Source organism: Pangasianodon hypophthalmus, chromosome 13 (assembly GCF_027358585.1).
Source record: "Pangasianodon hypophthalmus isolate fPanHyp1 chromosome 13, fPanHyp1.pri, whole genome shotgun sequence".
In the NCBI taxonomy this organism is placed as follows: Eukaryota; Metazoa; Chordata; class Actinopteri; order Siluriformes; family Pangasiidae; genus Pangasianodon; species Pangasianodon hypophthalmus.
Genome location: NC_069722.1, coordinates 4,168,088 through 4,224,830, shown reverse-complemented (window position 1 = coordinate 4,224,830; position 56,743 = coordinate 4,168,088). Strand labels below are relative to the sequence as shown.

General features: G+C 37.9%; 1 protein-coding gene across 2 annotated transcripts; it reads left to right on the top strand.

The window, feature by feature from the left end:
- The first annotated feature begins 10,949 nt into the window (after positions 1-10,949).
- Positions 10,950-51,568, top strand: mylk5 (myosin, light chain kinase 5). 2 transcript variants are annotated; one of them, XM_034310221.2, is made up of 18 exons: positions 10,950-10,997; positions 21,200-21,369; positions 26,357-26,488; positions 28,517-28,669; positions 29,074-29,250; positions 30,645-30,680; positions 36,577-36,704; positions 37,666-37,819; positions 38,514-38,828; positions 40,399-40,498; positions 42,963-43,166; positions 44,885-45,102; positions 45,356-45,479; positions 46,589-46,741; positions 46,831-46,960; positions 47,643-47,730; positions 50,038-50,160; positions 50,592-51,568. In XM_034310221.2, exons 2-18 carry the CDS (start codon positions 21,240-21,242, stop codon positions 50,816-50,818), a joined length of 2,592 nt encoding a protein of 863 aa, XP_034166112.2. In that variant the 5' UTR covers positions 10,950-10,997; positions 21,200-21,239; the 3' UTR covers positions 50,819-51,568. The 2 variants fall into 2 exon arrangements, with proteins under 2 accessions (XP_034166112.2, XP_026772761.2); XM_026916960.3 differs by lacking the exon at positions 10,950-10,997 and adding an exon at positions 12,117-12,190.
- Positions 51,569-56,743: the final 5,175 nt, after the last annotated feature.

Here is a 56,743-nt window from a genome sequence, read left to right as displayed (position 1 = left end):
ACAGGTCGTGCCCATCGCTCCACATTTCATTTGTTTAACAAATAAAGTCCATCATCCATGTCTTTTTTTTTTTTTTTTTTTTTTACTGTACTACATGTGTGTATGTGTGTGTGTGTGTGTGCAGTAGATATTTATATACATTCAGAAATAGTGGACAATAATACAGAATTATGGTGTGTGTGTGTGTGTGTGTGTGTGTGTATGTGTGCACAGTAGAGATTTGTGTACATTCAAAAATAGTGGATAATAATACTGAATTGTAGTGTGTGTGTGTGTGTGTGTGTGTGTGTGTGTGTATGTGTGCACAGTAGAGATTTGTGTACATTCAAAAATAGTGGATAATAATACTGAATTGTAGTGTGTGTGTGTGTGTGTGTGTGTGTGTGTGCACAGTAGAGATTTGTGTACATTCAAAAATAGTGGATAATAATACTGAATTGTGATGTGGTGTGTGTGTGTGTGTGTGTGTGTGTGTGTGTGCAGTAGACATTTGTGTACACTCAGAAATAGTGGACAATAATACAGAATTGTGGTGTGTGTGTGTGTGTGTGTGTGTGTGTGTGTGTGCAGTAGACATTTATGTATGCTCCAAAAATAGTGGACAATAATACAGAATTATGGTGTGGTGTGTATGTGTGTGTGTGTGTGTGTGTGTGCGTGTGTGTGTGCAGTAGACATTTATATACATTCAGAAATAGTGGACAATAATACAGAATTATGGTGTGTGTGTGTGTGTGTGTGTATGTGTGCACAGTAGAGATTTGTGTACATTCAAAAATAGTGGATAATAATACTGAATTGTGATGTGGTGTGTGTGCAGTAGACATTTATGCATGCTCAAAAATAGTGGACAATAATACAGAATTGTAGTGTGTGTGTGTGTGTGTGTGTGTGTGTGTGTGTGTGTGTGTGCAGTAGACATTTGTGTACACTCAGAAATAGTGGACAATAATACTGAATCGTGGTGTGTGTGTGTGTATGTGTGTGCAGTAGACATTTATGTATGCTCAAAAATAGTGGACAATAATACAGAATTATGGTGTGGTGTGGTGTGTATGTGTGTGTGTGTGTGTGTGTGTGTGTGTGTGTGCAGTAGACATTTATATACATTCAGAAATAGTGGACAATAATACAGAATTATGGTGTGTGTGTGTGTGTGTGTGTGTGTATGTGTGCACAGTAGAGATTTGTGTACATTCAAAAATAGTGGATAATAATACCGAATTGTGATGTGGTGTGTGTGCAGTAGACATTTATGCATGCCCAAAAATAGTGGACAATAATACAGAATTGTAGTGAGTGTGTGTGTGTGCAGTAGACATTTATGTCCATTCAAAAATAGTGGACAATAATACTGAATTATGGTGTGTGTGTGTGTGTGTGTGTATGTGTGCACAGTAGAGATTTGTGTACATTCAAAAATAGTGGATAATAATACTGAATTGTGATGTGGTATGTGTGTGTGTGTGTGTGTGTGTGTGCAGTAGACATTTATGTATGCTCAAAAATAGTGGACAATAATACAGAATTGTAGTGTATGTGTGTGTGTGTGTGTGTGTGCAGTAGACATTTGTGTACATTCAGAAATAGTGGACAATAATACAGAATTGTGATGTGGTGTGTGTGTGTGTGTGTGTGTGCAGTAGACATTTGTGTACATTCAGAAATAGTGGACAATAATACTGAATTGTGATGTGGTGTGTGTGTGTGTGTGTGTGTGTGTGTCTTTATATTGACAGCATCCTGTTCTGCCATAAAGGAAAGTACAAGTTAATTGTTATCTTGCCTTTAGTTTTGGGTCACTGTGTGCTTGAGCTGCTTATCAAACGTGTGTGTGTGTGTGTGTGTGTGTGTGTGTGTGTGTGTGTGTAGTTATGTGTTTTTGTGCTTTGTGTGTATCTGTATTACTCCATTTGTGAAGATAACAAAATGATGATAAAGAAACAGGAAGAAAAGACAGTGATTTCACAACACAGTGCAATAATACAAGACTCCCCATGATAGTTTTGTAGAGCTGGTCCCCATGGAGAATTTTGTTTGTTTGCTTGTTTTACAAAAAAAAGCAACTAAACTATTGTTCAGCTGGAGTAACATAGAAGTCAATGGAAATACATCACATAGTTAGAAATAAAAGACTAAGTGTGTGTGCTGGAAAAGACCACAAATGGGAGGATTGGAGCTCAGTAATTTGATGATGGGTGTGTGTATGTGTGTGTGTGTGTGTGTGTGTGTGTGTGAGGAGAGATTTGGAAAGCATTATGGAAAGTTCAACTTTACTGTAACGTGCTTGCTTTTTACTTTCTCCAAGAAAAACAAGCTCAGGAACTGAAGAGAGAGAGAAAAAAGGGGGTAAAGAGGGAACGGAGAGAGGGATGAGAAACGATACTGCTCTTTTGTGCATGTGTTAAACAGAAACCTTGGCTTTTCAACCTGTGGGCCCTAAACGAAAAACAGACATTCAGATGCAGCATTCATGCGAGCGTTTCGGGTTTCTCTCAGCCGTCTCGTCTCTTCTCGTTCTAGCCTGGGAGCAGAGGGGAACGTGGTAAAACTGGACTGACCGTGTCAGGGCTGAAGAGAGAAACAATCGCAATCCCTTTTTTTCCGAGACCTGACCTTGGTTTCAACTCTACCCACAATTTGCTTATGCAAATCCTATTTACCTGCCATAGCCTAACGCGAGTTTTTAACAATCAACGGATTAGTTTATGCAGATTAATGCAGGCTGGAGCTTTATTTACCTGCACGCACCATCCTAGACTTTGACAGTGTACAAAACAGAAAAGAGTGAAACCAAACTTTAGGTCTGAAAACAAGTCGAGCCATATTGAACCGATTGGCACGGCTCACTCGGCCAACCAGAAGGAACTTGGACGGTTTCCAGTTCAAGAATTTTTTTTTTTTCCATGAAAACTACTCGTCTCTGATGCGGATTCATGACCATCATTCAGCAGTCCAAGTTTCTGGAGAAATGCACAAGCCGACATTTTTCTTCTCTCCATCTCTCGAGGCCTCATTTTCGTCTGAGCTTTTAGGACGATTTAGATTCCAGACTTCTGAATGCTGACTTTGTGAAATGATCATCTTTCATCTGACAGAAAAGATAATAATATGATGGAGACAAAATGACTCATTAGTGTGGATTACACTGATACTGCTGGATTTTGTGTGTGTGTGTGTGTGTGTGTTTACGCTTGACTTATCATGACTAGTAGACATGGCCTGTTGTCTCTCGCTCAGGGCATGAAGGGACAGGCTGAACACTGGGCAGAGGAATGCATACTTTTACAGCACACACACACACACAAACACGTGTATATAACAGAAACCTTTGCACTAGTAATTCAACTGCCATATGATACTGATTTATATGACATATAGACCCTTAAACAAAGCATAAGTGCCTTTTTCAATAGTGCAGTTATCCATATTGTTTCCATTTCTTTTATTAAATATTTCTGATGTCTATTTCTGTAATTGCTTCATGCACTGCAGCTGTTACACATCTCTAATTAACTAGTGGAAACTAATAACCTGTATCCACATTGGTATTTTTTCAAAATGCCCAAGATATTTTGATTAAATAGGGTTATTTATAACATCAAGTGTGCCAAAGATGACACAAGAGCACAATAAGCCAAGTCTCCAGGCACTTCATAATTACACACAGGACAAGATACTTTAGGAAAAATAAAAGCAGTATGGTCCAAAGTTCTTACAACACTACAATGATTATTTAAAACTACACTGGCTTAGGATTTCGTTTTGGTAAAATTACATAAAAACATAATGTTCCTGTGCTGCTGTGAGTCACCATGAAAATCTGGTAATAGTAATTCACAGTGTCTAGTATGTCGGAATTTGACGGTGGATTTTTTACACATATGTCATATGCTCAGATACGTCGAAAGTCATCACGCTCGAACTTTAGGCTTGAAAGAAGTCCAGCTACGTGGTGACAGGCAAGAGCGGGCACTTGTGGTGCGAGACCAATGTAAATAATGGGGCAGTATAGTATCATGTGATACTGTGTCTACAACTGACTAAACAAACTAGCGTTGTGTCTCAAATCGTATATACTATTCTAGACAGATATTGAGTGCTAACACTAACTAGCATTTCAAAAACCTCTCACAAAGTCTTCGAACCTACTGAGAGATCTGTTTTGCTTATCAATCTTCTGGATTTTCTCGATTAGTAAATACTTTTGAATGTAAGGTCAGAGTTTTGTTTTGAGACTCAGCTCATGACAACAATCACAATGATGGCGGAAGGTTTTTAAAGAGAGACAGAGCTCGTAGGTGTGCAATGTCACTGTGCATGAAATCACTGAACATTTTATTGTTCAACTTGGAAACCTGTTGGACCGGGAGGTTTTGGATTTGATGTGCCATCCAGTGGCCATCGCTTTCAATCCTTTAAATCTACACAGATGCACAGAGTCGTTATATACAGTCAAATTACAGTGGAGCAACAGAGTGGTTTTGCTTTTTGACCTGGCACTCAGCAACTCATCACAGTCACACTGATGTGCACAGTAAAGTTTTTATTCTCACAATGCCTCCGTAATATTGAGGAAACCACAGCTGATAATTATATCCTCAGAGTCGTGAACACTTGGACCGCATCCCAAACCGCATACTATCATACAAAATAGTTTCATAGTACACTATTATACTTAGTGCACATCCATGAATTCTCTCAGGATGTGAGACGTGAGATTAACCGGTGTGGTGAAGAAGATCCACGTTACGAAATGTTTCTCCGTAAGTAGTTTACAATAGCATTTTTCTACCTGAGAGGGTGAAATTTCCAGATCTTACATCCACATCTTACACTATTCTACCATTGTTATTTATTGTAATAAAAATCTGTGAGACCTAACACACACTGGAGGTCTTGTTGGAATAAATTACATTTTGTTGGGTTTTTTTTTTGTGTGTGTGTCTGTCCTAAGGGTGTGCAAACCTTCACACAGGACTATTCGGTTTAGTTTAATCTGCGATAGCTGTCTTGGCAAAACATATTTAACAGCAGTGGTAAGAGCACCAATAACAACATCAAAAGTAACAAACAGGAAACGGGGCCGTGTTCGTGATACCACCTCTCTTATCAGAAATTGCTTCCTGTTTAAAGATTGCTTAGTGTGTGTGTGTGTGTGTGTGTGTTAAACTATTCTAGTTCGGAATTTGTTGTGACAGACTTGTAGTGAATTGTAACAACACAGACTTGTATTGTGTAAGTGTCTGTATATTTGTGTATATTTAAACCCTTCTAAGCGTATAACTGTGGCAGACTTGTGTGTGTGTGTGTTTGTGTGTGTACGTGTGCAAGGGTGTGTGTGTGTGTGATCATCTATTCTAACTGGGTCATAGTTTGTAAGTGGCAGACTTGGAGTGTGTGTGTGTGTGTGTGTGTGTGTGGTGAAGCCAACTTTTGCTACCAGCTGCTGCTCAGAGAGGTGCCGACAGATGTATTATGGCTCTCTCAGTGTGTGTTTGCGCGCGTGTGTGTGGTAGTAGTGGCTATTTTCAGTGTATCACACTCAGCAGGGTGTGTGTTTGTGGGAGTGTGTGTGTCTGTGTGGGGGTGGGGGGAGAGAGAGTAGATACGAAGGGGTAGATGTGGACCAACAGAGGGCCAAAGTGATGACAGTTATATAGTTAAGTAGGGAAGGACAGTAGCTACATAATGTGCACACACACACACACACACGTACACACACACAGAGCACAGTACAATTACCAAATTAAAAAATAAATGTAACTTGGATTAAATTATAGAAATATGTTCCATATTCACGCACCTACAACCTAATTTACCAGCTACAGTAGAGAGTGCAAAAGTTTGTATACCCTTAGGACAAAATGGAGGTTTCTCAGACATTTCTTCATTATCGCAAGTAAACAAAATGGTCAAATAGATTAAAAATTTAAATATGATCTAAATATGATCTAAAACATAATATGCTCTATCACGTCCTCTGAACAGCTTTAAGGTTGTTACATTAGATCCCTGAATATTGATTTGAGCTTGTTTCGGATTCTTTTCTTGTTGTAGGATATTTCATTTTTAACACAGTGTATTTTTGTAGCTAATTTTAAAATGAGTTTATAGGTTATAATAAGTCAATAATAAATGTCAAAAATAATACGCATTAAGTGCCTTTATGTTAGCTGTCATATCCCTTTTATTTTATTCTTTTCTTGCTAGTTAGCTAGTTAATATGGCTTAGCTAACATAAGAAATCTTCTCATCTCTAAGTGAACACTAAACGCAGCAGCAAGTAGCAACTAGCAAATGAAACAAAGTCCTTTCAAATATTATTGGAAAACCTTGGGACAGTTATCGTTTATATGAGGGATAAGACATAATTCTGCTTTTGTTGCTTTTGCTTTATCTCATTCTGGAGTCACTTTCTGTTTTGTTTCTGTGGAACCTGACAGATAGTGACGCTCGAAGGCAATTCCGTCTGTCACGCTAGCTGTGTGTTGGTGAAAAAATTTCAATAATGCTGTTATACTATGTCCTGACCCATCACAGTCTTTATCCATGAGCACTAGAAAACCTGTCATATACTTTATTCAAAAACTTAGCTACCTAATTAGGAGAAATGGAGGAACGATTAGCTAAAAGCAAAGCTGATGGCTGGTTAAAAAAAATAAATAAATACACTATATGAAATTTAGATTAAAGATTCAATGACAATCTGAAACTGTTCAACAAGAGTAGAGCTTAAATTTGATCAACCAGTCACAAACTTCATGATATCTAGTACATGATAGTTTACCAACGTTAGCTAGGCTGTAAGCAAACATCTCTACCAGGTTTAATTACACAAAACAGGAGTTTATGTGGCTCAATACAAAATACAAAATTTTATCGCACTTGCTAGCAAACATGTTTACTAGTTTTGACAAATTAATCAACCTAACATTAGCTAATTAGTCAGTCAAGGGCTAGTCAGTGGCTAATCAACATTAGCTAGCTTGCGATTTAATGTTGACTAGCCACTTAAGTAAGATAACTACTGCTGGATGTGAGTTTAACTTTAAAGTTAAGTTACCTGGTGGCTATAAGTTAGCTCTGCACTGGGTTTAGCTAGCTGGCTAGCCTAGCTAATGTTGCTACACCCTTCTATTTTGTAATTTAATCCAGTATTTTATGTATTTCACTTTTTAAAAAGGCTAGTGGTGGTCGAAACTCCACTCTATTGACCCAGGGACACCATCATCTAACAAAATCATGAGTTCATCTACATTATGTTTACAAAGTTTTTACAACATGCATCATCCTCACACACACATACACACACACACTCACACACACAAACACACACACACACATAGATGCAGGCTTGTGGGTTTGTTCGCTGTCCCCTGTGCTCCAACTGTGTGAGTGACTCAGTTAAATAAACTCAGTTAAATAAACTGTGGTTAGTAGATGAGTCTTTGGGTGAAGGCAGGATGGACATTATGGTTTTTAGCTCTCGTATACTTTTTCTCCACATCCCTCCATCTGTGACATGGCTGCGGTCGGACCAGGGCGTTCTCAAACTGTTACACACAAAGGAGCCAAAAGCGATATGGTTTATTTCCTGTGAAATTTCATTTTTTCCTTTTTTTTTCCCCCATGAAAATTCCTGGTCATAATCCACAGCAGATCCATAATGCAGGCAGATCAGAATCAGAAAAGACTAGAACAAAGGCATGTTGATTACCTATGTACATTATACCACATCACTGTTGAATTCTCAAATCTGATTGGTCAGTAGGTGTTGATTAACTTTCCATAACAGCAGCTCTGAAAGTAGTGCCGGCTTCACATGTTTATATTAATGCACTTGTTCTAATATGTTACTGTTTCTATACTAACAGCTTATTCACAGGGACTTGTTTGTGTTGTTATATAACCAAAATGGCTGATATGGTAAAGTTGTCTATAAAGAGATATTCATTTAACATTTATGGAAGGAGTCTCCAGTGTCAGTGCTTTGTAAGAGTCTGTAAGTCTTTCACCAATGGAAAGTCTTCAGGAGGAAGTGTTTGAGGTTTCTTATACTTTCTAATACTTTGAGGTTTCTTTGTACCATGACAAATGCTCTCTTTTTTTTTTTTTTTTTGTCCTATTAACTTCAAAAGAGAGAAACAAAGAGAAGCTGTTGAGGGAATTACTGTTTAGAGCTGCTGTAAAGTAAGAAAAGGAAACTCATGGATGTTCCAAGATCTTAAATGTATCTAAAAATGGATAGAAACTAAAGACGTTTTGTTTGTTAAGAAATAAAAATGTGCAATTGTTTCTCTCTCTCTTTCACTCTCTCTCATACACACACACACACACACACACACAAACAAACACACACTGCAAGGGTGGAAGAAGTTTATACTTGAGTGAAAGTATAGATAATAAAAAATAATTTTTGAAAAGAAAGCTTTTAAATGTAAAAAGTAAATGTTTTTTAACTGATGAAAGTAGGTTAATGTAAAGTTTTCATGTGAAAACAATCTTTTGTTACTTTTGTTATCTAAAACTGAAGATGATTTTTGTTTTAAATTATGTTTTGCCTAGTAAGTTTGCAGTATTTACCATTAGCTAGAATTTGACTTGGTACCTAACAAATTCCATTAACTACTGGAATCGATCCTAGCCTAACCTGGCATTAGCAAATAAAACAGGCTAAGTGTTAAATACAGGCTTTTCTTACTTCAGCATATTGAAATATTTTACTGCGGTAAGACCAGGGACGCTTATCCTCAAGCTCATCAGTCTGTTGGCTTATCCATCTTCAAACATACACAGATAGCTATATCACTAACTACATTGTGTAACATGAGATGACAAATTGACAAGATTCTTGATCTTTTTTATGCATTGATGAACTTGATTGGAAACTGAAATGTAAATAAAATGTGCAGGAGCTGATTTGATAGCGTACAGTCATTGGTTGGAGAAGAAGAGAACGTCAAGCACTTCAAACAAAAATGTAAGGAGTAAAAAGTATGTTTTTTTCTTGGAAATGTAATTTTCTTGGGTGCTTTGAAGAAACGTGCCACACCAACATACAACCTGCTTTATGTAACCATGTGTACGGTTACAGAACACTGAAAACAGGGTAACTATTTGAGATTTTCTTATCACAATGCAAGGTTTTGAGACATCCACAGGCAGCCCATGGGCTGGAGCATGGTGCCCGGATACGGAGGGTGGAGGCTGGGGTGGATGTGTAACTCGAACCCCTGGTCTCGAGGCCTGTTGTGCTCAGTTTCAGGTGATGAATTACAGCCCCTGGCTCCGGCCAGACGAGCCAACCAGCGCCGCAGCTTTAATGGAGGCCTTCAAAACAGCTCCTCCTGAGGAATTTACAATCCTGCATTTACATCCATTACACACACACACACACAAATACACACTGAGAAACATAAGAGAGGCGAGTTAATATATGACCACATATTCCAGACTGAGGTTTAAGTGGATATGTAGAGCTCCAGGCAGTGTGTGTGTGTGTGTGTCTGTGTGTGTGTGTGTGTGTGTGTGTACTTGTCAGACTGTAGATGAGACCGGAATAAAAAGTGTCCTGTAGTTTTTGTGCATGTCTCGTGCATGTCTTTTGTGTGTGTGTGTGTGTGTGTGTGTGTGTGTGTTTGTAAAACTGATGGGCTGTACATTCGCTCTGTAATTTCCTCCTCCTGGTGTAATCACTTCCATGTGGGACCTGCCTAGAGAGAGGCCCCCAAAATGGAGGTGAGCATTAGTTTTACGCGCACACACACACAGAGAGAGAGAGAGAGAGAGAGAGAGAGAGAGAGCCATGCAGTCACTCTTAATCCTCTCTGACAAGACGTGAAGCTGCAGGCGCGTGTGCTGTTGCATTATTTGTGTTTGCCAAACACAAACTATTCCTTTTGGGCTTCACTATTTTTGCCTAATCAAATTTGTTTAAGATATTCAAATGGGGTACAGATTAACATATTAGTCATGTTTTTCTCTTAATAGTCAAATAAGGAATAGTAGGAAGAACAAGAGATATAAGGATACAGGTTATTGGTGTTCTTGCAAGACCTGACTAATGAACAGGCAAAAAATGAGGGTTTAAAAAAGTTTACAGTAAGTCAGAGGATATATACTTGTGAAAACCAGTAGAAATAAACTTCTCTTCTCTTGACCTTGTTTCTGTTCCTGTCTGTGGAGGTTCCAGTATGTCATCCAACCAGTGTGCAGTCCTGAGCGTGCAGGAGAAACACCACCGCCCCCTCCTGGACACACACTGAGTAATTGTCCTCTCATTTTTGAGGGTGAAATACACTACCTGTTACTGACCACAGTGCTATTGAATTCTCACATCTGATTGGTCAGAAGCTGCTGACCAGTTTTCTAACAGCAGCCCTGACAGTAGTGTTGCTGCAAATCACAGGTTTACATAATCTATGACTAATAATAAATATATTTTTTAAATATTTAATATAGAAAAACATATATGTTGATATGATGAAGTTTTCTGTAAGGAGAAAATGTTTATTTAACATTTATGGAAGGAGTCTCCAGTGTCAGCGCTTTGTAATAGTCAGTAAATTTTCAAATTCAGTTAGTGAAAATATGTAGCTTCTGCTTGAAAATAAATGTGGGGGTACGGATATACAAATATAGCCTAATTTCACAACTCTTAAAAATGTAACATTTCAGCATTAAAAGTTTCTTTGTTGCAATTTGCTCTTAAATAAGTAACAGAATTGAAAGTAAAAGGTTGCAGTATTTAAGCATAGAATTAGCAAATAAACAGAATGTGGTTAACTAGCATCCATGCTAACAGCATGAGGACGTTAATGATATTATAATTTTTTTTTTTTAATGTGATCTTGTCAATTAATATTATATTCAATATCAATATTAATCATTATTATTTCAAAATAAAGAAAAAAGAAATTAAATTTCTTCTTCTCATGATCCTCAGGAAATTTGAATGATGCAACTTCCTGTTCCATAAGAGTGAATGTGTTCAGGTAACAGGCTTGAGTGAATGTTGTAGGAATTCTTTTCCAAAAGAAAAAAAACTAAATTAATTAATTAATTAATTTAAAAAAAATTAATAACCTGACTCATGCTAAATGGATTCACACATTAATGCAAACTATAATATGATCTTTTTTTTAAAAAGTATTTTAATGATTCGGTTTGATTTTAAGGTAAAGTATAGTTATATTGTGCTGGAAGAGGTGTTTTATTGTTGTGGGTTTATTGTTGTAGGGCTGTTGTGGACACTTTACCTGTGTGTAAATATCTTTTACCTTTATTTTACATACAGATTTGTTAATGTATGTTGTTAATATCAGTGGGACACCAAATGGCACCCCAATCATGGAACCACCCATTAAACTAAATATATACACTCGTATTCGGGTTTCTACTTCGAAAAAAGCTTACAGAATAAAAGTAAAAATAAAAACAGGATAGAAAAGTGAGGATGAGGGGGAAAAAAACATGGCGGCCATTAAACGCGTTCAATCAGCACCGCGCATGCGCACTGTTTTCCTTCAGCTACCAACCGGAAGCCTCCAGAAAATAACTGAGACGAAGAAAAGTTTCTGTTTGTGCTAAATGTTGTGAGAAGTTTTACAAGTTGTGTGGGATTTACAGTGATCTTAAATAAGCTTACGTCATTTAAACATTGTTAAATACAAATTTACAAATGGGAAAAGTTTGGTTTGCTGACAGAAAGTAGTGTTTATCTGGCAACTAATTAGCCTTTTGGCGGTTAGCCTAAACAAGTTTACATTCACTTGTGTGTGTAAGTCGGGAATAAGAAGCTATTTAATTACTAATTACTGTAATTTTAAGTAATTACACGAGTAAAGTTTTATGTAGTGTAATTTTTAAACAATTACTTAACTGAACCTTCCTCAGATTATTATTCAAATTAATCATAATAATTCACAATCACAATAATTAATCATAGCTTTATTATTGTGCATCATTATCATCAAACTGTTTTTTTTTAGAAACATTAATATCAGCCCAAGGCTGTTCGTTTAAGGAATAATAATAATGATAATAATAATAATAATAATAAAAAGTATGATCTCATACTTCCACCTTTCTGTACTTCCGTTTCTGACCGGAAGATGGCGCAGGTGACTCAGTCACTAAATGAAGCAGCACCTGGTTAAAAATCGAGGAGAAGTGGACTTGGGAAAAGGTAGATCACGTGCTATGTTATAAGTTTGTTTAAAAACTTAAAAGCGAACAGTATTGCTCAGTGGGCTATTTTAAATCAAAATCAAATCAAAAATTAAATTTTATATTAATGGTTCTTGAAGATTCTTTAATTCCCTGAAAATGCACCAGCTTCAAAAAGCATTATTTTATAAATATCATTGATGAGTTTGTTTTGGTGGCGGGGCATGGTGGCTTAGTGGTCATCACCATTGCCTCGCACCTCTGGGGTTGGGGGTTCGATTCCTGCCTCCACGCTGCTTGGAGTTTGCATGTTCACCAGGCGCCTGGCGGTTTCCTCTGGGTTCTCTGGTTTCCTCCCCCAGTCCAAAGACATGTGTTGGTATAGGCATAGGCTGATTGGTATTTCCATGTTGTGTGTATGTGATTGTGCCCTGTGATGGGTTGGCACCCTGTCCAGGGTGTCCCCTGCCTTGTGCTCCAAGTCCCCTGGAATAGGCTCCAGGTGACCCTGTGTGTAATAATTGGTACAGAGAATGGATGGAAGGATATACAAGGATATACATTGCACTGTGTTTCTTTTCACACAGAAGGCTCAGACAAGGGCTTTATTGTTTCTGGAATGATTAATTAAAACACCAAGCTCTTAGTTGCTTGGCAGGAGTTCCACTAAGCAAGAAGATGGTCATAACCAGCTAAAGAGGGACAAAGAAGACTTGCAGGGGTCTGTGCAGAAAAACAAATGGCCACCAAAAAGTCTTGTCCAGATAGGTTAGGACTACTGAAATGTCAGATGAAGACCAGTCTCTGTGAGTGTTCCTTCAACATCAGGCTTGGGCCACTGTAAAGAAATGACATTATACCACAGCACTGTTGAATTCTTGATTCTGATTGGTCAAAAAATGTTGATTCATTTTCTGTGGCTGCAAGACAAATCATAGGTTTTAAATTAATTTATTGTTTCTATAGCAACCGCTCATTCAAAGCGAATTATTGCGGATGATCTACATAATCTATGTCTAATAATAAAAATAAATTTAAATAAAGAATAAAAGCAACAAAAGAAAGACATGGAGTTATTGATCGGTGATGGGAGATGTTTATTTAATGTTTATGGAAGGAGTCTCCAGTGTCAGTGCTTTGTAACAGTGAGTTATCTGCCATGGGAAAGTCTTCAGGATAGAGGCCTTTCTGGTGTCTCAGTAACACAACGAGCTTCAATTTTTTAACTTTCAAATTACCTACCTACATCCTGTACCTACATCCTGTACCTACAGGATGAGTTCAGTTATTCTTTGGCTATCTGAGGAGCAGAGAGCTTTTTTAATAGAAAAACAGGGATGTTCTTTAGGGGAAAAGCCCTCCAGATTTGGCCAGGAGTGTTAGAACATGGTTTTGATGGAGGGATGGGTTACTGTCTGCCTTTCTGTACTTGTCCCTGTGAATAAACTAAGTGCTGAAAATAATTGCTTTTTAATATTTTTTTTTTTTTAAAAATCATCCTTAAACCACATTTCAGTTCAGTTCTCCTAATGACCACCATAGAGAACAGTCTTCCCAATGACTTTGGGTTACACTTGTAAGAGTTTCTTTTTAATGGTTAATGAACACTATATGGCCAGAAGTATGTGGACACCTGACCATCACACCCATATGTGGTTCTTCCCCAAGCTGTTGCCACAAATATGGAAGTACACAATTGTCTAGAATGTCTTTGTATGCTGTAGCATTAAGATTTCCCCTTTACTGAAACTTTCTGTTTTTGATGAGTCAAAACTAATGAGTCACCAGAGCTGGCAGCACGAAGTACAGGTAGGAGGCCTGGTGTTTTTATATCACAACCAGTTATGTTATTATTTTTGGACACCCACACATTATTCTGTGGAAGAATACGGGACTCTTTGTGAAAGTGAAATGTAGAGCAGGGCACATAATGAATGGGCCACAAGACAGTTGGAAATTTATTCCTATTTTTAAGGAATCCTGCCAAGGAAATGCAAAAAAAAAACAGGAACATTTTTTTCTCTTGTGTGTTATGCAGTATATATACTCTACATGGCCAAAAATATCTGGACACCTGACCATCACGCGTTGTGGTTCTTCCTCAAACTGTTGCCACAAAGTTTGAAGCACAAAATTGTCTAGAATGTCTTTGTAATCTGTAGCATGAAGATTTCCCATCACTGGAACTAAGAGGCCCAAACCTGTTCCAGCAAGACAATGCACCCGTGCACAAAGGGTGGAGTTTTCATTTAGTTTTCCTTTAGCAGTTATAGTGCTATATAGCCATATAGTATATATGGACTGCCTGAAGAACTGTTTGGATTGCTGGGGATGGTGCCACCTGGGGGCTGTGGAGATGGCTTGGGGATCACATATGGGGAGCTGTACTGTAATGGCTTGGGACTGCGATTGCTGTAGTGGCTTTGGGGCTGCAGTTGCCACGAGCAGCTTCGTACTCAGGACTCCATCAGTGGACAGTGGATAGATTTTAACCAGCCGGACCTCTTGCAAATACTGTGATGAATTTATTGGTTGCACAATTGCACTATTTGTCCATATAGTACACAATAGAAGGGATTTATTTATAATTGCACTATCCGTTGCACCCAGATGAGGATGGGTTCCCTTTTGAGCCTGGTTCCTCTCAAGGTTTCTTCCTCATATCATCTCGGGGAGTTTTTCCTTGCCACCGTCGCCACTGGCTTGCTCATTAGGGATAAATTCACAGTGATAAATTTAAATATTTACAATATATTTTTGTGAATCCATTTATTTCTGTAAAGCTGCTTTGTGACAATGTCCATTGTTAAAAGCACTATACAAATAAAATTGAATTGAATTGAATTGAATAGTAGTCTCATCATCGTGCATTTCCTTCACTCAATTTGACTTTTCAACTCAAAGATTGATATTATTAATTCTTTATTAATTATTAATTAATTTATTAATTAATTCTCACCTCAGAATTGAAAAGAGTGCTTTTTTCCATGACTCACTGTGTTGTGGTCATTTGTCATTGTAAACCATTGTCTGTTTATGAATTTAGCACACTTGTGGTTTAATGGGTTTGAAAATTACACACATTCAGACACAGTGTCCTTGCATTAATGAACTCGTTTATGTTTGTTTCAGCAAATTAATATTAGGTAAATAAACTGATTCATTTGTATTTACTATGTTTAGTCAAAGTGGCTGGTGAACTACAGAGGTATTTTCAATCTCTGCTTAAACATAATAAAAAATAAACTGGAATCAGATTGTCCGGCTTTGACAAACTTTGACTCTTAATGTGAAATCAAAAATATCATAAGTGTGGAAAGCTTTTTTTCAATGTGTGCAATTTGACAGAACGACTAACGTTCTGATTCGGTGCATTTTATTTGGATAATCTTATCATCACTTTAACAGGATTATCATGCCGTATCATCTAGACAACTCATAACTTGCCCTTTACAAGGTCCAGAATTCCCTTTACTCCAGAATGAAGATAAACATTTGTCATCTCTTCTGGGATCTTGGTGTACTTGTATGTTTTAGGAGATTAAAAAAAAGTGAAGATCAGGTTTAAAATATTAATTCTCATTTCTCCACAAGGATTAACTCAGCTGCTGATCTAATGCTCTTGCAGATGGTGGGCTTATTTACATCCGTAAACTTTGTCAGTGCATCAACATTAGCAAGAAGGAACACAGAGATGCCTAACGCAGTGTCGATTGTCGACTCTTTCCACCTCATTACAACGGAAAAGCTCCAACATCTGTTCAGAGGATATATAATAGAGCAGAGGCAGCAATTCATTATTGATATTTTAACTTACAATATCTGACCATTTTGTTATTTGTAGTAATGAAGAAACATCTGTGAAATGTAAAGCGTGAAATGTCTTGTTGATATAAATTTCTTCTAAGGGTGACATTTAAGGGTGTCCGAACAACTGTTCTAGCTGGTATAACTGGTTTCACAGATGTTTCACAGCATTAGACATAACTATAAATAAAAACTATGTCTTCTTGTTCTTCAGTTGTAATCATTGGCAAATTGCTGTGGTATAAGAGGAATAAAACACATTGGGGACATGAAGCTATTGGAAAATAATCAACTGTGGGGTGGTAACAGCAACTCTGCTTGGTGTCAGGCTACATCACACCAATCTGTCATTGATTATTTTCATATAACAGCATGTCCTGAAGTGTTTTATTCCTTACTTCCTTTCTGATACATTTTGGAGGACCACAATGTTAGAAATCAATTAATTAGTTAGAAATCAACAACATTGCAACAATACAATGTTGCAACAATACAATGTTAGAAATCTGCATGCTCATTACGCATCAACAGTAATATTGTAATGTAGAATAGTATTAGGTTAAGTCTGATTAAAATTTAGTCAAAAAATGTACGATTGTGATGTTCCCTAAAGATTAGTGCATGTGGTGTGGTGTTGTATTACATATGGGCATTATCATACGATCATTACGTACATTATCAGTGTACGATCAGTAAATACATCCTGCAGATATAATAAGAATCAGAATTAGCTTTATTCGCCAAGTGTGTGCGCAGACACACAAGGAATTTGTTGTGCTCCTTGGTACATATATACATACATACATATCTGACATGAGAAAAGAAAACATTTAAATAGTAAGACTTAACAATAAAAATAAATAAATTAATAAATAAATTAATTAAAATAATAATAATAATAATGTGTATGAGTCCGGAACAGAAGATTTGTGCATTATTTACTCTATATACAGCTCTATAAATAAAGAGATATGCATATGTATTAACATAATACTTGAGAAAGAGGCAGTAATTAGAGATGGAGGATGAATTACAGAACACAGGTAATGATTCCTGTGTTAGCTGTTTAAGCTGGAGATGGCATGGGGGAAAAAACTGTTTTTATGCCTAGATTTTGTAGTGCACAGAGATCTGTAACGTCTGCCTGAAGGAAGAAGTGCAAACAGGTTGTAGCCGGGGTGAGAGGGGTCTGTGATGATGTTACCTGCCCGTTTCTTCGCTCTGGAGTTGTACAAGTCCTGAAGGTTGGGCAGGTGCACACCAATGATCTTTTCTGATGTCCTAACAGTCCGTTGCAGTCTTCTTATATCTGATTTGCTGGCTGACCCAAACCAGACAGTTACAGAAGAGCACAGAACCGACTCAATAACAGCTAAGTAAAACTGTGTCATCTGCGCCTGTGGCAGGTTGAACTTTTTCAGTTGACGAAGGAAGAACAACCTCTGCTGGGCCTTTTTCACAGTGGAGTCAATGTGAATGTCCCACTTCAGGTCCTGAGAGATGGTGGTGCCCAGAAACTTGAATGACTCCACTGCAGCCACAGTGATGTCCATGATGGTGAGAAGGGGGAGAGCAGGGGGGTTTCTCCTGAAGTCCACTATCATCTCCACAGTTTTGAGCGTGTTCAGCTCCAGGTTGTTGTGACTGCACCAGACAGCCAGCTGCTCAACCTCTTGTCTGTAAGCAGACTCGTCGCCTTCCTGGATGAGACCGATGACTGTAGTGTCATCTGCAAAATTCAGGAGTTTGACAGAGGGGTCATTAGAGGTGCAGTCATTTGTGTAGAGGGAGAAAAGCAGTGGGGAGAGAACGCAGCCCTGAGGAGCTCCAGTGCTGATGGTGCGGGTGTTGTATGTGAATTTTCCCAGCCTCACTAGCTGTTGCCTGTCTGTCAGGAAGCTGGTGATCCACTGACAGATGGAGGTGGGTACAGAGAGCTGTGTCAGTTTATTTAGAAGGGTATCTGGGATGATGGTGTTGAAAGCGGAGCTGAAGTCCACAAACAGGATCCTTGCATAAGTCCCTGGTTTGTCCAGATGTATAATATATAATATATAAGATATAATGCATGTATATAATGGATGTAGAGGAAACTGATTGCTCGATGTGTTTGAACATGTTTTTGTGCCCTTTATTTTGGTGACAGCATTCCTGCTGTGCCTGTCTCTCCAGATGTCTACGGCCAACTCCCGGCTTTTACGCACACCTACATCTCTACTGTTAGATCTGTCAGCAACATAATTACTGAGTACGAATCAATTTTGAGAGTAAACAAAGCTGAACAAGGACACCACACTTTTTACTGGACAGAAGTTGGAGTGATTTTCTCATTTAATGAGAGTTGCCTTCTATTTAGTCTTGGCTGCATTAATACTAATTAATCAGGGTTGTAAAGATCTGTATACAGAAATTTATCAAAGCATTTGCACTAAACAGACTTCCAGGCAATCAAAGTTCACAGACTAATTCAAAATAGAGAGGGAGGAGATACAGTCCAGGGTCGACCACACAATGAGCATACATGATATAACTAGAAAACATGGCTCAGGATTTATGCAATCACTGCCAAGACTTCTCACACTATGAGTGCCGTTTAAGGGTGGCACACTGTCAACGTATCAAGGTACACAGGTTTGCTTGATTTGTAACTATGACAATTGAACTAGAGCTGTGTTCACTGAGACTTCAGGAGACTCAGGATGTATCTCTTGAAGCCAAACCATACGGCTTCCTGTTTTGGTGCAATCCCCCTGAGTCTGGGATAGTCCCTGTGGAGGTCATCAATGAGCGCATGGTCCATGATACTGGTGACCCACAAGTGATCCTCCAGACTGTACCCCTCTGAATCAACCAGATGTTGGTGCTGGCACTTGGATTCCAGCAGGACCTGAACTATGAATGAGGAAGGGGTGGCTCAGCTTTATGCACTAGTCCCTGCACCATGGAAGAGATAAATTTGTGATCTAAGAAAAGTGGGAGAGATTCTGAGATGACTTGGCAATTGTAAATACTATGAATGTGGGATACTTTGCCAGCACTTTACAGCCAGATGTGTCTTGTTAACAATGATGTTGATTCAGTGGTCTGTATGCAGCTTACTGAGCTTCCTCCTAGGTTTGTATGTTTGTCCTCATTCAGCCATCTATTCTGGCATTTTTGATGTCTCATCTGACTGGGGGAACAATAGAGGGTGAAAGCTGAGAATATACTGATAAAGAGAAGCTTGTCAAGGAGTGTGTTGGAAAGTTTTTGGTATATTCAGACCTGGGCAATGAAAGATGCCTCTAGGAACCAAAAGTACACAGGCAAAATTAAGGGAGCATTGACTAGGGCTGTAGGACTTGAGTCCAGTCTTGGAATCCAGTTCGGTCTCAAGATGTTTCCTGTATTGGACTTTTTGGCATTTGAACACGGACTTATCTTGGTCTTGGGCATTGTTCTTGCTAAATATGGTCTTGTCTTTTCACATGCACAAAGATTAACAAGAAGCAATTCCTTCTTCTAGAAAACATAGCCTTATCATTGCACAATGCACAAATGAAGGCAACTAGTTGAGAGAACTAGCATAATTGGTTCAATGAGACAAACACAACAAATTTATTAAGAATGGGTGTTGACATTGACAAAAAAAACTTGTTTACCAATAGCAGAACAAGAAACTCTGCCATCTGCAACAAAGAAGCAATCTTTTGGCACAATCTTTTGGCTTGGCCTCAAAAAGAATTTAACAGTCTCGATCTTGACTCGGCCTCGTTTTTGTTCGTTCATTTTGACTCGCCTCCCTTAATGCTTGGTCTTGACTCAATCCCGGCTAGTCCTGGTCTTGGACCTGTCTTGGTCTTGACAATGGTAGTCTTGACTTCAGTCCTAGCATTGACTGTGACATTTCTGGCAACCTAAGTTACTCATATTGACCCGATAAATGCTGTTTTAACGCTGTTTCAGCTCCTTAACAAATGTGGATCAAATGGTATGTGCTCCATAGAGCCCTGGTGGAGATCTTGGACCCTTGCTTAAGCATCACTGGCACTGGATAATGGTACTTAACCGTAACAGTAATAAAGGGGTATAGACCTTTATCTTTCTTTTTACCATTTCTTTTTACCATTTGATGTTGACCAAATGGTATATGCTGCATAGAGCTTGCTTGGTGGAGATGTTGGCCCTTTGTGCTTGCTTAATGACCACTGGCACAAGAGGCATTGTGTAATGGTACTTTACTGTAAGAGACATACAAGGATGTAGACCTTCAGCTTTCTTTTCTTTGAAGAAAATCCCTGAGGCAATTGGGGTCGTGTAAAGGCTCAGAACTTGTGCAGTACATAGCAAGATTTTGCAGTAAAACTAACTGAGAGTGGCGTTTATATGGGTGGTGAGTTAATGAGGTACAGGTATACTAAATCTGTAACTATAACAGCTGAACAAGAACCGACTGAGGTCTGCGGTGGAATTTTTCACCCTGTACAAATGGACACTCTCCCACCTCATTGGTCCACTCTTATTCCACTCTTCTTAATAACCCCCTTCACCTGTGTATCATTGGTAGTTGACTAGTATTACCACTATTCCCCCAATCCCATGCCCCTGTAGACATGGTGTATTGCAGTGTGCTGGTGTTATTGCAATCTTCTTCCTCATTACTGGTTACTTTTGTTTGTTCATGGCCTTTAGTCGCCCGTGTGGGTTTTGTTGGGCTGTCATACTTAGAGTCAACACGTTCACTTTCACTTCACTGCACACACACACACAGGCTAAGACAGTGTGTTTCTGATCCTAATCCTGGCCAACTACCTGAATCTCTTTTGCACAATGCTATGACAGAAGTTGTGTTGGTTTACGCTGACAGTGACACTCTCTCTCAATAGGTCTTCTTGACAGGTTTAACGATGTAGTCCAGTGTAGTAGAGTGATGTAACCCAGCCAAAGTTCAGCTTATAACCCTGTGGTTACCTGGCAAAGGAATGAGGAAAAAAGTAAACAAAATCTGTATGACAAAGTCCCCCAATGTGAAAGAGACCCTGAGGCTACCACAGAGAAGGGAGGGGAAAGAGGGAGGGAGGGAGGGAGGGAGGTGTGTGTTCAGAGAAGAGAAGGAGAGAGAGAGAGAGCACAGCATGAAATGGGAGATTGTGAGCCTGTGAGAGAAAGTAAGAGCAAGCAGAAGAGAAAGAGAGGAAGTTTGATAAGGCTGTCAGCGGAAATGTGTTTGTTGTTTGTTTAGGTCCAGTCAGCGTCTATCTAATCATCCAGTGAAAAAGGCTATGAGTGTGTGTGGGGGACAGAAACGATATGTGTCCACTCTCAGGATCCAGCTGTCAGCACCCACATCTGGAGGAGCCTCACACATCACCACTACACAGCGGAAGAGCCAAGAAAGACCACCCAACTCTGGTAAGCTTGTTTTCCTCCATATACATTATGTGAGGTTAATATTATGTGCTTTCTGCTGTATTTCATGCCAAAGGTAAGCCTCAGTGCAGATAATGTCATTGATAACTGTCACTCTCACTTTATCCTGCGCTCCAGAGGGTTTTTTTTTTTTTGTATTGAGTTTACTTGGGTAATATAATAGGGACAATCTTGACAGCATTATACAGTCCACTTGCACACTTGTGACCTCTACATGTTAATATTTTTGGTTAAACATCCACCAATTAGCCTCAGTTATAATAATAGGTATTGGTGAATTGAGGAATGTTTTTGACTTTATTATTGGAAACTGTCTAGAGCTTGATCATGCAGAAAATGCAACCTAGAAACATTTTTATATGTTGTCATGTGTTTTCTGGTGCATTAACATAATTTGACCAGAACAGGTTTTTGTCACGTTAATTGGATATCATGATGTGAAAAATATTAAAAAAAAATTGGCAAAGCACAGTGTTAACTCTGTATTATATTTAAATAGTAGGGGCATAAAACATTTGGGGATGTGCTTTCATGGGAAAATAACAAATCAGCCACTGGGTGGTGCAATGCCAAAGTTGATTGTTTTCCAAGAACAGCATGTCCTGAAGTGTTTTATTCCTCTTATGCCACAGTTGTCTGTCAAGTATTAAATTTTTTTATTAATTAAAGAATGATGTCATCATTTTTATCCAATATTATACAATATTATTTTTATTGTTACATTTAATGTTGTGGAACAAGGTAGTTCCTGTTGTCACTTACATTATATCGGCTAGTCGTTCCCTCAGCAAGGAATTTTTTTCCTTTTTTTGTTGGAGTTTTTTGTTTGGAATATAGTTTGTGGACACAATAAATGTGTCCAGAAATCTTAACCATATCAACAATTCTACATTTTTCTTTGTTAAATTTCAACATGTCTTTAATCTTTTAATTTTTTGTCTTAGATTTTTTGGAGCATCTACCATACATACAAATTCCTGTGAATGAGTTGTTACCATAGAAACAATAACATATTAGAACAAGCACATTAAAATAAACCTGTGATTTGAAGCTGGAACTATTGTCAAAGTTGTTGTTATAGAAATCTTGTGACCAATCAGAATCAAGAATTCAATAGCAAAGGTTGTTCACAGTGATGCTATAGAAGAACAATTATCCTAAAGTTTTTTATTGATGAATCTTTAGCCATTTTTGTTGGTTCCACCATTAATTCCATCAATTCCACCTTCTCACCATTTAGGGAAAGGACCTTAAGTTAGAAAAGTAGTCATTTAGTTTATAGTGACAACAACAAAAAAATGGTTTGGTTAAAATCGGAATTTTGAACCGGACAATTCTTTATTGAATCAAAGTTGTTCTTCTATCAAATTGCTGTAAATAACTTTATTGTGGCACTTTTATTTTTCAAGTGTAAACCTAACTTTGTGCCTGTTTGTTTATACAGACATTCATTGCTAGATTTACAGTTGTACAAACCTACAATATGTAGTAGATCTGTAGCATTCAGATTTTTTTTTTTTTACGTTGGCTGTATACTGAAATATAAAAATAGGTGTTGTTTTAGGATGCTAATGTAAAAACAGGCTTCAGGTCAGTCACTGCAGGAAATCCTGATGCTGTTTTTGACTCAAAGCTTCCTTCCCTGCAGCTTCTGCATGTATCGATTGTCATTGCCGTGAATGAGTGACTGTAAATTTAAAAATTGAAATTTACACAATTTCCCCTCAGATCATTTGTAGACAAATCATCTGAGACTTGTTTGGTGTATTAAGTTTGCTTCCTAATTTTTGTGCTGTGCAAATAGCATTGTGAAAACTGTTCAAACTTGCTGATGTGGTTTCTGACACTATGTGAGACTATATGATGTGATATCTGACTATATGAGACTATAAAAAATGGACAAAAGAATGTCACAGAGCTAGTATCAGACTCTGCTAGAAGACATGGCTTAAAATTGTACATTAAAAAGTGTTTTTTTTTCTAGATCGCGAGTTCGAATCCCGGCAAAGCCACAGCCAGTCTTAGCCGAGAGTCCAAGAGAGCTAAACTGCCCGTGCTCTCTAAGTGCTAGGGCCATACACTCACTCATCTGTCCATCACAGCAGCACTAGCCAATCATGGGCGTCTGTGAGCTCTTGTATGCAGCAGATCGCTCGCTTTCCTCCGAGTGTGTTACGCATGAGCATCAGTTTAAAAAAAAATGCAGTTGGCTGGCTTTGTGTGTCTCAGAGGAAGCATGTGTCAGACTTCACCCTCCCTAGTTGGTTGCTGTCATATGATAGAAGAAAGCTGGCTGGTGGGTTGGAATTGTTTGTTTTCTGATGTTTTAAGAAATTGTTTATGTACAAATGGTGCCACTGAGTCAAGTTATTTTGAATGTTTCGAAGTGAATTTAAGGAGGCAATTTGCACAATGCTAAACTAGCAACATTAGCCTCATAAACAAGCTAAACAACTAAACAAGTAAACTTTAGGCTATGTTTACATTACCAGGGTGAGGTGACACAAATCTGATTTTCTGCCTTAATGTGACAATGGTGTGATTTTATTCAGGACTGTGTGGACACAAAAATCCCATCTTTTCAAATCCGACCTGAACCATTTTCATGTGTGGTTCTACAGGGTGTCCCAAAAGTCTCCATACTTAGGGGAAATTAAGACGTTTTAGCAAAATGTCTTCCAAAATCTTTCATGCTTAGTTTAGATTATATTTTTTCAGATAGCCTTTAAGAATGCCTTTGACAAAAGAAGAACATATTGAAATCATTGTTGCCAAACTTATTAACAAATTCAAAAAGATTGGAAGTGTTGCAGACTAACCGAGAAGTGAATGTACACGAACATCCCCTGATGAAGGCACAACTAACGTGGTGCTGGCAAACATAGTCCCTTAAGTATGAAGAGTTTTGGGACACCCTGTAGATTACATACATATCCAAAGAGTGGCTATTTGTGAGTTGAATTAGAAAGGTCGGGTTGGGATTCATGTGGCTGTACAGTGGAGGACAGCAACAGAGGTAACTCTGGAAAGATAATTGGTGATTATCGTTCACTGGAAAGATAATTGGTGATTTTCTTGATATTTGGGGAATTGATTCAAGCAATATCATGACTCAATAAGGGAGTCAAGTTCAAAACAGTCGCCCAAGATATCAGTTTGCGAATACGGTGCATTTCAGGGAGCAAGTTCATTCATAACAAAGACAAATATGGGTCAGTTGCTGTTACGAATGTGAACTGTCAAGATAGACAGATCTAATCTGAGCATTAAAATAGAATTGTTCAATGAAGCTTGTAGCCTTAGACATTAGACAATTTGGGTACTTGAGCAAATTTCGCTTATTTCCTGTTATCTACTTCACCTGATATACTGCACACAGGAATGTGTGTGTGTGTGTGTTTGTTTTCGGGGGCTCCTGTTCCTGATAAGACATGTTATGATGTGGCAGACAAAGGAATGTGAGCACTGCGCCTACGTTTGGTTACTCACTGGTTACATGATTTGTTTCTCACAGGCTTCCTGTAAATCTGCTATAACATTCACATTAAGTTTATTAGTTCTTGTCTGTGGTGCAACGCAGCAGACAAAACAACAGCTGCAAAACAAAAACGAAAGAATTTTGTCTCAACCTCGATCTCAGTACTGCAGCCAATGTGCGCAACATCAGTCAAAAGATTAAATCACCCTACATTTTTCAGCATAAACATGTAAAACTCTGGAAATGGGTATAAGTGAATTAAAATGTTTGTGAGTTTTTATTTTATTGGAGAATAATCTAGATCTAATTGCATTAGGCCAAAATTTTGATCACTCCAATTAAGGACGAATGCAAGGCTTAACAGGAAGGCTTTAATAAAGCACTCATTTAGAGTCTCATTAGGACCTGAGAGTCTTTTCTGAGAGATAAAAACTAAGATCTAGGTCGTCTGTGCAGGCTGTCTGAGAGGCAGGGACGAAAAAATAAAAAGAGCACCTGGAAGGCATTAATTCATGTTTTTTCTACTATAAACCTAAAAAAAATGGCACCCTAGAGGGTCCATTTTATCACACGTAGGAGCAGCTACAGGGAACTTCTTCTCATTTTCTCGCATGTAGGGAAACCCATAAAGCACTGCATCTCGTTCTCTACTGGAAGGGCAACCTAAAGGGCACATCATCAGTTCAGTGGATAACTGCATCACATGTTCTCCACTGGAAGGGCACCCCAAAGGGCATGTCATCATGCTTTCTCTCACATTGGGGCACCCTAGAAGGCACTTCATCATGTTTCCATACATGTACGGGACCCCTGTAGGGCACTGGATGGGTTCTCTACTGGAAGGGCACCATAGCACATTTTCTAACACATAGCTGCCCCCATAAAAGACACTTCATCATGTTCTCTCACACATGGCAGCAGCCTAGAAGGGATTTCATCACAATCTCATTTGAAGGGCAGTGATTATGGCACTATATCACATTTTCTCCACTGTAAGAGCACCCTAGAGGGCACTTTAACATGGTTTATCTCCCATAGGGCCACGCTAGAGGGCATTTTTGTGCCATTTTTTTCAGCCAAGGGTGCAGTCACGCACAACCCCCACCCCATCAGGACAGAAGGAAACTGCAGGTGACTATCAGTGTAGACAAAATAAGTGTGATCACAGATAAAATAAACCTCACAGCTCAGGGACCTCAGGCGTCTCCAGACCAACAACTTACAGGATGACAAATTGGGGAAAAAAGAGGATAAATCCTGTAAAATAAATTAACCTTCGCCTTCGTATTTATACCACAGTGCCACTGAGTTCTCGATTCTGATTGGTTAATTTTCTATAACAGCAGCACTGACAGTAGTGCCTACTGTAATTCAAATCACAGGTTTATATTAATGTGCTTGTTCTAATACATTATCGTTTCGAAACATTTATTTTGCATTCTCTATGCTCTGTGCTAATCCTTCTCTTATCTCTCAATCTACTGAACAAAGGAAACAACAATGCAGACGTGCCACATTTCCTTGAACCTCTGCAGGACTGTGTGGCTGACAGAGGAAGTGACATCACGCTAAGGGGCGTCATCACAGGGAGGCAGCCAATCAGCGTGTCCTGGATGCATAATGGTGAGTTAATTGAACAGAAATTATTAGACAGAAAACTATAGCATGTTTTTTTTTAACCTAATCTGATCAATAGTTTACAATAATAATAATAATAATAATAATAATAATAATGATAATAGTAGTTTTTTAACTGCAAACAGTAAGTGTATGTTTTATTACATATTACTAGTTAGAACTGTATATATATATATATATATATATATATATATATATATATGTGTGTGTGTGTGTTTGTGTGTGTGTATGAATATGTATATATGTATTTATTTTAAATTTAGTTGATTGATAATTAGATCTATTATATAGAATATAATAGCTTTTCTATTTTTATGAACAGTAATATATTATAAAATTTTATTGTTATATTACTTTATTATGACAGCAATTCTTTATTTGTGGCCACTTTTTTATCATTTTTTATTGTAATATGGTATTATATTACATTGTCTCTTTACTTACTTAGTCAATTAATTAATTTGCCCAGCTACTGTGTGTGTGTGTTTGTGAGAGAGAGAGAGAGAGAGAGAGAGAGAAATGACAACATTTCTGAATGCCAGTTTCTGTAATAATATGAGATTAAAAAAAGGAAAACGCAGGTTATTACTGTGTAAATGTTACACTGTGCTTGGCGGGGGTAGTCATGGTTTTGCAGATTAACACAGGGTTTAGGAGTGTCAGATTACACTGGGTTCAGTGAACACTGAGCTGATTTCGAATGGCTGTTGGACTGGTTTGGACTTGCAGACCCAGCAACCGTGGACATAACCTACAGTTCATGTTTTGTAGCAGATGACTAGATGTTAACTTTGGTTTTGAAATTGTGAGAAAGGAAATAGTGGTGTAATAAAAACAAAGAGGAAGGAAACTTCTAAGTGTCTTGCTTCTATATGATTGTAAGAGAGCAGTACTGTTATATTGGTGTATAGCAACAAAGCCACTTGTGGTTGAACTACTTTTTTGGCAGAAGAAATTGGAAATTTCTCCATAAATAATGTTTGTGCTTCTGCATAAAGCAGCAGAACTCTTGAGGCCATGTGTTAGTGGTGGCACACGACCTTGAGTGTTATTCAATCTATGAGTGATGTGCCTGTGTGAAAGAGAGGACAATTATAATTTTCTTATGAAATAAGATTTACTTCCTGACAGGGGTAGACTGGAAACAAAAAAATCAGCCTGGGAATTTTCTTTAAAGTGACGTCCTACATTTGTCCAAAGTAAGAAATGAGTGCAAGTGCATCAACTAGTATACACTCATCAGTCACATTAGTAAGTCTCAGTGACTTTGGTTGTGGCATGGTTGTTGGTGCCAGACGGGCTGGTTTGGGTATTTTAGAAATCTCCTGGGATTTTCACGCACAGCATGCTCTAGAGTTTACACAGAATGGTGCAAAAATCTAGCGATTGGGAGTTCTGCGGGAAGGCTATGGTAACTCAAATAATCACTCTTTACAACCGTGGTGAGCAGAAAAGCATCTCAGAATGTACGAAATATCGAACCTTGAGGCCACAACAGCAGAAGACCACATCGGGTTCCGTCCCTGTCAATTACAGAAACAGGAATCTGACGCTACAGTGGGCACAGATTCACCAAAACTGGACAGTTGAAGATTGGAAAAAGATCAGCCGACATCAGAATCACCAGCAGCCGATTTGGAGTTTATTTTTGAAAACTTTGCTGCATCTTCCAACATAGCTTTTCTTTCCTTGTCTTCTTTTCTTTTCTTTTTCCCCGCTTTCTCCACATGGCTTTTCTGCTTTTTCTCCAGCACTCGCTAGTCTATACGTGTCCGCAAACACTGGAAACTGATAATTAGATCTTAGCAGACCAAACTAATCACAAGCAAGGTCTCTGAGTGGTAGCATCATGAAGCAGCCTACCAGGAAAAGGTTATTAAATCATGAATGCCTAAAACTGGATTTTTTTTTGTCCCTTTGTCATTGTTCCTGATTGTTTGATTGTCATTGTTCCTGATTGTTCCTAATTTACATGAGTTAATCTTTATCTCACTCTCTCTCTTTCTCTCTCAGGTCAGCCGGTGAGATTTGGTAAATCCTCATTTGTCAGTGGAGAGGCGAGACTGGTTGTTAGGAAATGTGTCCCAGAGGACGCTGGAGCTTACACTTGTGTGGCTGAAAACACTGCAGGAAAAACATCCAGCAGTTCGGCAGTGGATGTAAGAGGTAACACATGCACACGCAACAACAACAACAGCAACAACAACAAGCTGTTGAGATAAAGAAGACGTTGTGCTTGAGTGACTTCCTGGACAAGAGCTGACATGCTTCAAGCTCTCTGTCTCTTGACTTGTCAGCCAGTCTTGACCTTGTTTCTGTTTTTGAGACTCTATTGAATGCTTGTGTTTGTGCATAATATATATTCATGATTTGACAAAGTGGCCACTGAGGGATGATTTCTTTCTTACTCTCGAGCAAAAAGATGCCCCCATGGACTTATCTTTACACCACACACAGGAGCAAAGTCGTTCTTTAGTTGAGTTTGTCCATAAATAAACTCCACAGCCTCATGATCATGCACTACTGGTGTCCTATCACTTCTCATGCTTATTTCCTCTTCCTTTCCTAAGAAACGACCGTCGCTGCTCGAAACAATCACACATGCTCCTCTCCGTCCTCTCCTTGTACCCCTGTTTTGGAAAATTGGGGCTTGAAATCACCTAAAACTGATTTGGAGGACATCAGTGTGTTCAGAGGACCGTACTCGCCTCAGACACCAAGTCCTCGAACACCATCAAGTCCGAGAGGTGAGTATTCTGTTCTCTCATCACAATACCTTAGTTTGCCTTAGTATGAAGAACAAATAATTTACACAATATCCTCTCAGTTTTAATGTAGCTAACAAGAAGCAGTAGTAGTACAAGACTTCTATATCTTCCTCACACCACATCCATGTTCATGTTCGTGTTCATGTTCAGTGATGTCAGTCCGACTTGCTGATTTCGTTTAAGATACCATGTGACTGTCTATAAATACGAGCAAAATGCGTCATAAATGTGTCCAAAACAGATGCCACGTCACAACATTGCTAAATATACGCTCACGATTGGTAAATAGAAAACAAACAGTTCCTTTATTGTGTAAGGAATAAAACACTTGGGGACGTGCTGTTATATGAAAATAATCAACGACGGGGTGATGTGATGCGGCTTGACGTGACGTATGAAGCAGGCTTACTGTTACCACACTGAAGTTGTTTAAGTTTTTATTTATTAAAGAACGACACATCATATTTTTTTATCGGTTTATAGTCGCATTTGATGTCGTGGAACATCTGCAAAACAAGTTATAAACAGCTATAAAGAGTCGTACCCTCACCAGCCTTTGTTTTGTTCTCTCTTTAAGTTAATAAAACAATAAAGGCAGACATACGTGTTACAGAGAATCCGCAAAAGGACTTTTCCTGTGATGGAAAACTGTTACAAAGCGCTGACACTGGAGACTTTTTCCATAAACGTAAAATAAAAGTCTCCTTAAAGAAAACGTCTTCATGTCAATGATGTTGAATAAGAGCTATTCGTTCAATAGGCTTAGATTTACCCGAGTGTCCAACATACAGTTCTCTGTAATTTAGCTGTTACTATAAAAAAATCAAACAAGGGCATTCATTTAAACCTGTGATTTGGCAGAGCTGCTGTTATAGAAACCGGCATTTGAAAGTACATACTTCCTTTTATATAGTTACCAAGAAGTAATGGGATTGTTACAGTGATTACTTATTGCATAATAAAGGAGGTATGATGCACATTCTTATGATAAATGTCTGATGCAGAAGTAAGGCTCGTGCTCATATGAACAGGAAGTGATTTATGCAGCATAAGATGTTATGAAGTGAAGTATGAATACAGTGGTGACTACATCAAAACTATTATAAATGTTTTTAGCTTTTTATAGTTTGTCTATGAACAGAGCGACAAGATCTCCATGACCGGAAGCTCGTCATACCGCAGTACTCGAATACCAGTCGTGTTGTTTTGTTATGCATAGTTGTACTGTTCTCTTTTAAGGGACGTGCGCTTTAGCCACATGCATATCATACACACACACACACACACACACACACACACACACTCACATCTCTAACCCCTCCCCTGACCATTTGTGTGTTTGATCATCTGTTCTTCTTCCCCATGACTCTCAGAGCTCCCGGTGAAGAGGAGAAGCAGCTCAGGGTCAGGTAAGACCACTCCTCCATCTGTTTCTATAATTCTCTCACCTTACCATACATTTCTCTCTTCTTTTTATTTTTATTATTAGCAAATCCCGGAATTTTCCTGTGTTTGAGTCTTTTTTTTTAAGCTTTCCACTGCCTGGAGGTAATGTGGGTCATTTTTACTGTGCAGTTAAAGCACATTATCAGTGAAATCATCTTGGGTTTTTTTTTTTTTTTCATTTGCACGTGGTAATGCCATTCATATTACACAAGTTAAAGTAGGTTAAACAGTAACTGATATGGTCAATTCTTGGAAAGTCACTGTACAGTTCAAAACTCTCCCAGCTGCATTTGCTTCTGTGCTTTAATGTCTTTCTATTTGTCATATTTGTCGGACTTCTGAGTGCTTTTTCAAGCCCTGGGTTCAATCACAGTAACGTTCGTCAACATCCAAAAATGCTGTCACACAGGTTTGTGGCCTCGTCTGACTTAAATTAACATCCAATCCATTTTAAACCATTATAATCTCTATCTACTACATCTGTAGCATATGGTTAGTCATCACAGACATGTTCTCCTGTACTGGGAAAAGAACTGAAAGCCTGTTTACTCAAAACATAAGGCTAAGGACACTTCTGAAATTCTGTCAGTGTTTCAAATACACAGTTATATCATGTAGATTTAATACCACCATTACATTTGCATTATTTCATTGTGTATTTGAAACAATGATTTGATTGTGTTTTTGTGTTAATTGTGTACAATTACACACTGAAAATAAAAGTTTTAAACTGATACAAGCATAAGAGAAAGATTTTTCTGTGGACTTTCCAAAAATCGAGCGATACGATGAATGGCAGTTCCAGTTATTTCACACTTTTTTAAAGGTTTTGTTGCATTCATGATTCCCCATGGATGAATTCTACAGATTTATACCACAGAGCTGTTGAATTCATGAATCTGAAGGTGTTGATTAGTTTCCTGTAACAGCACAGCTCTGAGAATAACTCCAGCTGTAACATAAATGATAGGTTTACATTAATGGGCAAGTTTGAATATCGTTTTTATAGTAACAGCTGACTACAATGGTGTGCTGTTATAGGAAAATAATCAACATCAGGATGGTAATGTATCACACCACCGTGGTGTGGATTATTTTCCTCTAACAGCATGTTCTATCCCGTTTTATTCCTTATTTATAGCTTCCATTTAAGTACGTCTGAGTGAAGAATTCACGTAAGCGTGAACTAAAAAATCACCTTAACGTTTATTGATGCGGCAAGGAGAGAGTTTGGAGTTTACACGTTTTCTGTTCTGTTTTTCATGTTTCAAATCTTCTCTGCGGTAGACACACATACACTACAGAGGTGTTGGACAAAGATTAGGTGGGATGTTGCTGGAGTATTTCATATCCTCAAAAGACTTACTGACCAGCATGTTGATGCCCTTGTGTTGATATAGCACTCAAATCTTACGTCATGATTTTTACGACTTGTAACTTGAGCTTAAAGGACTCAGACTTTGACTTGGACTTGAATAAATTAACTGAATTTAGCTTGATGTGAAAATAGGGTTTTTTCTACACCACAACATGGATGATTCTATAAGTGCGGTTCGATTTGGTCCTTGTAACTCTTAAAATTGAACTTTATTTTTTAGTATTAATTTCAGAAAATGTGCATTTAATCATTCAAAAAACATAATTTACCCAGTTCAAGCAACACTACCTTGTTTCTTTGCATTTTGCTCTTACATGAGCAACAGGGTTGAGGTTCTTATCGTAGAATTCACAAATACACAAAATGCGTTTAACTAGCATCCATGCTAATGTCAGGACGGCATTAAGGACATTCTAATGATTTACTGAACAATATTTTTTTATTAATAATTTACTTTTAATTTATAGTTTGGGTAGCAGGGTTGTACTTTCAAAGTGACCTTGTCAGTGAATATCCCAATGTCCCTGAAAATGAAGAGAATAAAGAGAGATGATTTCCTTTTCCTTGTGGTTGCGTGAATGTACATTTTTCATAACCTATAATGAATATGAAACTGGGTGTCCCATGCATGAAATGGATTCACACATTAATACAAAAATACTAATATTTTTGAAGTACTGTATTATATTTGAAGGTGAAATGTACGTATGGTAGAACATAACTGCAAAAATGCACAATGGTTGTTGTGAAGAACACTTTATCTTTTTGTTTAAAAAGGCTTTTACCTTTACATACAGTGAAAAATATCATGGCCCTTTGAGTTTTTACTCACTTTATTGTGTTATAGATTTATTTAGAAATGGATTTTTTTTTTTGGTCATCGATCTACACATAGTGATGCATAATAACAAAGTGAAAAAATGTTTTAGAAATTTTATACTTTGTAGTTTGTAGAAGCACCTTTAAATGTTACATAAGCCGGACACAAATGATACCCCAAAAACCTACTGCAGTCGATTGCCATATTCAGAGACCCTCCCAACATACACAGTCTAGACTTTATTTAGGACTTTAATTCTGGACTCAACTCGGCTGACGTGAGGCAAAGATTTTGAAGTGACTGTGCATCTTTGTGCTCGTCTTTAGATAAGAATATTTCCCAATAAACATGCCCTGATAACAGAACGACAGACATTACTCTAGAATAGTTACATGTTACCTGTCACGTTCTTTTTTTTTTTTTTTTTTTTTGAGGAATCACCAACATTGTGACTGATCTGATTAAATAAATAGTTTTTCAACTTCTCTTTCTACACAGGTCAGATTTCAGATTCACTCCTGAAAGCAGTTTCTGTTCCACAGATATTCTTTTTATTCCTAATTTAGGTATTTTTTAGGTTTTTTAGGTGGATCTCTCTGATAGCCGAATCCACAAATTAAAACTAAAAGCATAAGGTTCATTTTCCATGTGGTCAAATGAAGTGCTCTGATTTGAAAAACGGCACGTTTTATTGAGTACAGAGCCATAAAGTTAGATATGGGCTGGGTGTGAGTTTTTACCTAAGTCGAAGCTGATATGAAAAGTTGAGCTGCAGAGCTGTAAAATCGATTGGCAGATATTGCCTCAGTGTATAGTAACTGTGTAATGCAATGTACCTATTTACTTCTGTAGCTTTTTAGAGCTCCAAATAACCATATCTGTATCTGTATTCAGATTTAATCTCAGAGTGCATGTGGCCTAAACTGAAAAGGTTTTTTTTTGTTGTTGTTGTTGTTGTTGTTGTTGTTGCTGTTGATGTTTAATTAGTGAAATCAAGTAGATCTTGATTGTCATCACAACCATACATAGCTGAGGTTTCATCTCATAGTACAAAACAATAAGAGCAAGAGCAAAATGCTCCAAACATTTCCTGAAACATTTAACATTGCACTAAAGACGTCACACTACACACTAACACAGTCCATAGTTGCAGGTTGAAATGAAATTTAAAGTGGCAGTGCAGTATTGTGGTCATGAACACAGTACAATCAAAGTGGCAGTATGTTGTCATAAACAGTAAGTCGTAAACTCTGGTTCTTGCTTGAACCAAATCTTTAGAATGACACGTGTGATATAATTTAAACGTTAAAAGAGGGTGTTAGTTGGTTAATTAAATATGAACACAACCACCACTCCCCTGAGGTTGAGGAACTCCCCTGTGCAGTTCCTCAACCTCAGTTATATCACTCAAGTTCAGAATTGAGCCCAGCTTTTGTTTGTACATGACCAAAATATTTTATTAAATAATTTAGTTGGTTCTATTTACATAAAATATAAACAAATTAGTAGCTTAATATTCTGACTCAGACCAGGCAGTTACTAAGGATGCTTTTGTTGAGTCAAGTTTGAAATTGTCTTGTATGGTCAGATAATTTGATTTATTTGCTTATGTAAGTATTTATTTCTAAAATGAATCAATATTTCAAAAAGCTTGAAATTCATAGAAATATCTCAACAACACAGGCTTAATTATCTCATAGTATTTGTTATCTAATAAATACATAATGAGAAATATTAAAGCTTATAATATTATAATATTAGCTTACTTAGTTCAAGATATTTTCACTTGCTAGCAGCCTTTATGCAGTGTATGAGAATCTGTGCATGAGAAATCTTCTTTAACTAGCATTATTTACTGCATTAGTTAGGGTCCCTGGAGGACTAGTGCTTAGGCCTCGGCCCGGGTTCAAATTCCTGGCCAGGTTACCAACCCCAGACTGTGCACTCCCAATGCCGGTCCCAAGCTAGGATAAAGTTGGGGAGGGTTGCGTCAGGAAGGACATCCGGCGTAAAAACTGTGCCAAATCAAATATGCGAACAAATGATCCACTGTGGCGACCCCTAACAGGAGCAGCCGAAAGAAGAAGAAGAAGAAGAAGAAGAAGAAGATTTACTGCATTAGTTAACATTAACCATGAACGTCTGCATTAATAAACCAAAATGAATGTTAACAGAGAAAGTTAATGCATATATTAATTGACATTTGTTTAAATGTTAATGAAATACACCTGCATTGATTGTTTATTAATTTTGCCACTCAAAAAAATTCAAAAAATCACAATCAAAAAAATCTGAGGATATTAATGCATGCTGGCTAATGCAGGTGCTGATTATTTGTCTCATTTTGGAAATTATTTTTAAAAAAGTCATTAATATGAGTGCAAGGTAATTTGTTTAGGTGTTACGGGCCTCATTTATCAAGCTGGATATGAATGGATTTATTTATAAATCATTTATATGAGCATCTACAGAAGAAATTTGGTATTCATGAAAATCCTGTGAATTCAGAAAAACATTCGTAACCTACTCGTGCTCCTGAGTGTGTGTAAATTTATGCATAATCAGACTAACTGCAAATCATATAACTTGCATGGATTACTGTACTTTTATATATGGATTATCCTGTCAAGTATAAATTGCTTATTTTATTTTATTACATTTACAGCATTTAGCATTACACCTTTATCCAGAGTGACTTTGGAGTATCTGTCAAAAACACATCCGCAAGCTAGTTCAGGTCAGAGAATAAAGTCACCATCGAGAACATTTTGTGAAAACCAGTCGACAAATAAAACTAATCATTCAATTGTTACAAAAGAAATATCGCAATATTAAATGGAGGATGAGCCGATCTGTCTGTGTAAAGCCGTAAACCATAAACAAACGATGGAAGATTTAGCACTTGCTTGTGTGAAAGGATGCTTAAAAAACTGTATTATTTTCTACTTAAAACATTTTAAAAATATCGGTTTTCGTGTGTTGTCCAGTGTGCAGGATCACCTGGGAACAGTGTAGATATTTTTTTTTGTCCTCTGTTTTCATGTCACACCATTTTCTGGACCTCTAATTCACCTTTTCTGTAATTTGCCTCTAGATTTTGACCTTTTCATGTGCTAGCTGTTACATTGCTAAATATTTTCATTGGCATAGAAGTGAGTCAAAATGTCTTCCACTACTGCCTTTCTCTCATTGTTCATTTCGTGCTCCCAGCCCTCTGTGCACTTGAACTTTTATGGAGTTTTGTAGGCATCATCACATGCAAATGAGCCGTGTCAGGAATGCGCTTTGCACTCTAAGGGTGATCAACACACACACACACACACATGCGAGTAGGAAGAAAATCAGCGTTTCTGACACTTTTTGTTTGTAAATTTCTTTCGGTTTTGCCTTACACAAAACTTTACTAAAAGATTGATAAATGTTGCCTTTTGTTTGTTCAAGTTAATTAATGTGTTAAATAATGTCAGTTAAGGGAACCTAAGTGTAAAGCTTTACCAGTCTGTCATCTCTGATAGCTGGCAGAATGAGTGAAGAGGATGCATGACATGTAATAAAACTTTACAAACATGCAACATAATTATATATAAAACAATTCTTATATAATACAGTTCAGATCCATCCTTGGCTGGTAACTGTATTCTGTGTCCTCTTGTCTCTGCAGACGTCCCTCTGGAGATTGCGTCCTCTTGTCTTCAGGTGGAGGTGCGGGCCGGTGAGACGGCTCATTTGAGCTGTACGTTCAAAGGCAACTCACCGATCGTTTCCTGTTGGATTTATAACAAAAAAGAGGTACTGAGACCTTCAAACACACACATACAAATATTTTCATTCATTTTGGTTATCTCTCTCCAAAGTTCACGCCCGAGTTCAGGAGAATTGCTTTATTAAAATAATATATTGGCAAAATATTATCAAAAATAATAATACATTAATAACTGAAAAAATCAGTGGGCAAATTATTAAACAATATTATAACCTAGGATTGAAAGAGGAGATGCAAGAACATGCAAAAAAAAAAAAAAATCTCCATCCTTTACATTACCATCCTCTCATGTTGTAAAAAACAATTTTAAATGATCAATTTAAAATAATGAATCAGCATCAACCAGAGAATTTTGGTCGATTTCGAGGTTATAGTCTCAGGAATCATTAGTATTTAATGTAGCTATGCCACATTAGTAAGTCGTTTTGGAATTATTTTCTGCATTACGAATTTTCTGAAGTCTGGAAAGGTAATAATAAGGAATAAAACCCTCTGCTGAATGCTGTTATAGGAAACTAATCAATGACAAGGTGGTGTGATGCGATGCTGAGTGACCACCAACACTAACAACTGTTTATTTATGAAAGAATGACATGTACATCTTATCAGTTTATAGTTACATTAAATGTTGTGGAAAGTCCATAAAAGAATTGTGAATTCAACAGCGCAGTGGTTTAAATATAGTTAATAAATTAAGTTCAAATGAATTCTGTCAAACACTTTGAGATTTGGAATGAGTAATTAAATCTAAATAAAAATCGAAGGACTAAAATCTATGCATTTCGTCATGGAAATGTATTAAAAGTAAATTTCTTTATTTTAGTTCTATTCACTTAGTAACAATATATAATTACTAAAGCGTCTCTGAATATTACGATACTCCTGAGCCCTCTGTCATTCCAACTCACCATCACCCTGAAAATATTCCAACTTGACCACTGCTTATGACTAAAAATAATGAAAGATGTGACTTAAATCTGTCTGTAGGTTCTGGAGGGCTCCAGGTTCAGGATAGAGGGCAGCAGCGAGAGCAACACTCTGGTCATTTCAGAGACTCGACCCAAGGACTCTGGACGCTACACTATAGTAGCGCGAGACCGTAAAGGCTCCGCCCAGCACTCACTCACACTGTCTGTCATCGGTATGCTCCACCCACAACGCACTACAGAGTTGTCCTCTGTAAATTGTTCATATTATCCTGAAAGTACTACTGCATTATATGCTTTTATAGAGTGTTGAGTAAGAATTCTGATGTGTACACCAAATAACGAATTTCTTTTCACTGTTTTTTTTAATACTTATTTTTTAAAGAGACGTTTTAGCCAAAAATATCAAATCCACAGTGTTTCAGTGTTTCTCAAAGACATGTCTGGTGTCTTTACCTTGCTTCTTCAGTTTTTCTCTAAAGCTATGAAGCAAATGTAGCACTGACGTATGGGAAGTTTATAGCTACCAGTGTAGCATCGTACAAGCTGCATGGCTCAAAATTCATGCCTAGGTCCGTAACCCTGTATGAAGAAAAAAAAAATCTAAAAAAAAAACTATTTTAACAACCAAATCCCTTCCACTGTACAACTCCGCATTCACATTTTAGCCACACCTTCTACCTTAGTTGAATGTTCTGACAAAGACTGCTTTTAGACCCTTTTGTCTGTTTTTATAGATAAGAGTGTGTAATACAGAGTCAGAAACCACATCAGCAAGTGTGTTTGAGACACTGAACTTAACTTGCATGATGCTAAAGTGGTAGCTATAGGCTTTGTTCACTTATTAGCTTTGTAATTCTAGTGTAAAACTAAAGGTATAATAATATTTGTGATTTGTGTGTGTTATAGAGCGACCGCAGCCTCCTGCCTCGTCCCCAGTGGTGTGTGTGCTCTCCACACACTCCCTCGTCCTCTCCTGGGCAGGTCCATGCTACGACGGCGGTTCAGCCATCACCAGTTACGTGGTAGAGGTTCAGCAAGTCGGCTCGACCGGGGAAGGTTCCTGGACCGAGCTCTCAGCCGGCTGTAAAAGCACTTCCCTCAGGGTGAGCTCTGGACTCCAGCCGCAGGCGCAGTATCGCTTCCGGGTCAGAGCCTGTAACGCTGTGGGACTCAGCGACCCAAGTCCAGAGTCTCAGGTGATCAGGATGGATAGTGGCACAGGTGAGAAAAATCACCCAAATGAAACCATAACTTTTAAATGTGGCCCTTCAGGTCAATGAAAAGCCAATGGGGTGTGCATTAATAGGAAAATAATCAAAGACAGGATTGTGTAATGCAGCCTGACCCAAAGCGGAGTTACTGTTACCACCTCAAAGTTGATTATTTTAATATTACAGCACACCCCATGGTGTTTTATTCCTCTTTACCAACAACTACAATTTTTATTTATTAAAGAATAGTGTGTTTATAATTACTTTTAATGTGGAATGTACACCAAACAGTGTAGTTCATATTATAAACTATAACAGCGATAAACAGTCATTTCTTCACCAATCTCTCTTTTTTTCTCTCTTTTGAAGTGAAAATGACCAGCTTGGCTTTGTTATATTGTTAAGTGTAAACTCCTCTGTCCTGAAGACTTTGTCGGAAAACTAACAGCTTTACTTCTGACTGTTACAAAGCACTGACCTTCCAGAAACGTTGAATAAACATCTCTTTACAGATTACTCATTTTTTATTCACATATATTGGAGCGTCCATCATACAAGTCTCTGTTAGTCAACAGCGCTGTGGTATAAAATATAATCTTTTGAAATGAATAGTTTTATAGTGAAAAATAATATTGTGGGAATCTTGAAGTACCGTTAAATCGCACTGGGGGAAATCCACAGGTGACTCACACAACTTAGGAAGCCAAATCTTTCATAAAATCTGATGAGAATTAACAATATCCGTGGGCAAATAACCTTGAGATTATTTTTCCAGCATGTTCAGGTGTCTATTATTCCTTTTATAAAACAGCAGTTTGTCAAAGCTAACAATTGTTTATTTATTAAAGAATGACAGATACATTTTATCAGTTTATAGTTACATTAAATGTTGTTTAATGTCCATGAAAAAATCGAGAATTCAATAGCGCAGTGGTTTAAATATAGTTAATAAATTAAGTTCAAATGAATTAGGTTACAAAACTTTGAGATTTGCAATGAGTAATTAAATCTAAATAAAAATCGGAGGACTGAAATATATGTATTTTGTCATGGAAATATAGTACGTAGCACGTTTGCCTTGCACCTCCGGGGTTGGGGGTTTGAATCCTGCCTCTGTCCTGTGTGCTCGGTGTTTGCATGTTCTCCCTGTGCTTCAGGGGTTTCCTCTGGGTACTCCGGTTTCCTCCCCCAGTCCAAAGACGTGTTGTAGGCTGATTGGCATTTCAAAATTGTCCATAATGTGTGTGAGATTGGCACCATGTCCAGGGTGTCCCCCGCCTTGTGCCCCGAGTCCACTGGGATAGGCTCTAGGTTCCCCTGCGACGGATAAGTGATATGGAAAATGAATGGATGGACTGGACACTAAAGCTTTTGCCATTATACACAGTCAAATGCTAAAGTCTGAATTCCCTTGTGTCGAAATTTTTAAAAAAGCCTCACCTCAGAATATTTATTTTTGTCATAGGTTATTTGTAAAACAGAGGTACAGCCTCTTTAGATTAAAACTTTTGCAGTCAACCGTGTTGTATGTAATGGTTTTATCCGCTCACCTGTGTTAACGTGTGTGTCCTTCTTCAAAGGGGAGCCACATGAAGGGAAGAGAAACGATTACGTCACCGTTACCATTGATGAGAAACACAAAGTTACTGACCACTACAATGTACTGGACAAACTGGGAGTGTAAGTAAAAAGATTTCATGACAGAAACTTTGCTCATGTCAGCTCTTGTTCAAAGGGGGGAAAAAAGCATACCAAGAAACGTGAAAGCTGATCGCTGAAAAGGATCAAGCGTGTATATACATGCGAGTTTAAGTAAACAGGAGATTAAAATATTATATTTCCAGCCAGATCCACAGATCTTCGATATTCTCAGGAAAAGAGTCCCTTGCAGGTATCTGGGGGAGGTCAGGATGCAAAACTACAAAACATGTTTCAACAGTCACTCTGCCATTCGGGTGAATTAATAAGACCAGCGTTCTCTATAGCTGCCTTAGAGCTTGGGGGTATTTCTGAATTTTTGAGACCTAGGACCTAGATTTGAACAATGAAGATTCACAACATGAGGGTGATATTAACACTCAAGTATTAAGAGATTGGCGTGAATCCACTAAGCAGTTACAGCATTTATGTTAAAAGGCAGCTCATCATTCTCAAAGAGAAGCATTTTCACAGACTTTCAGACATTTCTTATTTTATTTACCCTCTCTGGTCTGATCAGTGAAACAACGACGTGGCTTGTAAAAAGTGTGTGTTTAGTCTCCTCTTCAAGTTCTCTCATCTGTCCATGGCGCTGGTGCCACTACAAGACAAAACATCAGCACTTCAAATTGTTTTATTCATAGCCACAAACTAAACACTAGTGTTTAAACATTAAAAAAGGTGACTGTTGTCACTATTAAGTCTAATTAGTTAGATATCTGGACTTTTATTTAGCTGAGTTTCACAAATTTTTGTTGACTAGCCAGGAACTACAGGTTCTTAGCTGGACTGATGTAAATACTCAATTCCCCTTTACACTAAGAAAAAAATGGGTACCTGAAGATGGTTAATGGCACTTGCGTTCTGATACGGTTGAAACGTTTCATAAAAGGGAAACTCTTTGTTCTGCATTCTTTCCACTGAGGAACTAAATAGTAATTATAGGTGCTAGAAAATATGAAGGTGCAAGCTGGACCCTCGGCATTTCGGCTGGATTGTACAGATGAGCACAAAGTACCGTACCAGTGGTGCTTCCTGTCAGCGACACGGTTTCCTAGTGATAGTCGTGTTCTTGTGTAGTTTAGCTAATAGTAGTGTCTGAAAGAAATATTAGTTTGGATGCACTCTTAGAAGAAAAGGTTAGGATTCTTGGCTTTCTAAAAGGGTTCTACGTGGAGCCTCTTTCTGATGCAAAAGTTAAATCTAGAAACTTAAAGAATTCTTCAGTTGTAACATTTAAAGAACCAAAAGTGAAGCTAAGAACCTTTAACTCTGCAAAGAGTCCATTAAGAATCTTCAAATCAGTTTTTTAAGTGTTAGCAAATGTACATAGTTGTAGGTTTCGACCTAGGACGGAGTTAACTGACCTAACATTTATTGCTATAAATATCTGTATGTTTTGATGGTTGGCTATTAGCATTCAGCTATAGGTTGTATTGTCAGAGTTATTAGTGCGCTAACTAGCATTAGAGAAAGTAGTGATATAACAGTCATACAAGTCAGCTTTAATTAATGCTAGCCCATCAGTAACCAAGATTAGTGTGATTTTGATTAGTGTGACTCTCTTAATTGAGTAAACTTTACTCCAGTTTTTACTTTTGTACTTCATCTTTTACTAGAGAATTTATTTAGATGAGTTTTGCACAGAAGGTAGAAAAAAAAATTAGGAAAAATATCAAAGTTATACAATTTTTCCATTTTCCCCAAATGTAGCCAACCAGCCAAGACATGTAATGTTGGGTGTAGAATGTGTGCTTCTTTAGTTTTGGCTGCTCAAACTCTTATTGCTAACAAGTTGTTGTTGTTCCTCTTTCAGCTGCACCCATTGGGGTCACCACAGCAGATCGGTCCGCGTATTTGATTTGGCACAGTTTTTATGCCGGATACCCTTCCTGACGCAACCCTCCCCGATTTTATCCAGCCTCGGCACTGAGAGCACATTGTTGCACGCAACCCCAGTGGCTGTGGTCGGTTCCCTGGCCAGGAATCAAACCCAGGCCACAGCAGTGAGAGCGCTGTGGCTTAACCACTAGTCCTCCAGTGACCACTTATTGCTAAGAAGTAATTATTCTAAATTAAACACTGGAACGTTATAGTAGTGGCCATCTTGGACAGCTAATGTATAACCCCTTTTTTTCCTAGTTTAACTTCACAACAGAGATATAGAGTAGTCTGATGTAGGGTACAGCTAAGAAGTTACATACCGCAGCTTTAAAAATAAGATTGATGGTTTTGGGTGAGATTACTTGTTACATTAACCTTGTAGCTCCAGTGCAAAACTAAAGAAGCAAGCGTGTCCTGACTGATCAACTTCTTTTTTTTTTTGTAAATGCAGCATTATGTACATGTGATTTTTCACCAAACTATTCCTTTAACCTTTTTTTTCCCCATAAATGTCATCTTGTCTTAACTCTTTACCTTTGTTTTTTGTCTCTGTCTCCTTCAGAGGGAAGTTCGGTCATGTGTATCGCCTGACTCATAAGGAGACCGGTCAGGTGTTTGCTGGAAAGTTCTATAAGGGTCGGCGTGCAAAAGAGAGAGAAGCGGCCAAGAAGGAGATCGAGCTGATGAACTCCCTTCATCATCCCAAACTGGTGCAGTGCCTGGCAGCTTACGATAACAAGCCTGAAATAGTGATGGTCATGGAGTTGTGAGTATTCGCAGTGCACAGTATGCAGTTTTGGTATAAATTTATTGTCTAGGGTAGTGACCACCCTAGTGCATGAAGTTTAAAAAAAAAAAAAAAAAAAAAGACATTGGCGTTATTCTAGAGGCTGCAAATCAAATGGGAGGGTGTCAGAGTTCCTGTATGAATCAGTAAAACTGTAAAACCATCGCCAACAAATTGTCATTAACCATAATATGATATTCAATGCAAAGATCCTTTACTGATAAAAATTAATTCTAGTGTATTCCAATTTTATCCAAGTGTACTATAAGTATACTTATATACTGTATAATTTGAAAGAAGTACACTATGTATCTGATTGACTAAAATACCAAATAACACATGATACTGGTCAATTTTAAACATTTATGAGAAAAATTTGAAAGTAAAGAACTTCATCATTCTACCCATACAGTATACAAGCATAAAGTAGAGCAAAGTACCGTTGTCTTATCCTCGCCTTATCCTCGAAAAGTGACAACAATGCAGTGCGGGATAATCACCAGACCATGTAGTGCGAATTAGGAAAAGTTAGACCAAAAATTACATCAGGATTTACTCAGGGAAACTTACGCATATTCAGAGTTTGTTTATGCAGGTGCTTAAGTCAATTTTCTGAGCTCTCAATCCAGATTATGCAAATTACCTGTGTGTAGTTCACACCTCCATGGTTGCTAGATTTTTTCTGAGTAGAAGCAGCAGAAAAGCAGAGTTTTTTTTCCCCAAAAGCATATAGATCACTGCCTTTAAACACAAGCACTTGTCCCTAAAAAAAAAAAAGCAGGGATAGAAAATCCAGGCTAAATACAGTAGTGTGTTTTTCTGTGCTGTCAAATATAATATAAATTTCTGTGCTGTCAAAAGCAACAAAGAATTTTAAAAATGAATACAAATATGATGATCTACGAATGAGAAGATGACAAGTATTGAAATAAATCTAACAGGAGTCTAGTATACTACATATTAAATGTTAAATATTAAAATTTAATATTAGTATTAATATTAGTATTAGTATTAGTCCTTATCGTAATTCTCACATTAATCACGGCAAATTTGGTTTAATTTAACAATAAGGATTCCACCCAGCTTATAAAATAGCACCTGATCCAGGACATCCTATTATTTTGCATTTTTAAAAAAATTTTATATCTTGTTCTGACAGTAACTTGTACGCACACAAGTCTCACTCATGAAATCATGATCATGAAATCATGTGTGCGAGTGTGATATAATCTATATTATCGTGCTTATATTTTACTATATATTTTATATTTTATATCTTATCTTTTATTTTATGTTTTGAGCTCTCAAATTAATAAAATAATGCCAAGATAATAAATACAAACTGCAATAAATACAACACAACAGTTGTAACAGGCATGGCAGTGTGAAACATACAGTACACACAGTAGTGGTAAAAAAAAAAAAACATTGAAAAATTGAAAAAGTAACACTGGCACAATATCGCATATATCTGGTTGTCCATAAAACCTGCTTTTGAGCAGCATATTTTGATCAAACAATCTATTCCACATCAGTGGAAGCCCACGAGGTCCCAGCAAACACAGGCGTGGGACAACTTCCTCAGCTGCACCTCCATGATCACGTGGCTGATGCAGGTCCTAACTTTATCATTATTTTAGAGCTGAATCTAATACTAATGCATGCATGTGTGTGTGTGTGTGTGTGTGTGTGTGTAGCATTGCAGGCGGGGAGCTCTTCGAGCGTATTGTGGATGATAACTTTGAGCACACGGAGCAATCGAGTGTCGGTTACATGCGTCAGATCGTGCAGGGAGTTCAGTACATGCACCAGCAGAACATCGTGCACCTGGATCTGAAACCAGAGAACATTGTGTGTGAGGACAGAACCGGATTTCGGATTAAGATTATCGACTTTGGGCTCGCCAGCAAGCTGGGTGAGTGTGCATATGGGTCAGTGTGTGTATGGGTCAGTGTGTGTACGGGTGAGTGTGTGTACGGGTGAGTGTGTGTACGGGTCAGTGTGAGAGAGCATGTGGGCGATTGCATAAAAGTGTCAGTGTGGACACAAGCTGCCTTCGTGACATGAAGCAGAGATAACGTAATCTATTGCAGTCTGTTTGGCTGCAGTGTCATATGACTGAATAGAAGGTGTGTGTGTGTGTGTGTGTGTATGTGTGTGTGTCTCAGACTCTTCCACTCCTCTGAAGGTCATGCATGGAACCCCTGAGTTTGTGGCTCCAGAGGTCATCAACTATGAACCTGTGTGTCTGACCACAGACATGTGGAGCATTGGAGTGATCTGCTATATATTGTAAGTTCCAGCTGTGTGTGCGTTTGTGTGTGTGTGTGTTTCAATATGGTGGATTTCTGGCCATAAATGGAAACATTTCCCATCTCTGTTTGCAAGATTGATCCATGCTTTTGTTTTTTCTTGCTTTGACTGTTGTAATGAATTGCTCATAGGACATCCAACACCTCAACAAACAAACTACGGCTTGTGCAACATGCAGCAGCAAGACTATTAACACGCTAAAAAACAAGATCACGTGAAACCAGTTTTAGCATCACGTTATGAGCTGCCTGTTTCCATTACAACTGACTTTTTTCATAGTCAGTATATTCCTTTAGAATTGATTAGAAGTTTTTTTTACTGGTTTTTGAATCCCTGAATGGTACAGCACCTTTATACGTCACTGAAAGCACCAAATCGTCTTAAGATCATCTAGAGCTGAGAAACAGTGGCGAAGCAGCCAACGATCTTGAACACGCTAATAAACATTCTTCAGTGGTTAAAAAAAGAGAAAGTGGAGGAGCTAATTATTAAATAGTGTTCAACAGATTCTTGCTGTTGCTTGGCACGTATTTTTCTCTCTGCCTGATTCTTCTAGTTAACATTGCTGGCAGCTCTGAATACACGTGACAGTGGAATACGTTAGGTGTAGGTGACAGTGACATTACAGAACATGCTGAAAGATGTTCTCATGGAGTTTTATGCAAAGTTCACATGCTGATACAATATAATTCAGACAATACAAACAAGTAAATCCAGTTAGTTTTGTATTCCAGAAGATTAAACAGGTGAACTAACAGATGCATACCATCAGACGCACACACCTACAGTATACTGGTGCTAAAGCATAACCACAAATTACTTTTCCTGCAGAAGCAGTCCTATTTCTAAAAGGATGAATTATGCAGAATTATTTCAGTAACGTCTTATCCTGCTCAGGGTCACACTGGATCCATAGCCAGGATTTCTCTTCTTTTCTCTGTTTACTTTCAAGGAAATCTAAAAAAAAGTAAATAAAAAGGTATTTGCTAGCCTGCCATCTAGTGGTTTCTACTATGATTGCATGAGTACAACAATGATAAGCTAATTATGATAGTAATTAATATTATATGTACGCGGTGTGTGTACAGGTTGAGTGGTGAATCTCCGTTCCAGGGAGAAAGTGACACAGAGACTCTGGCTTTAGTGACTGCGGCCCAGTGGAAGTTTGACGAGGAGAGTTTCGAGGATATCACAACTCAAGCCAAAGACTTTATCAGCTCTCTACTGCAGAAAAATGTCAGGTTAGACATTGGAGCATTGGGACACTCTCTCACACACACATACATACGAGCACACACACATGGAAACACGTTGTCCTCTCGGTACACAGGCAGCGGATGTCCTCAGAGGAAGCTCTGTCTCATTCCTGGATGATGACGTCAGAGTCTGCAGACCCCGGCGCTGCCAAGAACCTCTCCAAAGACAAGATGAAGAAGTTCTTAGCCAGGCAGAAGTGGAAGGTACTGAGTCAGAAGAACTTTGAGATTCACACTTTGAGACTTTTTTTGGCTAGCTTGCTTTCCTCAGGTTGATGGATTCCTCTCCAGCAAGGGTATGGAGAGCAAAAAAATTACTTAATTATGTTATAAGAAGTAGGAGAATATTCTGGATGGACACTTCACTAACCTGATTTACAATTTCAAATCTTATTTCCCTGAAGGTAAAAGAAAAGTCCCACGTACAGTTTCAGAAAAGAAGCACAATCTGCTTCCTGAGAAAACCTCAGAAACCTCCGCTCGCCTTTGGATATAGCTAACTTTGTGAAAGCTCGTTCTCGGCAAAGGGTTATCACTCCATGCTGATCATTTTCCAAAAACATCACATGCCAAAGTGTTTTATTCCTCTTATACAACAGCAATTTTCCAATCATGCATGTTTTCATTAATTAAAGAATGATACTTTCTGCATCAAAGCTATATAATTATCTGTTTATCTGAATATTGGTTTAATAAATCAGCACTCAGGCTTCAAACTAACTGTCTCACTCTCTCCATTATTCCCCATTTTCTTTAAAAAAAAAAAATCTGGTGAAAGAGTGCCTGGAGTAAAAGATCACCTAGAGATGGTACTCTAGCTGAAAACATTTATGAATCACTGTAGGGAGTAACAGAGACGGTTATTGTCATCTGCTTTTGTGTGCAGAAAACAGGCAAAGCCGTGCTGGCTCTGAAGAGGATGGCCATGCTGTCCAAATCCGACAACTCTGCGACTCTCACCAGTCCTGTGGATGGTAAATACACTCACATTCCTACTACACCATATTCTCCCTAACCACACATAATTCATCTTCTTAAGAGTTTCTGGACTATAGGACACACATATGACTTAAACATAGACACGGTATGTGTTAGAATGTTAGTATTAGGTGCATTACCCTTAATATATGTCCGTTTATTAGAGTTATGGTAGCTGTGCTGCCCCAGCGTTTGTGACACTTTGCTGCTAAAGACTGAAGTGAAATGATGCGTGTCATTAACCCTGTATCATAAAACGCTCCTGAGAATTTGTGGACTCTGATCAAGCTTTTACACAAAAAGACATTTGTTGTGTATAGTAGAAATCACAGATAATGTAAGCACGATTTTGGGCCAAAGTGGGATTTAAAAAAATCCATTGCGCTGCAAATCGCAAATGATGTATCTCCATGATCAGACCTGCAAAGACCAAATTATCCTCACACTACATAAGTCATAACTACTGTGTCCTATCAACAGAATGACCCATAAATCTTCTCGTTATGTTCTTTCTTTATAATGAGTTTAATGGTGGAAAAAAGCTTCGTGTGCCTCATATGAACAACACAACGGTGCTCTGTCAGCACATTACACTGGACTAGGGATTGCAGGACTACTAACTTTTACTAGTTGACCAGCAAATGTAGTTGACTAGTTGTCTTTTCCATAGTTAAAGCAAAAAACTGTATTTTCATTAGCAGTTGTAAACAGACTACAGATTGCATTTCTAGGATCAATGCCTTTTTAGTTTACACTGTTAAAGGTGCAATAGTCCATTATTTAAACATTTCTTACTTGTACAAATAACCTGGAAAATATGGAGAACACAGTGAAAAATAACTGTTTAAGCCATGGCCTAGCACATGTGTATTAAGCAGCTGAGAAAACCCACTTGGAAAGCTGACTTCTTGTTCAGAATGCTTGCTGGTGTTTGGATGGGCCGCCTGTCAGTCTTGTCAGTCATCAGTCATTTTATAGACACTAGATCCTGGGAGCAGAGCTTGCAGAACATCCGAACATAGGCAATGGCAACGAACATGGGCAACATATATATATATATATGAGCTGGCAGCTTATCTGGAAGCGCTGATTCTGAAACTGAGAGCACACAGCACTCCTTATAGCTTGTTCCTCTTTCAGCTGCTCCCATTAGTGGTCGCCTCAGCGGATCACTGGTCTGTGTATTTGATTTGGCACAGTTTTTACACCGGATGCCCTTCCTGACGCAACCCTCCCCAATTTTATCCGGGCTTGGGACCGGCACTGAGAGCGCACTGCTGCACGCAACCCCAGTGGCTGGGGTCAGTTCCCTGGTGGGAATTGAACGCAGGCCGCAGTGGTGAGAGCGCTGTGGCCAAACCACTAGTCCTCCAGGGACAAACTCCTTAGAGCTTAGAGAATGATGGCTGTAGGATGTGATGCCTGCGGGAGCATCTTGGAGGTTTTAACACCGTGTTCAATTACTCTCAGTAGCGTCCAAAACCGAGACTTAAAAGCAAAAGAAAATAAGCAGTTTCTGAGCGTAGTCTTGTGTAGTTGGCTGAAGAATTGACTTTATCTAGTCTCATCTAGTCTTAAGTGTTTTCAGACTAACAGTTAAAGTACATTTCTGCAGTGTCTGCTGCCCAACTAAGCTCCAGGTCTCCACAGCATCGACTAGTCATTGCTACTCCTAACTTGCACTGGCTTGAAAATAGAGCCACAGATCTTCTTTGATTTGCTGTGTATATTTATTTTCTTCTCTAAGCAGACAGGATTTAAGTGGTGCTTAAATCCAGTCCAGAGCAACTACCGTAGATCCAAAGTGTAACTAATCCTGGAAATCTCAGTTTATTTAGACAGTTTATATTAAGAGTTTCCATTATACAGGTTCAAAGCGCTACTTACAGATGAATGATTAGTCTGTATTCTTTGTGTGTGTGTTTGTGTGAAAGCACTTTGAGCTCTTGGATGTTCACTGAACATTTTAAACTCGTGGTGATTATTTTTCTGAAAGCTGTCCTATTTTTAGTTGACTTTTATATCAGCAGAACTTGCAGAACTTGATCTCATCAGTATCTCAGTGGAACAAAGCCTTTATTCATACACTTTATACTTTAAAGGTTAATGGAGTCACTCTGTTAAAGAAAAAAAATCAACTTTGGAACATTTAGTATTGTGCATGCTTTTTTTTTTTTACCTAAGTGTGTGTATTTTTGTCAAGCACCTCTTATGAGCCAGTGGATGTGTTTAATAAAAGCCTTTTTGTGCCAGTGAGTATCTTCCCCCAGTCGATGATAGGATCTGTATTGTCCTTGCTGCAGATACAGAGCATGTCCTCAAGTCCCTGGAGGAGAGGATGCAGTCGAAACCTGAGTTCATTAAGACTCCGTCTGACTTGTCGGTCTTTGAGGACTCCACTGCGCAGCTCATCTGCCATGTCACTGGTTAGACACATTACCATCATCGAATACACACACGTTTGTCTCTTGTGAGGATCTTACATTTACATTCACGTTTATATTTACAGCATTTGGCTAACGCCCTTATCCAGAGCAACTGACAGAAGTGCTCATTTATCCTCATGCTTGTTAAATCAAGTCCGGATCTGAGTATACCATACTTTTTTACACTTTTTTTAAAATAGAGTGCATAAAATATATTGCACAAGCAGTAAAGGACCTTTTATATATTTCCATATTTGTAGATATTTCTCTCTCTTTATGTCTCTGTTAGTTCATTTTCAGTGGTTATTAAAGTACACTGACTGGTCCATCAAGGTGTGTACAGAAAAACATAACAAAAAAGCCATTCTAATCCAATTCCCATCTCTCTCTCTCTCTCTCTCTCTCTGTGTGTGTGTGTGTGTGTGTCACAGGTTACCCAGACCCTGAAGTGCTGTGGCTGAGGGATGGTGAGGCGCTAGAGGAGCAGGACGGCTGTGTGCGGGTGGATTATGAGGAAGATGGGATTTGTGCCCTCACACTGGACAGCGTCACCCTGCAGCACAGTGGCACGTACACCTGCAAAGCCACCAACATCCACGGGGAGGCGCTCTGCTCTGCTAAAATCACTGTAGTGGACCGGGACACACACACGGATTGATGAAATATTTGTACACTTAGATAGTTACATATATATATATATTGACTGTATCACAGTCTCTGTCACTTTTTATATCCCTCTTTATTCAACTGAAATTTTAATATACAAATAAACAAGTTTATGTAACTGGTGGACATCAGATTGTTGGGCAGAATGTCTAGTTTATTTTAAATTTAATACAATATGAATGCAGCGCTGAAATTGTAATTTTAAAAATCTGCAAATCCATATCATTTTCAGAAATCTGTAACTAATTTGGCTGTTTGAGAGCAGTTACTACAGATTATTCACACATCCCTTTGGTACCTTTTAAATCCCACTTTGACTTTACAGATTTTACACCATTTGCATCCAAGTTGAGTGTGATTTGTTTTTGCAATATGAACAATGCAAACAATATGTAACATGGATTACACTAACCAATAGTAATATTCACAATGGCAGATTTACGAATCAAAAATGGATTTGACCAAAAAAACTATAAATGCGACGTCACTAACACTCATTATACACCGAAATGGCATTACAGACCGAAATATATTGTTTTTATTAAACATGCATATAGCTAAAGGCCATGACATAAATAACTCAAGCTGCATACTGTGGAACTAAGCATGGGCAAGCTAAAGCTAATCCTTTTACATACTCTTTGCAAGCCAACACGCACAACAACGCAAGGGACTTGCCTAAGGAGTTGGGTTTCCACCTTCAACATATTAAAACTGAATAAAATCCTACATTTAAAACATTTATCTGCCTCAATGGATGTAACTGTATTATTGTATTATTTCAACAACACCTAGAATCACAGAAGAATGATTTGATGTTGATGTTGAAGTTATTGATATAGAATATTGAATAGATGGCCTTGTTTTTTTTTGTTTTTTTTATAAAAAACATTTTAAATATCCTATCCTATTAATGAATTATAATGTATAGGATTCAACAGATAGGGTTATTTAGTTAATAATGGTTAATATTAATGAATTATTAAATAAATCTGTCTAATAATATTAACCTTCAGTCTCTACTTCTACTAAAGAAGTAAAAAAGTAATTTGATCTAGATTTATTGTCACATTACAGTATATTTATATATATATTACCATTTTAACATATTCTACTGTATAACCTAGGTTCTGAGATTAGAATAGGACAAATAAGGGCTAACAGAAACTAAATTCAATTAACTAATTAACTAATACAAAATTAAAGTGTCTGCCTTATTATGTAATATCATTTGTTATACTGATTATACTGATAGTAGAAAAGTTTTTTTTTTTTTTATCACATTTTACTGGATACCAGCTGCTGTGATGAGAAACAGGATTAGCCAATTGGGATGTTGCATTTTTCCCCGTATCTGTTTCAAAGCTACTCGCCAAATAGCTGCACTACAAGCACAGAGATGAGGAGGTGAGAACCTGTGAAGTAGAAAGGAAGATCAGGATTTATAATATAAGGTGTAATTTTCCCCTATTATTAACATTTTAATTATTTTTGGTTATTTGTTATTAAATATAGAAAGGTTGCTTGACAATAGATTGTGCCTTTAATTATTAAAATAACACATTTGTGTCATCACATCCCCGCTCCTACTGCTGTCTGACGTCCGCGTGCAATGCACGAGCGCAGCATATTTACCTATTAAATTGTACAAATGAGAAAAACAATCATGATTTAATTTATTTCATCCCACCAAAATTAATTTCTGGTTACGCCACTGCCAGCACAACACACGACGTGCTTCTGAATCAGTTTTAGACACGAGTGTGACTTACATCAAGTGCAGCACAATGCAGCCTGAATTCAGCCTGAACCAGAGTGCACGTATAACTGTAACGATAACTGCACTTTGGATATTTTAAAAAGCGGGAAAAAGGTTGGCACATGCTCCGAGTACACGGCCAGGGATGCCATCTAGTCCAGTGGCTTTGTGTGTGTGTGTGTGTGTGTGTATGTCCTCAACAGTATTCTTTAGACAATGTATATCATTTTGCTGGGCAGCAAATTTCACATAATCATATAAAATGTTACTTTTGCTACAATTTAACCACAAGAGAGCATAATATCACTCACATGGCTGACAGAACAGATGGAAATTTATGGAAATTTAACATGTTCATTGCTTGCCCATGAAATCCAAATCCTAGCCATGACAATGCTATACAATGTTTTTTATATTCAAAACAGTAGTCACAGATCATTAATGTTCCACAGCAGTGAAGAGAAAACATAACACCAGTGACTAATGACAGTCTTTCATCTGCTGTCTTTGCATCTATATGTTCATGGAAAAAAGGGGCGGGGTTTTGTTGGGTCATGAAATTAAATGTTCGCCACCCATGTTGTCTGGTCACATACATTTTTGAAGACGAAAAGGTCTATTAAAGAATAACAGGACGACGTGGATTAAAGACAGAAATGGACAATTTGACGCTAAACCAACAGCAAAACTGGACAGTCAGTTTCTGCGGTGAGCGTTACATTACCATTGATTTTGTGATGGATATTATTCTACTTCTCTTCAGCTTTCCCACCACCACTGCTGTTATCTTAATACTTCTGAGCAGAACATATAAAGCGAAGAGCTTCTCACCAGCTGAGGTCTTTCTCCTACAAATCAACTTCATTAATCTGTGCCTTTTCGTCCATAATTTGCTGTGTTTTCTGAATAACGTGCAAGTCATTCAGTTCTCTATGATCCTTTACAACCTGTTCTACATCCCGAGCTTAACAGCAAGATCCATCTTCTTACTCGCCATCTGTGTGATCTTTTACTTAGCCATCGTTCATCCAGTGACCTACATGACTGCCAAAACCTTGCGCCATTGGGAGTGGCTGGTCATCACACTCGCCTGGCTCTACGCCTTGGCCATGGATGTAGCCGTTATCATTTTCGAAATTGACATTTTTCAACCCATTCTCACAGTGCTGTTCTACATCGCAATCCTTCCCATTATGTTCTTCAACACTGCCACACTGAAGGTCCTGTCTTCCAGCGGACCCGGATACGGCAAACAAACTCTCAACCCAGCTAAAAGGAAAGCCTTCCGGATCATTCTGAGCATCCAGGTGATCTTGCTGCTGTACTACGTGCCTCATTTGTACTTCTACGGCTATTTTTTCATAGTACCAGCAGACATGGAAAGATTTGTGTGTGCTGAGGGCTTGGCAATAATGATGCTGCCTCAGTTTTCTGAGTTTGCGATGCCTGTAATATTCCTATACAGTTTAGCTAAACTAGGTATCAATCACAATTAAGACTTGAATTTTTGTCTTTATCTTGGTGTATTTATGCTATACTAGATCTCTAAAGTAGCTAAAAGCAATATCAGCCCAGGAAGCTCATCAGAGTGTATCAGGCCCCCTCTACTCCATCTATCAGTGGGATGGATCCCCCCCAATTTGTGTTGTGGATCCATTTCAGCACAGCAGTGACACTGACACTGTAGTGAAGGATCACACAGTCTCCAGTAGAGATGTGCACAGGACTGTTTTTTTAATCCCACTCCCAATCCCACTCCCAATCCCAGTGGGCCCTGAGGATTCCCAATCCTGATTCACACCTCTAGTCTACAGTTTTCCCGCTTTGTCATGACTGCAGATCAGGCTATTTATAATCCACAAGTCTCAGGATAAGGTCACGGTTACATTGAATTTAGATTAAGTCAATTCTTAAATGATCTTACTTGTTTTTTTTTTTTGTTAAAATTGTACACCATGAAGTAGAAATGAATGTGCTATATTTTGGCACTCCTTTTCAATATACACTTGAGAGCAAAGGTTTGTACCCCCTTGGTTTCAAAAATCTATCTACAAAACAGAACTTCTTAGCATTTACCTTCATTATTAAACTTCATTATTAAACAACTCGCACATGCCCTGAACCAGAAACCTTTTTTACAGAACAGGGAAAGGGGGTTAAAACTCATTCGTATCTTTAGGAAGAGCGAATCATTATTCAGGAATGAAAGTAACACAGACACAAACCCACGATCATGGAGGACAAGATAATTAGAAAAATTAGCAAAAAATTAACAAAGACTATCTTCCAAGACAAATAGTAGGAAACCTGCAAAAGTGTGTAGAGTGGATTAAAAGTGGACAATCATGACATTTAACATACACTACTTGTTTTTGTTACTTGTAATAATGAAAATAGATGTGTAAACCTTACCGTGCATTAAATGGATTCGTGATTACAAAGTAAGGGTATGCAGACTTTTGCACTCAGCTGTAGTATGTACTCCAGTTGGATTACATTGGGTTAAAATATTTTATCTGTTTAAAAAAATGCTATGTAATTTGAGAACCTGCTACAGTTTAACCATTAGAGAATATAATATCACACACATTGCTGACAGAAGAGTTGGACATTATGTAAATCTCATGTTTTAGCAGGGATTAAACCAATAAAGTACAGTTTCAGTGTTTGATGATGGTTCTAAATATGTTAACATGAGTACTTCATTTCCAACTTCTCTCATCTGCTGTCTTTCTGTCTATTTTTTAATTATACTATATTATAAGACAGTTGGGGTTTTGTGGGGTCATGAAAGAAAACGTTTCTCTAGTCAAATAAGTTTGTGTACAGATTGTCCTTGACACTTGTGTATAAATTTTATTCTAAATGCCATCATGTGAATGTAAAAGCATTCGTCATTCATACTTCGATTTGTTACATGATTGTTGCAAAAAATGTTTATTAAAATGTAAAATGTAATGTTCATTAAAAAAAAAATGCTTTTTTTTTTTTTTTTTGTAAAATCTGAGCACCTAGGAGTAGACGTGCTGTAATTTCACGGCTCTTTTCAATAAACGATGTACTGCAGAAGTTTGTAACCCTTCGGTTTCAACAATTTATCTACAAAACAGAATTCACTCAGCAGTTACCTTTATTAGCAAACTCAAAGGTTTAGACTGAATTTGAAATGCTGAAGTTAAATTTTTTGAATTCGCCTCATTAATGTATCTAATGATATTGGAAATGTCTCATTTAAGGCGTGAAATGTTCAAATAGACCCAAACTCTAAAGTTGTGAGCAGTACAGATAAGAGGCAATGAAAAAGAGCTCTCACTTGCCTTAAAATTAAAAATGTTCATGTTTTACATGGTGCAGTTGGTGAACGTGGTGTACTGTCTACCTGAAATTTAACTACAGGTTTATAGTTGTATGCAATAGTTTTTTTAATGTCTCAATGTCCTCCTTTTGTTGCCCAAGATCTCTTGATTTTCAGCACAGTGTATCAGAATCGACAGTATATTATTCTATCTAACGTTGTTAGAATTACAGATTAGACTATGTATAAGGTACTACAGGAAACATTTTTGCCTAAAAATACATACACAATTGTCAGGATAAAATCAAGGTTGGATTGAGGCCAGATTAAACAGAGTCTTCAATGGTTTTACTGCTTTTTTTTGTTAAATGGTTTTTGTTACTTGGTAATTTGAATAAAACTGTGTAACACGGGTGACTCAGATGAGGTGTGCAGAATATTTACAGACAACGCTAAAACTAATTCAAAACTCAATCTCAAAATATAGTCCAAAAGTCAAAGTCAAAAAAGGAGAAGATTGTCCAAATAATGCTAAATCCAGAAGAGTAATCCCAACAGGCCAGGATCAAGAACACGGAACATGAACAATCTGATGCTAAACCAGCAGCAACACTGGACTATCAGTTCCTGAGGTGAGCCTTACAATACAGTTTATTTTGTGATGAGTAATAACCTACTTTTCTTCAGTTTTCCCACCACCATTGGGGTTACCATGAAACCTCTGAGCAGAATATATACAACAAGGAGCTTCTTGCCCGGCCGAAGTCTTCCTGCTACATAATCAACTTTCCAAATTATTTGAATTTGCCCTAATAATTAATAACATGTCTAATTACCTAAAAAAAACAATGCACATGCAAAAT

Excerpts from the sequence above, each read along its gene's own strand:
- mylk5 (XM_034310221.2), top strand. The coding sequence starts at position 21,240 with ATGAGTGTGTGTGGGGGACAGAAACGATATGTGTCCACTCTCAGGATC. Across the intron at positions 37,820-38,513 it reads ACTCACACTGTCTGTCATCG|AGCGACCGCAGCCTCCTGCC; the intron begins GTATGCTCCACC and ends TGTGTGTTATAG. Across the intron at positions 45,480-46,588 it reads GGAGTGATCTGCTATATATT|GTTGAGTGGTGAATCTCCGT; the intron begins GTAAGTTCCAGC and ends GTGTGTGTACAG.